The sequence below is a fragment of the Melozone crissalis genome, unplaced genomic scaffold (genome assembly GCF_028551555.1).
Source record: "Melozone crissalis strain CALT ecotype California unplaced genomic scaffold, PUWL_Pcris_2 ptg000005l_1, whole genome shotgun sequence".
Lineage (NCBI taxonomy): Eukaryota > Metazoa > Chordata > Aves > Passeriformes > Passerellidae > Melozone > Melozone crissalis.
Window position 1 is genome coordinate 30,770,073 of NW_026535783.1, and position 72,089 is coordinate 30,842,161.

Below are 72,089 nucleotides of genomic sequence, written 5' to 3' on the forward strand. Positions count from 1 at the left end.
CGGACCGGGACCGCGCCCGCAGCTCGCCGCCTCGGCCCGGGGCGAGGCTTCCTGCGCCGCCGCCTTCCCCAGGAGCCAGCCCCGGGCTGCGGCCGCCGGCGGGCGTGAGCGGGAGATCGCGCCTTATGCAACCGGCTCAGGGAGCGGCCGCCGCCGCCGCCACCTCGCCGGCAGCAGCGGCAGCAGCGGCGGCAGCAGCGGCAGCAGCGACAGCAGCGGCCCGGTGCTGTGCGTGAGTCCTGGGGCCGAGGGGGGAGAAGGTGTCCGACCTCAGCCGTGCGCGGGCAGCGCAGGCACTCCCGCCTCGCTCCCGCCGGGCCGTCCCGCAGGTGCGGCGAGGCTGAGGCGGGCGGGGGCTCCGGCCGTGCCGTGTCGTGCCGTGCCGTGCCGTGCCGTGCCGTGCCGTGCCGTCGGAGCTCCCTGTCTCCCTTGCTCCTGAGCGGTGTTGGCCCGGGCGTCCCGCTGTGGAGGAGGTGAGGGCGGGAAGAGTCTCAGCCCGTGCCGGCCTTCGCCTCCGCGCCCTGCCCGGCTGTGTGCCCGGCGGCCCGGCTGCGGAGAGATGCGTGGCTGGGACGAACTTTACCCGCTCCCAGTGCCGCCCTACTGGGTACCGGGGGCTGCTGTCGGGATTCTTTCCTTGCACTTCATCCAGAAACTCCTCTTCCCCTACTTCTGGGCCGACCTGAGATACCTGCTCAAAGTGGTGACCTATGGGGCGAGAATGGAGATGTACCGGTTGCAAGGGAGGGTTGTCACTGTCCTGGACAAGTTTGTGAAGCTGGCGGAGAAGCAGCCCCACAAACCGTTCCTCATCTACGAAGGGACCGTTCACACCTACAGAGATGTGGACCGGAGGAGTAACAGGATAGCCCAGGTCTTCCTGCAGCACGAGGCTCTGAAGGAGGGGGACACGGTGGCCTTGCTGATGGGGAACGAGCCAGACTTCATCCACGTGTGGTTTGGACTGGCCAAGCTGGGCTGCGTGGTGGCATTCCTCAACTTCAATGTCCGCTTCAGATCTCTCCTGCACTGTGTCAGTAGCTGTGAGCCCAAGCTACTGGTTGTGGGAGCAGGTAGGGTGTACTCCTCATTCCTGCATCCAAAGCTTTTAATGTCACGTCTCCCACATGCCTGGCCCTCCAGATTGTTTGTTGGAAACCTGATTTAGAAATGTTCACAGAATGAAAGAAACACGGAGCTGGAGGAGGCTTCAAGATGTTATAAAGCTTCAGCCTCTCTGGCAGAATCAATTATATCTCTGCTTTGTGAACATCCATTTAATTTTTTATTAAAGAATGTGTATTACAGGAGAGTTTTCCACATCTGAGTACAGCCTGTTCTGAGTGTTTAGTTCTGTCAGAAAAAGTGTCTCTGAAAGCATTAAAATTACCCATTAAGAATAATTTTCCGTTACTTCTCAAACAGTCAAATTTAATCTTACTTAAGTAATGTACTTTATTCTCTTGTACTACCTGCCCATCTTTCTACTGATCAAACACGCTGCAAAACTAGAAGGTCTAAACTTGGACTGTACAGCCTCTGCTGTTCAGGTGTTTGCAGAGGTACGACAGTTTTACAAGAATAAAATTTTGGAAATAGAGTACATAGGAGGTTGATTCAGAATAGCAAACTTACTATTGGTGTTGGATTGTAGAAGAAATTGTTGTGTTTGAATAGGTAGTGTGTGTGGTGCAACTTTCTGGAGTATTACATTTTTATTAAATACTTCAGAAGAATTTAAAATCTTGTTGTAGGCATCCTGCTCATTGTATGTTCAAATTGGTGTTAATTGTATAAACTGAAGACAGATCCAAAACATTAACTTGCCAAAACTCGGTTATGATGAAGTGAAAGTGAATCTGCAAGGCTCAAAGACCACACAGAAGCTTGACACTTGATTGGAAGGAAATATAACTAAATATTGCATATAATTTGTCTCATATTGTCCCTTCTCTTTAAAAGTGTTGTTTCAAGTCTCCTTTGCCTTTTTTCTGTTGCACACCTTCTTGCTTTAATACTGTTACACAAGTTGTGGGGTTTTACACCCATGACACCTAAATGATAGAATTTTCTTCCATCTGATATCTACTGCTATAAAGCTGTGTTTTCAAAAATTTTTCTCTTGCATATTCTTAAATTATAAATCTTCTCATTCCGATTCTATATGGTTTCCTAGTTTAACATGTTTGGTAATTAGAACAAGCCAATGAAAACAAAACCAATTTAAATATAATCCACATACATGATAACAAGGGTTCTGAACTGACAGCTTTTCATTTTGCTTTCTTAATAAAAAAAAAATCTTGTTTAGTTTCTTCTTATGAATATGTACTTTTGAGTGTATGGATTGAGGAGGGGAATTAATGTTCAGGAACTCTCTGCTCATTGACTGTGGAAAGGGAGAAACTTTGTATCAGAGCTTGCATCTGAGAGAGGTTCTTATTTAAGTTAGAGGTAACTAATGGATGAAAAACGCATTTGCAGAGCTGCGCTGGGAACTGTGTTTCTCGGCTCTTAATTTGCTACCAGCAGCTGATAGTGAGAGCAATTGTGTTGAACTATGTTCTTCTGGGATTCTGCCTCTGCTCACAAGGGAAGAGCTGTGTGCAGACAGCTGATACAGCACAAATACTGACAAGTTAGTCTCTCAGCTGGTATTTTACATTTTGGACTTCTTACTTTATTAATGGCTTTTAGTTTCTGCTGTAAGTCTGCTGGTCCCATGAGCCTTCAGGACTTAGAGGGTCTTTTTTGTTTTTATCTGTGAAAGAAGTTAAAGTTGCTATGTCCTCAGCTATTGACCATATAATACAGGAGCCTCTCCAAAGGAGTCCAGGTTTGGCAATTGAAAGTGTATACACAGACCAGTGGCTGTGAGGCCTAACTCATACCACTCTTGAAAGAAACATATTGAACCTAATTATTATAGATAATACTTTCCCCCTAATGTTCATAAAACTTTCAGAGTAATGTTTAACAGTGGGATTACACAGTCAGTTACATAATTCTTAGAGAATCTATTAAACACCTTTTTGTTCAGTGTTATTGTGGTATCAAGGGATTCTTCCTCATCAATAAACAAGAGTTGTTCCTTTTCCTCTTGTGGCACCATTTTCACAGAACTGTGGATAGTTTGAACGTGGTATATATTTTTTTTACGAAGCATTTACACTACAACCAATCCACTTGTGGTCTAATATTTGTCATTGCCATAGACAGGCATCATGTCTGGAAATTGAGATTGTTTTTTAAAAATCAGAGAATAGTATGTAATGGCAGTATTTCTGGATAGTGAAATTCTTTTAAAACTATGTAGGTTTTTCACCCTCCACAAAGAAATGCAGGTTAACTTAGCAATTCTATTTCTTGCAATGATTAGAAACTATATCTTCAGTGTTTTGGATGACCTTTGGTCTTATTCATGGACTGCAACATGGGAGAAATAATCCCCTTAACAATTTGACTCCCTGTGTTCAGCAAGATCAAATTTGCTCTTGAAATTCTTGTCTGTAATAGCACATTAAAACAGGAGCCTGTGTACAGGTTCTACTGTTATATCTTACTGTATATCTAGTTAATATTAAGGTTTCATTTATGCTGAAGGGAACCTTCAGCTGCTGCCTGAAACAATTCTCACTGATTATGGTTTATGGCAAAATCTTCCCTGCTCAGACTGTTGATGTAGCCTCCTTTTGTGTGAGATGATTGCGTCTTGAAGATTTTTTGTACCTCATTTTCAAAAATGCTTTTATTTCTTACAAATGTGATACCTCCATACAATTAGGTTTGATATTATTTATGGTTGCATTGTCTTCCATACCTTGTTCCATTTTTCATGGTGCCTCTTGTAAGAGCACTCTCATATGCCTTTTTTTACTCCTAACTTTTGTTGTGTGCCTGCATATTTCTCAGGCATTGTGGTTTGGTAAGCCCATCCAATTAGTATTGTCTTTGCTTCAGCACTTGGAATCAGACTTTCTTCTGATCTGACAATTCTCTTGTACTTGGATTGCTTTTTCTAACTTTAGTTCAGAGTGTTTCAGTAGTATTTAAGTTCTGTGGATTTGATTTTGTCTTAATGTATTCTATGAACTCAGCAACTGAATGTTTTATTCTGAAGCTCCAGATATGTTATAAAAACTTCAGGGTTTCTTTCTCTTGTTGGTTTCCTATATGAAATGGCTCTCTCTAAGGTGTGGGGTTTTTTCCTATGACACTGATGCTCTTTTAATTAATTTAGTGCAATCAAGTAAATTTTTTTGTCTTCTTGTCCAGGCTCTGGCTAAAAGGAAAATATGGATTCTATTATTTGCCAATATTTAGTCTTTCTATTCCTTCCATTTGCCTTTGTGTCAGAGAGACAGAGTTTTTTTACTTTAACTTCTCTCATTTGTCTTTATTCCCAGAATATTTAGCTCTTGCTTTAATTTGTTGCTTAACCTTTTCACACTTCCATTCCCAGAAACATTTTCTCCCACCACTCCCATTTCGGGGAATGTTTCTTGAAAGAGGTTCAAAAGCTAGAGTTTCAAACTGCATTTTTAATAAAACAGTAGTTAACTAACTTTTATGTCAATGAGGAACTTGTAAAAGAGAAAGAAAGAAACTGCGTTCTTCTCTCTCTAAAGCTGTTCATTCTTACTACAGGTTACCAGACTATGCCACCCTTAGTTGTTTAAATAAGCTTCTGGTTAAACAGAGGAGGCGCTGCTTAAAATGAAGACATCTTTTAAGGTGTTATGTCCTTTTTGGTGCATATTTCTATTGATCGAAGACTTGCTTGAAGAAGGGATTACATTGCATCTGTTCTATCATTGTATCTATAGCAGTATCTACATCAGCAATAGTACTAAACACCACATACGGTTTAGTGAACCACGAGAAATGCACAAATGGAATTTATTTGCCAGGGCATCTCTAGTCTGTTCCTACTGGGAAGAATTCAGCCCAGAGTAGGACATCCCAGATTGCCATCATGACTTCTGATGCAAGGATTCAGCTGTTAAAGGATTGCTTTCTAAACTCCATGAGATTGATTTACATCAGTCCTGATAACAGAGGCTATTAAAGGAGTGTACATGCTGCATGGACACGTGTGGGCAGTGTGCTCTACGTGGCTCTGCTTGAGCAGGGAGATCGGACCGAGGTGACCTGCAGAGGGCCCTTCTATTCACAGCCATCTTGTGATTTTGCAGTTCTGTACAGAGGTTTGTCTCTCAGCTGTATTGCATTTTTCTGTCCAGAAGTTTTTACTCTCGAGGCACTAGCAGTGCTTTCTGCAGCTGCTGCTGGGTGTATTCTGAGCCTGACAGAAGCATGTCTAAATCCTGGAGAAAGACAGTAAGCAAAGTATTTTTTGAATTTGTAAATTAAAGTCAGTTGATGTTACATACAAGTAGAAGTCTCATCTGTCATGTTAGTCACTGAATGAAAAAAAAGAATGGATTGTATGGAAACAGCCTTTTCTTTTCCATTTGGAATAAAAAGCTATTTAGACCTAAACATTTAGAAGAGGACTGTGGAAGACACCTGCTCTGTTAGACACCATATCTCTATGATGACTTGTTCTTACTCTAGTCTGTGTCTTGTCCCAGATGGTCTTTGGGGGTAAAAAAGAGTTGACTGTGATTTGCAAGGTGGTTTCTATTTTGTTATTCTTACTGCCTTCAGTGGCACTTCAAGACACCAGCACTGATCCTGAGCTACATCTGACTTTTCTGCTATTATTACTTTGTGAGAAGCCATGCTGAGTCATGTACTTGGGGGATCAAGTACAAGTAACAATTACTTTCTGAGGCCAGACAGTGTGGGGAAGAGTCTGGACTTGATATAACTTCCTGAACATATCAGCCAGGGTACACATCAAAGTTATGTAAGAACCATTTCTTGGAGTTTTCTTTCTGAGTAACTTTCTGTTCAGTACAAACTGATCTCATAATCTAATGTATTCCTTTCATCAGCGTGGGACTGTGTCCTTGCCAACAGCCTGCATGATCTCTCTGCTAGAAAATAACATAAAAAACCTTTGTGCAACGGGAAGCCTGGGACAGTAGTTCAAAACATATTTTCCTTTCTTTCTCAAAAGATGTAACTGAGTTATGTATTCATGTGAATATAAAGTAACAGTTTCACAAACTTTTACTGAATGATGCTTTAAAAGTAAGACGAGAAAAAAAGCAAACAAAAGCAGAAAAACATATCCATCCTGATAAATTCCAGATATTTTTTCCCAGTAGGAGCCAAATAACTAGCAAATGGCAAACATTTGTATACAAGCCATGTAAACAGCACAGATGGAACTTGCCAAATTTTGTATGAGGAGATATTTCTCCCAAAACAAGTAACTCAAAATCTGAATATACTTTTGTAATGTAAAGAGTAAATAAGTATTATTTGGGTAAAACTCCAAGTTTAAATAGCAGAATTGCTTTACTGTAATTGCTTTTCTGTATGAGGTGCACATTCAAGGTGCCTCTAGAAATATACAAATTATAGCTCTTCCAACAGGGCTGTGTCTTCCTGACAGGTGGAAAAGATGATATGTAAAGACTAGACAGCCCTACACAATGTCTGGCACAGAAGTTTTCTGTTTGGGGAACAAAATGTTAATTGACGATCATTAGAACTATTATTTGGAAATATGTTGTTCCAACTGATAGTCATCTCCAAACACCCCATCTCATGTGTGTTCCAGAAGTAATTTTCAGTTTCTGACACTTTAAATACAGCTGTTTTAACTTACCTTTTTTTATTCAAGAAATAATTTATCATTTATTCTGTTCTGTGCTATCTACTGAGAAGTTTGTTTCACGATAACTTTTAATTACAGGCTGTTCATGTATTGTTCCAAGTACTAGATTTCTGATCACAGAAGAAAAATTATGCTGTGTAATCATTTAATTGTTCAATAGCAGTAAAAAGCTCCAGAGCCACTGGTTTTAAGAGTGAGTGTTTGGAGAAAAAATTACAAGTGTGTATGTTTAATATGATGATTAATCTTAACTATTTTGGGTAGATATGTTTCAGTCTACCAAAAGGGAACTGTGTCCTCATGTCATTTTTGAATCTTAAATGAGTGTGTCTGCAAGGCTGAAATTAATAGTTCCTATCTTTCTTCCTTTGCTGCACAAAAAGGGGGAAAAAAGAAAAAGAAGAGGAAAATTCTTTTCTTTTTGACAGATTTGCATTGTAGATGAAGCTAATGCATTAATAAAGAATGGTGGAGAATCTATATTCTCTACTTTTGAAAACAGAAATAGAACTCCAGCTACTTCCAACACCTCTGTTTCTTTTGCTAGGTTCTACACCAGCTCTCCTTAGTATATTTGAGAGACATATATGCATAATAGGAAGACAAAGTCAATATGAGATGGTAATATGTACATAGTTATTCCATCACACTTCGTTAATTAATATGTGTTAGAAGTAGTACAGTTGTATTTTTCTATTTATTGCTCAAAAATATGCCATAATTCCATAATACCACAGCTAGACAGAATTAATATGCCAACGAACCTTGACATTCATGGCATCAGGTTTCCTGCAGTTAATACTACTGTTCTTGACGTTATTTTTTGTTCAAATTTTTTCACTCTGTTGCTGTCTATAGTGGGACTGTACTCCAGTGATTCAAACAGCATCTTTCCAATTTAAAATTATTTGGGTGATTTCTTCCTGAAATCATTCTGCAGTACTAGGAAGTTAGAAAACAAAATTTTTAATGTTACACTACGTCAGATCTATTTGTTAAATGTTCATAAAATATATAAAACTTGTACTCTGTAGGCTTTAGGTTTGTAAAAGATGTTTAGTTGATGATAGTAGGCAGTATATCTGTAATAGCAATTGTGTGTTATTAATTAAAATAACTACATCAGTCTATCATTATTAAAGCAGCTTTCTAAAAGATTAAAAATCTTCAGTTGTTTTGGCATAAAATTTATGCATATGGTATCCATATTTAATGTTTGTGAAGTGAGTTTGGAGTTGACATCAGGATTTCAAATGCTGGCTCTGGCAATGCCTCATTGTGAGGTTCTGGGTGAGTCATGTCAACTTTGTTTATTCAAAGTTTATTCAACTTTATTTATTATAAGAACTGAGATAATAAAATAAATTTATATCCATAGGTTTATTTGTAAGATTAATTAATTAGATGTATCAAAGCCCTAAGGTATAAATGAGTTCTACTGGAAATAGTATTGTTCCTGTTCTTGGTATGTTTCCTGGATTAGTACTTTAATGACTGTGCAGTTTTCTGAGAAAGTGACATTGTAAAAATGCTTCAAAATATAAATACCAAATAGGTTATTTAAGGATTATATCTTCTATATATTTTCTTTTTTATTTACTCTGGAAACTTCTCTCATTGTTTCTTTCCTGATAAGCCAACAGAATAGAACTTAGTTAAACTGCTGTTTCTTTTTAAATTAGTCACTTCTGTGCTTTTGAAAAAAAATTAGTTCTCAAAAGGAGATTGCTGTTGAGGGCATCCAAGGAAACCTGTACTGTAATTATCAGTTATGCATATATGTGCCTCAATGGATTTCTTCAAGATTTATTTGAAGTTGAAACTTAACCACATTTCATTCTAGTCTTAACAATGGCTAAGGGTTACCTAAAATCATGTGGACAATAGGAGCAAATAATCAAGGCTCACAAGTTTGCCTTGAGAGCTAGTTGACCATTCTACTATGGGATGGGATCAGCGGTATTTTTAGCATATTATATCTTGTTTTCAGTGGATTTTCATTCTAGTTCATTGTTATTTTATTGAATCTATATCCATGGAGGTGACTTGCATTTCTTTTTCTATTATAAAAAGTAAAACTTTAAGAGAAAAAATGCTTTATTATCTAGGCTTATGAAGGCATAATGGAATTAACATAATTTCATGTTAATTTTTAAGATTTGCTTGGGACGTTGGAAGAAATTCTTCCTAAACTTCAAAAAGATGTTAGTGTTTGGATAATGGCCAAGGACTCCACGTTTCCAAATGTGCATACCCTTTTGGACAAAATAGAAGCCGCATCTGAAGACCCTGTTCCAGTTAATCGATGCTCTGCCAACACTCTCAAGTCAGCTGTGTTATATATATTTACTTCGGGAACAACAGGTACAGATCTTCTAAAGAGTCCGTGTTTTCCTTCAGCTTGCATCTAGAAACTTGATTTTTTTGAAACTCTGGTATCTCAATAGCACAATGTCATGTTTCTCATCTAGAAGCATTACTATAGAAAACTGCTCATATTGGGGTTCTCTTCAGTGGTTTATGGGTTTCTCTTCTTTATTTTTTCCTGCCACATTGTACACATACAATGAAAGGCTTTACCTCTTATTACTTCACAGCTCAGGTGTTTATCAAACATTGCTTTTTTGGTCGGTTTACAATCATAATAGATAGTATTTTGTGACCACATAACACTCCCTAGCTAAAGTTATTAAGATTTTTACCTAGAACTTTAAAAAATAATCTTGAAACACACAAATAGACTTTTGTTTTTCTTACATTAAGTCTTGTTTTATGCAGGTCACTGTAGAGACAGAAAATAGGATTAAGTTACTAGCCTTTTAGTTTAGAAACAGATGTCTGAATTGTGCTCCAGCAGCTAAGAAGCTAATACTTAAAAAAACCTGATCACTGACATGAAAGGCAGCATTGTTTTTAAGCTGAGTGGATTGGCATTCTCATTCAATTGAATGCAACAGTTTTAGCCACATGAAGATTGAAAATACTTATGTGGTTTGAGGCTTTGTTCCTTCATACAAATAATAATTTATTTGCTTCAGGTTCTCAGGAAAAATTAGGAGATAAGAACATCAGTCTCCAATAAGTTAGGAAGTTATAAATATTGTCAAGAGATGAGGGTTTTTTTGAAATTCTACTAATAGAAATATTCTTAAGCTTGCTTGTTAAGAGCTGAGAGTTAAATTAGCTTAAAAAAATTACAGAATTATCCAGATAGGATGATTTTGTTCTTACAATTAGAATCAGAGTATCTGTGTGAAGTCTCAAGTTTCAGTTATGTAGAATTTGAAATATTTCTGAAACTTTGTATGAAATACAAGAATTTACATTGAATTTCTATTATGTACTATGTAACTAATATCATAAGGTTTGTGTAGTCTGAAGAGTATGGAATAACTAATTCTGAGTTACTGAACATTTTCACATGTTTTGACTGATAATCTTAGTTAAAAGAAAGGAGTGTCTTGCACAGTCTGTAGTAATCTGTCTGTAAAGGCAGAAGTAAAAAACTCAAGACTGTAGAAAACTTCTTACTATAAGCAATTTATTGGCAACCTAGGCATATTCCCTTTTCACTTAAGTGTAGAAAAGTGGAATAGCCTGGAGGGTAGCTCAGCTCTCCACAGATTATACTTCCAGCTCTAGCTAAGTCTTCAAAGGAACCATAGCTTTGCAAGAATAGGTGAAAAAATTTTGTGAATCATTATATTTTTTAAAGTATTGAACTGTTCTCACCATTCATCATCAGCCTGAATCAGCCTGAAATTTTTGTGTGTGTTTGAGAACACATACATTATGCAAGATCACATCCCCTACTCAGATTAATAGGTGAAGGGTAGTAGCACTAGAAGCCCTTGCCTGAGAGTCAGCATGTTGCTGAAGAGAAGTGCTGTGCTGAACTTGAACAAACTCTTTCAGAAGAACCTAACTGATGTGGTCTTCTCACAAATTTTTTTCTTTTTTATTAATTCGTCATAGACTTCGTAGAGTTCTAAAACAAACAGGAAGATGTATGATTCTTAGATAAGCACCCATTGTGTGACCTATTCCATGAAGATCCCATACCTTTCTTATTTGCCTTACTATCACTATGACTCTTGCCTGAACAAGATCTGGTGTGATGCCTCTTTATGTTAAAAGAGGTCCATATCTACAGTACATTTTTTGTCCCTTCTTGCTTTATATAATTTGCTAGCAGCAAACCAGTGAGTTTCTTCATGTTTCCACTTATTTGAATGACTGTGACATCAAACTAAATAGCAAAGAGATGAGGTTACAAACTGGCTAATCTTTATGTGTATATAAACATGCAATATTGTATTAAACAGACAGTTGTATATTTAGGTAGTCTAAAAAGATGGTTGACAATTTGATGACAGAAGTAAAAATTGACTCTCTTGTGATTTTAGAGACTTCATACAGATTCCCTTTAAGAAATGCTTTAGTGCATTATTTTGATTTTATTACAGGTCTTCCAAAGGCAGCAGTCATTAGTCATTTACAGGTTCTTAAAGGAGCTGCTGGACTGTGGGCTTTTGGTGCTACTTCAGAAGACATCATTTATATTACTCTGCCCCTTTATCACAGTGCAGCTTCTCTTCTTGGCATTGGTGGATGCATTCAGCTGGGTAAGGCTTGTTTGCTTTTGTTGTTAATAGAGAATGAATTATTATAAAAATGTCTAAAACATGCTTAGGTTCACTAGCCCTAGGGAAGCTAATGCTTTGCTCAAATTCAGTGAGTAGTCTTTTTAGGAATAACTGTGTATTTAGGGGAGAGGGGATGTTTTGTACTAACAAGTGATCTCTACAAGCTCTCTTTGTGGTGAAGAATTAGTTGTCATAATTTGCATCACAAATGTTTTGACTTCTTCATATTTAGGTCAAAAGGAGGCTAAGGACATATACAGTATTTTGGTAGTGTGTATGGTACATTAGTGTAAGTACGACTAAACATTGTACAGTAGAATAGAATTAAAATGTATTTGGTGAACTTAAAATGTTGACTAATACATTGACTACTACTGACTGTGCAAGCTTTTTCATGTATTTTTAAATCCCTTAACTTTTTATCCATTTGATTTGTGTACTTTTACTTTTGTGTTTTAACACTGGCAAAAAATCAGATGCATTACTGAGACAATGTAGGTGTCCTCAATGGCTCTTTTCTACAAGATTTATTTGGAACTCCATGGCAAATACTTTGTTTCCTTATGGGTCAAGTTCAAGTCAGAGCAAGGGAAAATCATTTTATTATGGGTTAATAATACAGTTATGAATCTGCATTAATGAATACTTTCTTGAGAAATAAGGCTTCAGTGATACTCACTTGATTTACTAATCAGCCTGAATCTTCTGGATTTTTCAGCTTGAAACGCTTGAGCACAAGAGTTCATGTTAAACTCTTAAAATATGTTACAACACCAACAGTGTTGTAAGAAGAGAAGCTGACTTGTTTTTAAGCTCTGATCTATTACATTGCTGTCTCAGCCAGGAGGCTGATTTCCTCTGCCTTCTTTGCCTACCAGGTTTGAACACATATCTTCAAATAAAACAGCTTAAATACTGCATAGTTCTCTGAGCAAGGCTGTTTTAGTTCCTCAGATGATCTGTCTTATAGCTAAGCTGCCACATGGAGCAATTGTCTAATTTCATTTTCCCTACTGTTTCCATAAAGGTGCAACCTGTGTGTTAAAAAAGAAGTTCTCAGCTAGTCAGTTTTGGAATGACTGCAGAAAGTACAACGTGACTGTCATCCAGTACATTGGAGAACTCTGCCGTTACCTTTGCAATCAGCCAGTGGTAAGTGGAATCAAAGTGATGCCTATTTGTCTGTCAGTACATTTATTTTTCTTCAAGTAGATATGGTAAAAGGGAAATTAAACTGTATTAGGCATGTACTTCTGCCCTTCCTTTTATGTGAGGTTCTGCAAATATGCAGTGATATGTAGATGCTTAATAAAAATAATGGCTTGAATCATGAAGATATACTAAAAGTATTTTAAGGAACAATTTTGACAATAAAAACTGATTCAGTATCATCTGTGATAAAGTACTGTTTCATGGAAGTTTGCAAGGTAAGTTCAAACAACCAGGAGTACTTTCCAATGCCTTTTCTAAATTTTCAGAACTCTTTTCTTGGCACCTGTGTGTGTCAGAGGTCTCACATTTTGTACACTATGTTTTAGCACTGTTTTTTTTTGCGAAATGTGCATATTCTGAGACCATCTAAATATTTTTAAACTTAGAAGGGCCTTGGTCTAGATTAGCAGCTTTTTGTTCAAAGTGAACAATTTGCGTTTTTTTTCCAATTATAGAACTATTCTAGACAACAAATATTTAGCAGAACAGAGAGAACTTTGTGAAAATATACAGAAGTTGGATGCAGTGCAACTGTTATCGCTGTGAAAAGCCTCCCTTTGCCGCTATCATAATTTCATTTTGTTATTTCACAAAAATAATCAGTGGTTTATTTCCTTTTCAGTGAATCTTATTAAAATGACTCATCTCTTAGGAAAAGGTACCAGAAACTCAAAGTATTTAATTTGAAAATTATTAACATCATCCTTAAGCAGTATTCTAAAATAAGGGAATGCAAATCAGACTTGTTTTCCAACAGAATAATAATTTGCGTTAATATTGGAGTTGCAGACCAAAGAATGGAAAAGGTCATTGGATTGCTTTTCCCTGAGGAAAATTTTCAAAAGTATATTTAAGCAATGTAGTTGTGGGTCATGGATCTAACTGCTCTGTCCATGTGTACCCAGTAAAGTAGAAGTTCTTGAATTAAAGGGAGCATGGATGATGGCCTGGTGAAGACCTCTGCTGATGAGAAACCAGAATAGTGATACCTTCTCTGATTGTTTTTTGTGTGTTTTTTTGTTGTTGTGGTTTTTTTTTTTTTTTTTTTTTTTTTTTGTGGGGGGTGTGTCTTGGGATTTTGTTTGTTTTTGATGTTTATTTGTTTGGGGGATTTTAACTTTCTAGTAAAATAAACAAAAACTTGGTTGATAACAAAAAATCAAGTTATAAATCATAAGAAAAAGTCAAGGCATTGTGGAAGCATAGTTTTTATAAATTGTGGGGTTTTTTCCTCCATTGTAGGCTAACTTGATTGCCATAACATCATTTCCCTTCTCACCAAAACTTCATAACTTCTACTGTGTTTGCAGTCTGAGATATTAATTATTCCCTTTTTCTATTCTCTTACTGTACAGGAAGAGCATGACTTCTTTTCACACTCCTTTTTTATTTTAAAGCACAAATTATAGATTAATATACTTAATTTGTGAAACAAACTCTTCTAATTTTCAATCTTTTCCAAGCTACTGTGAAGTAAAAGCAAATTTTAAATTGTGCAAATAAAGTCATTTTTACCATCCTTAACTATTTATATACTGCATACAGTGGTTATACAATCATTAACTATTCATTAACCATATAACTATTCTATTTGTTAATTTATGTGCATATTTTCTAGGAGCTGGCTTATCTAAACTCTTTCTTCTGTGAGGCTACAGGGTTTTGTTTTGTTTTTACTTGCTTGCTAAGCCTCCTCAAGAGAAATTCAAATTATAAAACAAATCAGTTTGACAGCTAGGTACTTGAAGAAAAATACTAAGTATCTGTCATGTTAAAACTGGCAGAGAAACATGTTCGCACAAATAAGTGGAAGGTTTCAAAATATCTTATGCAATTTACTCTTAGTTTTCAGGTAAGCAAAATAATTGCCTAAGTTGGATTCCCTATTTAAGTTTCTTTAATGTAGAATTACAATGTATGCTAGCAGCATGAGAAAGATATGGTGCATTTTAAAGTTCTGTCAGGATATTATATGGGCACTGTTCATGAGATTAGAGTGCTACAAAGCCCTTCTCATCAACCCAGATTAAATCCATGGCAATTACCTTATTTTCTGAATTTTAGTGTTTCTTTAACACTAAACTTGAGATAAATGGTATGTTGTTTACAGTTGGAGTCCATGCTGTGGCCTCAAAGTTCATAAATTCTGAATTGAACTTTGGGCAAGTCTTTGTGGTAGCATGTAGGCTCTTGGCTGAGCTTTCCCTATTGGCTTTGTCTTGTTTGATCATTCTGCCTCCCACTCACATTTGCAAAAGTTCTTGAAGACTCTTGCAGCAAATTTTTCTGAGGTTATTCTGTATCCAGTTTGGTTTAGTAATCTGTTGTCTGGAAAGAACATTTGTTAGAAAAGGAAGTTATCTTTTTTCCTTAGGTACAAGTACAAAAAGATCTGGCTTTATGTGACATTTATAGATTTTGCTGGGTTTCCAAGTGAGTAATCCTCAAGCCTGCCCTCTTCCAAACACTTCTTCTGCAGCATTTTGATTGTAGGAAAATACAGTGACCAGCATTGATGGCTAATAGCCATCAGTAGCTACAAAACGGATCCATCTGTAAGATACGAGCACGACTACTCCAGTGAAGAAGAATATTTAGAAAATTGATAAACTGGTCTTGCTGGCTGACATTGCCCAAAGTCTCTATTAACAGTGATCTGAAAAACTACAAGAGTATGGCATAGCAGAGCTCCCTGTATTGCCTCTTAGCAAAAGCCTTGGAATGCTTCTCTTCTAATCCGTGGATATATTTTCCTTAGACACTTGCAGCTAATTTAAATTTTAGCATCTGAACTGTAAATGAAACCTTCCAAAGGCAGTTGCAGATTTATTTAAAATTTGACGTAATGATCTATTTAATAATGCATTGTATCCTGAAGCTTTTGGAAAGAAGGGAGTGGTAATGCAGCATCTCTTTCCTGCTTTTCTGTAAAGAAGACTTGCATCCTGAAAAGTGTTACAAACAGAGGTTAGAAATCAGTGTCCTTAACCATTATGTCATGTTTTCTACTTTTGTAAGCTGTGATGCAGTGTGACAGTATTTGTATGATTTATGATACCTTGCATGAAATAGGTAAGCTCTCTATTAAAACCAGAGCTCACTTCTGCTTCTATTCAAAGTCTGTGTCACAAATAATTGTATCATTGCTTACAATTTCCCATGTAATATGTGTCCTGTTTTATGTCCACTTGGTGTTGAGACAGTGTTATCCTCCGGCACAGGTAATATTTCTTATTTCCTTGGGGTTACCTAAGTGTATAAGACCATGCTTATCAGCTTTCAGACTTTGTTTTGTTAAGCTGAGGCAAGACAGTCTCTCTAATAGATACAGTTTGGCCACGGGTTCTTTGGATAGGATTAAGCTCTCTGAAATTACTTCAGAGAAGATGCTTAGGATTTATTGTGTTAAAAGTCTTCTGTGTTAGAACAATAGTAGTGAAGAAGGTGAAAATAAGGAATTCAGTGCTACTGGGATAAGAAAACAGAATGAATATTTATTTCCCTGCAGTTGACTAAAGTGTTGTGAAAAGTGATGTAAGGATGGGGTTTATGTAGTTAGACAGCACTGTCTCTCACCAAGAAGCAGTTTTCCTTAAAGGAAGGGAATTTAATGGTCACATAAGCAAGGAGAAATTAGTCACTAGGCACTCTAAAATGCAGGTTTTACTTTTAATCACATTTTATTTCCCATTAAAGTTTAGTTCAATTTATGCTTGGTACTGGAAATTATTCTTTCTGATGTCCTTAAAATGTAGAGTGGAAATGTGTTAAGCCCCTTGCAGGTTTTTGACATAAATATTTTATTGAATACCCTAAACCAGTAATGTGACACAGTTGCAAACAGCCACATCTGTACCTTCCTTGGGAAAGCTTCTAAGAGTCTCTACATGTCATTAAAATTTAATTTCTAGGGGTGAATTTTGCAATTTTTTTATTCTTGTAGTGACCTAACCTTTAAAAAAAAAACCTGAAGCCATCTGCACATGTCATAAGATATCATTCTTAATCCAAGTATTTCTTACTGCAGTATCAGCAGTGCCTAAAATAAAATTGAACATTGTTTGTACATACTGTTAGAGAAAGTATAACTTTTAGACTAAGAACATACCCAGCACATCTTAAATTAAAACTTAGAAAAGGCCATGAAATTTGGAAGCTTGTATTTTTTTCTCTCTAGACTGTATCATTTGACCTTGTAAAGAACAGACTGTATGTCATGGCAAACATCTTGTTTTCAACTGCTATAACTACAACAACAGTATTATTTTTGAAAAATGGCTTTAAAACAGATTATAAAACCACCTATTTTTCTTACTGTCTTCTGATACTTACAGATACTGGCCTACCTCTCTTGGTACCCACAAATGATCCTGTGTCTGTTTTCTCATCCTCCTCAGTAATAATGGTAAAAGGTTTTGAGGTGTTCTTCATGGAAAATTGTTTCTGTGATATCTTAGGAAGCATTAGTTTTTTATATACAAACAGCACTGAAGGCTAGTTAGAACATCAGCTACTGATTCTAGCATGGTGGATCATGGCCTAAGAGGTCGTACAACTTGACCAATTTCTCTCCTTCCAGTTTTTCCTAGACTTGTCTTTTGGGTTAAACAAGTGGACTCATGCTTATATTAAAGCCTGGAAATCACAGCCATGTTTTCACAAAGGGAAGCTTCATATTGCTCAGAGAATAGTGTGTGTAACATGCACCACAAGAAATAATCTGTATGCGCTTTAATTCTCTGAACTGACCTTTGAAAAGTTTTGTGTGATTTGTTTTGACTGGTGTGCTCCTGGGACAATCACCAAAAATACAATTATCTGCTTCATATTACTGGGTGGAACACAGACAAAAGTGACTTTTTTTTTTTTGTTTCTGAGGAGATGGAAATACAATTAAACAAAATATTTCCTCTTTGAAGAGCTAATTGAAGAAATCTTCTTCTAGAATATAATTCTAATAGATTATCAGGAGATTGATTATTAAAAATGGGGTGAGAATGAGCTATATTAAATAGCAAGCTACCAGTTTCTGAACTAGAAAGATGTGTCCTTTTCCTAATTTTATTGTCCTTTCTTATAGTGCATCTCTTCACACACTTCCTGTTCTCTTTTATTTGTATTTTTAAATTTGGGCATGTGTTTTGCTCAAAAAATCTAGTTGCAGTTTTTAATTAGGCATTACTAAATAATTAGTAATGCATGGATGTGCATCTTGAAAAATATATCTGTAATAGTAGAGTATCTCCCATCTTACAGTCTGATTAACTACCTGATGCCCCTTTTTCAGGGCTAATGTATCAATAGAGGAATTGGTGAATGTGTTGTTACATACACACCATGTAAATACATGAATGCAAATCCTGTGTCATCTGTCTTATCAATATTTTATATTTAACAGATATTTGCATTCTCAGGCCCTGAGATTGCTTTCAGTTTCATCAAGGGCATGATACAGAGAACAATTCTTGCTTCCTTTCCTTGAATTATCTTTGCTTCTCCCCATTTGGATATACCTTATGCAGAAATAATAAAAGAAGGGCAATGAACTTGTTTTCTTGTGTTTGTTTTAAGCAGCTGCTTTAAATGCAGCACATTTTTATGTAGATGCAATCATGAATACTTCCTGCATCAGTTAGTGTACTGCTGATAACACTCTAAGAGGCATTTACCAACCGCTTAATCACGTAGATAGTCCAAGTCGTTTATTGAGAGCACTTAAGGGGAAAAGACTGCTGGATGAAAAATCCCAGGAATCTGGTGTTTAATGTAGTAAGGCAGATCTTGACTTGTCAGTTAGTTAATATATGTAACAAACAAGCACGAGAGACAGAGACATATTGTGTCAAACTGATTTATGATGTGTGCAGATGTTTGGTACACAGTTCAAAGATCCTGGCAGAATGAATGAAAAAAAATTGCAGGTGTATGGTGAGAACTATTCTTGCATATTAATGCATTGATGTCAATGAAAAAGATATTGAAAAAATGCTTCACCTTTATTGTTAGAAATAAGTGTATGTAAACTGAACACCCATTTTATTTAAGAATCACTCTAAATTAAGAAAATAAAATCAAAGTGCAGGAAAATAAATAGACATTTTTGGAAACATTGGGAAGATGTTACTACATTCTGTTCGTCTAAACTCTCTTGTCCTAACTATCTGTGGAGAGCTATTAGTAAATTCAGAAACACAAATCATAGTTGAATTGTCAGAGGACATGCATTTTGAACTTATTTGTGGTAGGTGACCAGGGTAAGGCACTGAGTCCTTTGTAAAGGAGATTTTGTGGAAACACAGCTTTTAGCATAGGAGGTGTTAATTTGGTACAGTGTTTTTGCAGTGGGCTAAGAATACGCATGCACACAATTACTGCATACCAACTGCTGCAGGGCAGCTGGCTGACATGCCACAGCTTGATCAGGTGTCACGAATGGCCCAGGCCTGACAGAGCTTTTCTGCTGGAGCAGAGAGAGATGTGTTAGGTGACTCCTTGGAATTCTTTCTACCCCTTTAACTTTATTTATTGTACCAAAGGTAAATTAAATGCCATCTGAAAATGGTAGAAGCTCAAAGCCTATTTGGTCTAGTCAGTTTAAAGCATGAATTTCTGCATATTTATTTTATTTCTTTTTTCATTAGGAGACTAAGTATTTGTCATTCAACCACATTTTTGTAATTTGGTTGAATTATCATCTCTTTTCCTTCCCTTCTCCTGCTTGCAGCATTTGCTTTACTCTGTAACTATTCAGCCACCATGCCCATGGATACCAACATGCCTGTCCTAAAAGCTGGACTTCGGCAGTGATCTGGACAACAATATATGTGACCATGTTTGATGTTAAAAACAGATGACAGATCTTAGAATGGCTAAGTCTGTTTTATTTACTGTGGGTCACTTTACACTGGAAGTTAGTTACACATAAAGCTAACATGAACTAATGTCATATATTAGTTATAAAAAAGATAAAAATAGATAAAATATTTCTATATTAATTTACTCACATGTAAAACTAATGTGAGTAAAACTCACTGCTTGAAGTTTCTCTAATTTTAATAATTTTCACCATAGTTATTAAACCTTCCAGGAGATGAAATGACATATAATTTTCATTCTTACAGTTGAAAGACTGCTAAATTCATGACAGTGTTCATGTCTTCACCAGAAAGCCCTGCTCTTCATGGAATCTTGCATTGACAGACAGGTACAGCTATGGTGGGGCTGACTAAATCACAAATACAGCAGTTGCAGCAAAGCAATCTGACAGTGGATCTACCTGAGTTGTGAAAAAGTGAATTACTCTTCTACCTTTTAAGAAATCTGCTTTCTGTGACCAGTTTTTGATAACATCATACACCTTCTTTGTATTTTTGCAAAAAGCCTGACTGCTATGGCAGCATCCCTTCCTGAAGTGAAGTTGTTTTACATTGCATTTTTGATGTTGATGATAGGTGTTAACATTGCAAGCAAAGTGGGATGATGTAGTCCTCTCAGGACTACTCTGCATCTTTTCAACTAGAGAAACAACTTTCTGCGGTATTAATATAAACCAGCCAAAGTTGTGTGAGAAACTGAAATTACTGCACTTTTAAATGATATGATATTTGTTCTTTTGGGAAAAAATCCCAAGCACTATAGTCCATGTAAGCCACTGTCTTCTGGTTCATCCTAGAAGATGAACTAGACTAGGAGAAAACCTATATTTTCAGCAAGCAGCTATCAGTGCTTTTATTTTTCTTAAAGAAAAATAGTAGAAGCAAAGTTTTTTTTTATTAACTTGGTCTCTAGAGGTTTTGAATGTTCTTAGCCTGATGAAAGACTCAATTACTGTGTGTATATATATGCATATGTTTGTCTTTTCTGTTCATTGTGGAACAAAGAATTTCCTTGAAAGTGTCTCTTGAGCTATTTTTTGTATCTTAGCAGAGGCAGTAGATTTGAATAATTCAGTGGCATCAGCAAGAGATAACTGCAGTTTGGCTATGGACACATTTAAATTTCACATTTCATTTCAGTTTAGCATTGAAATTTCAAGGAAAATAACCCACTTTGAATTTTATGTTGAGCTGACAGAAATATCCTAAAATTGGTGAACAATTTTGTGGAGGAAGAAAAAAACATTAAAAACTTTCCTGATTAAGTTCAAAGTAACACTGAAACATTTTAGCATAAAAAAATATTATTGTTGTTCATTGACAATATAATGAATTTTAATATATAATATAATAGATGTTATTATTTCAAGTATGTAAAAACCTACACTGTTACATTGTGATACTGTGTCTGAAGTTGAAAAAACAAACCACAGTAAAAATAACACCTATGGGCAATTTTTGGATGCTTTGTTCCAGGCTACATCCACGTCTGATTTTAGTGTTGTATAATGCAGCATGTTAATAATGATTTAGCATTAAGTCAGTGAAGTATGTCCTTATGTGTTTAGAAATTACTTTCACATCTAAAGATAGAAGGGAAAAAGCAGGAATTGAGTTCTTGTAGAAACAGAGTTGTTAGAGACCAGGGGAGGCTGGTGAGTGATGTAGTTTTGAGGTAAAATTGCAGGATTATGCCTCAGATTGTTATCTGCCAACATCTACCTGCTTCTAGTAAAATAGGTACTTTCCTTGCTGAATCATTTCAGCAAGAGAACCTACTTTGCAGAAGGAAGACTCTAAAGATGAATGAATACATTTTTATCTTTCTGTGAGCTGCTGGTTTTGAAAAAGGAAGAAAACATAGCGGTTTTTGTGATTTAGAGGAGCTTAAAATTCCATTGTGTTTGCAATTTTTTGTTACAGTAGGAAGAATTCACATCCTCATGAAAAATCTAATTTGTCCAAGACATAAGTCTTGGAGAAACACTGCTGTCTATGCACTCAGTTGATGTTTTACTGGTTTTGATATCCAAATTGTTTAAAAGATTCCTGTTTCACTCAGCTGACCAAATCTCTTCACAAAAATAATTGGCTATGATTTTATGTGAGACTAAAGGTGTTCAGATGGATTTTTACTGTAAAGCCATAACTAATTAATACTGGTTTGGTGGGGGGTGGAGAGGGGCATAATATAAAAGTAGAAAATAGAAACTCTCTGTTTTCTATAGTACATGTATGCAAGTGTATGCACATATGCGTGTTTGAAAAGAATGTGAACATGTGCAGACGTGTGCGTTTGTTTATGGAGAGGTGTTTGCATATGTATGTATATAGGAGTGTAGGTAGATAGAGGTGTATAGACACAGTTGCAGTGGCAGAGTGCCATGCATTTCTGAAAGTATGTGGTAACAAACTGTACCTATGTATATTTTGAGCTTTCTCACTTCTAGAGCATTCTGTATTGCAACTTGAAATGATTGAAAATGGAGTCGTAGTTTAAACTAGGTGAAATTAAAAGAAAATAAAACCAAACAAATCCAAACAGTGTAGATATTTTGCCTTCTGGTACTTCAGCTTAAATATGATTGTGTTCTAAAGGTGGTCCATGCAATCTCAATGTTTGGGAATGTATAAATAAAATTAGAACATCTTACTGAATTTGATACATACTATGGTGTTTGTTATGGTAAACATGGGACCTGACAACAGTAAAGACTCAAGATTACTAAGAAATAATGTATTCCAGTAACATTGAACAAAACCTTGAGAGTCTTAATGTTGAAAAAAGTACGGAACATGACTCATACGCAATATGTGGGAAGAAACATATTTTACAAGTGTGTGAAATCTGATTGTTTCCTCATAATCAGTCTGAAGACAGAAGAAAGTAACTATTCATCTCTTCTGACTTTAATCCCATGACAGAAATAATTCCCGTCTTTCTCTGTTCTTCCCAATTTTTTAATTCCTCTGGGGAGAAATAGAGTGAGACAATACAACTTTTAAAATATGGACGTGTTTATATAAATCATTGTAGTAATTTTTTCAGGAAATAATTTGTTTGTTCAACAAGCTAATAGGTTTTAGATTGCAGCTTACTGCTTTGCAGCTGTCCACCAGCTATGCCAGCTTTGTTTAACTTCTTGAGTGTTATGTTTTCTCCTCTTTTTTTTTACTGGATGTATTCTGGAGAAGGTACGTTTTTCCTGCCATGTATGCACCAATCAAATGCAGTTATCAGTATACTATATTTTAATTTTCTTCACTTTTTTTAACAGAAGGAAGGAGAAAAAAATCACAAAGTCCGACTAGCAGTTGGAAATGGAGTAAGAAATGATGTATGGAGGGAATTTTTGGACAGATTTGGTGCTATTAAGATCTGTGAGTTCTATGGTGCTACTGAAGGAAACATTTGTTTCATGAACCACACAGGAAAAATTGGATCTGTTGGGCGCACCAATTTCCTCTATAAGGTGACTATTTTTTTACATTCTATTTAGTAGGAGTGCTGAAAAATTGTGTTTCTTAGTTGTAGTGCAGTCCTAAGTCCAAGACAAATTTTCTAGCTTGGTTTTTGCAAGTTAGTTGATCCTCTGTAAAATCTTGGCACCCAACACAGCTGTACACTCAGCAGAAACACTGAGATTTTTTATGGAGTTCACAGGAGTAAAAAAGGCTTTGGGTCTCTTGTGAAAGTTTTGAGTAATCTGACAGTTGCCAAGTATAGTTTCAGGTCTCTACTACATTAGAGGACAAAAGAAAAAGTTGGATTTATTTTAATACCTAAGAACTCCTCACTGCTGAAATAAGACTACAAATTTCCTATTCTGATTTAATGTTCTACAAATTATAGTTAGAGATGTGTTTATATAGTATGTTTATATTGCATTCTGCTATGTAAATATTTGGCATAAATGGGAATTAATAATAATTAATATATTGTAATAATTACATACAGTAGCATATAGACAGATACAAATTTAAGAGATATTTTATACCTGGAGGCAAACTACATCTAGCCAGTATCAGTATTTAGAAATGTTAAAGATAACACAATACATATATAATCACTGTTGAGGTATTGTGACAGAGAATACTAGGCAAGATGATTAATTTTAAAATGCTATACCCACTTATCTACAGTCTACAGTAGGTGTTTGCTATGTTCTAGGCTACTGAAACTAGAAAAAAAACCCATTCTGTGTTTCATCAGCTTTGAAAATGGCAGTCATATATTTTGGTACATGTTATTTATATCACACATTATGACATTCCTCCATCCTTCTGAGCAAATTAAGAATTTATTTATGCTTGAAATTCACAAGGGGACTTTTTCTTTTTGATCCTGTAAGGACAGTCTTTTAAAAGCAATTTGAAAGTCCCAAACAAAGTAACATGTGTCCCAACCTTTAGCTAATATGAACGATGTCTAGTCTTTTTGAAAGGAGATTGCATACTTATCATTATGTTGCTATTTATGCCAGTTTTTACTCTTCTTGAAATAAATAGTACCTCATGCATTGCCTGGAATTTTAAATTGAGTGATACCTATCTATATACAAGTCTATATACAAGTCTTGTTGACTTAAATGACATTTGTGCTCCTTAGAACTGATAGCAAAATGTCCCGACAAAACTTTTTAAAGCAATAATGTAAAACCATTGTTTGGAAATACAGCAGGGGTATCTTCTGATGCCATGTAAATAGGTTTCTAGGTAGCATATGTTCCAGGGTCCTCAGCTTCAATACTCCATCACCACAGTACAGTCACTCCACAGACTGCTTTACACACTGGGGCCAGAGGAATTCTTCATTACTTGTACAGAAATTCAGACTACAGTGGGGGTTCTGGAACCACTCAGAAAACACCACAAGAGCTAGTGTGTTGCTCAGAAACCACAGAGACCTCAGGAATTTTAGCAGCTGATTCCACTGATTCTCTGTCCTACATGTCTGATGCTCCATTCAGTGGCCATTCAATGCTGTTGGCTATTTCCGGAAAGGTCCAGAACTGCTGCCTGCCAGATATCAGAGATCTGGACTTTAGAGAGTAGTAAGTGAACCAGGAGCCTTATAGCTGATGTTAATTTTTGCTTCGGACTTTTCTAAGCCTGATGCCTTATAATATTACAAGATTTTGCATGTGTTCCAAACTTGAATAAATTTGTTTTCAGTATTACAGAACTTTGGGCAGATTTTTGTCATAAGTCATTAACCTTTTGGAAATACTTTGTGAAGTCTACAGCAGATAAAGGTTAAAATTGAAACTACCTGCATATTTATTTAATCATCTGTATTTTTAATTAAATAGTATGGTGATTTTGCAAGTGACACTAAATGCGTATTTTAATGCCATACATAAGTTCATTTTTGCTTATTTCAGGCATTTGTTCTGGGAGGTTTTTTAATACATTTTGCAGCTTGCAGGTTACTAAACAATGCCTTCTGAAGTGTAGCTGTTGTTTGTTTTACTTCAGTCTAAGTGACATCCACTAGACAACTAGTAATATGTAAAGGAGAGCAGCATAATTTCTGATTTGTTGACTTGTGAAAAACCTTTGCTGAGGTTGGAAAGAAAATCTGTCTCCTGCTGTAAAGCAGACAATGGCACAGAGAAGGCCCAGCCACCCAATCACTAACATTCGTTGTTTCTTCAAATAAATGCTACAACATCTTTTGGAACATTCTCTTGACATGCAGGACAACATGAGATAATCTTCAACATGCTTTCTAGGGATTTCCTAAACACCTATTTCTAGAATAGAAAGAAACAGAACTGAGAAAGTGGGAAAAATAGGTTTGTGTGTTCATATATGTGATATACTGAAAGAGAAGGAAGAAACTTAATCTCTTCCTACAGCATAATTGCACAGCTTGCAACAACGTAAATGCAGTACAAAGCCCTATGGATACAGGTGTTGGGAGTATAGAGGGAATAATAGCAGAAAGTTTCAAAGTATAACAGTTTTAGGGGGCGAGGGTGGGGGAAACGAAAAAATATAGGAGTGCATTCTATTGTAGTGACAATGGCACAGTTTGTAAAGGTGCAATACAAAAATTACAGCTTTGAGTGGCAACCTGAGTTCTGAGTGAGCAAAGTAACTTTTCTACCAGTAACTGCTAAGGGCTGGGGATAGATGCTTGTGATAAATATTAAGGTTCTACAGAACACATTTATTTTTATAAAAATATTGGATGACATAAGGTAATAGAAAGAAACAGATGACTGTTACAGCAGTTGGCAGAAGTCACTGTATTTAAGATGTTAACTAAAAGCAGTGCTCTTGTTTGCACTTCTTTCTTTTCACACTGTGTTCTTTATATAAGAGGGATTGGTTCATGTGCTTGAAAGCCTCCCTGTAGAATATGAATAAATCTTTCAATAAAGATGTTTACATAGAGTCAATGAACAGAAAAGTAGAAGCCTCTGAATAGCTTTTCAGCTGGTGAAACTTAAAATGTTTTACAAAAAATACAATGTCTTTGTTAACACAGTAATATAATAAATTAGTGTTTAATCTTTACATCTGACATACATCTGTGTCTAGGTAATGTTAATAATAAATTATTTTATATATGAAATACATTATGTCTGTATGTATATAGATGTGATATGGGAAAAATCTTGAAGACCCTCTTGAAGACCCTCAATTGTGTCTATCAATATATAAATCTCTTTCTTATACTGAAATAAATTCTGAGTGATGACAGACAACAAGGGAGCTTGGGATTAATGAGATCCAAGGAAGCTTATAAGAAGGGCTAAAAATAACCCAGGCCACGCTCACCTGAAAAGCATTATGTAAACAAACAACAAAAACAAACAAACAAAACCTCAAACCAAAAAAAACCCACCCAAACTTTATTTGTAAATGTAATTTCTCATTATTTTAAGCAAAGATACTCAAAATATCACACGAATCCAAATCTCTTACACAAAATTGTATAGATAAAAATCAGCTTTGAGCTGAGGAACGTTTAGATCTTATAACAAATCTTAAATAATTTCAACATATAAAAAGGCTTTCACACAGCCGTTCAGAATTAGTATTATGCACTTCTTCATGCAGTCACAGAACTTGTGGCAGAAGACAAATTATTTTTTTTAAAAATAAACAAAGTTAGTTTTAAGCAAATTTTATAATCCTGGAAAACAGTTCAAAGGAAGAATACTGATGTGTAAATCCAAGAAATGGATGCTCCTAAGTTCATTGGCCAATGAAAATTAATGTTGTTTCTTCTTCTTTTACTAATTTTGAATAATCTAAAGTACTACAAGTGTTTTCTAAAGTAGTATATTCTTACATGTTATGATTCAGTTAATATCAAACATATTAAAATATTTGTTTCTTGGTTTTGTTTACTTTGGCTCACAAAGTTGTGTGGAGTACCTGTATGTCTGCTCTTTACCGCGTAAATAAGGCATTTCAAGTATACTTTCAAAACTGTCTCTAAGGTGTGATGGCACTATGTTCTAACTTTTTTTCCTTACATTTCAGTTTTTAAAGATGCTTGAAACTAAATCTAGTACATGTAATGCTTTGTTTTCGAAACTGATATTCTCCAAGAGAATTCAAAAATACTTCATCTTTAAAACCAGTAATAAAAAGCTTGTGATCTCTGTTTTCTGGTAAAGGTTCTCTGGGCATTCTCTGCAAATTGAAATGCTAGGAATGTCAAAATTACTTTCAAAACAATATTTAAATTCACATATTTCCAATCAATTCAAAAATAAAACAGGTGAGGGAATCTGGTATTAGGTAACATCTGGGCAGCATAGTAGTAGACAATGTTGCACATTAATGCACTTTCATTTTCAGCTTGCTAAATGATGCTTTTTGTTTGCTACATTATCTTGTGCTTCAGAGAGTAAGATGTAGATTAAAATGATGAATGTTGCATGCAGTACTCTGAGAAAATAATATGGTAATGCTTCAACAGCTCAGGTCCTTGTCCCATTAGAATTTAAATAATGAGGCGAACCAAATATTAGTCTGTGCTCAGACTAAATACTTTGCTGTGGGACTTTCATTTTCTAGTATTTAATATGAAAAGCAAGCTGCTTAGAGTCACAGAATGATTTAGCTTGGGAAAGACTTTTGTGGAGGCACAGCTGTTTGCACAGACTATGCGTAGTTTCATTATGCATATTTAATACAAGATGTGGTTCTTTCTTTTCATTATGTGTTTTCATGATGATTATTTCAGAAACCTAATTGGAATACACCTTGTTAATATTCTGAAATTGTAGGCAAAAGAAGTTGTATACAACATGGTATAATTATGTATAGTAAGTCTCTCAGAAACTGAATTACAGTTTCTGAGTGTTTTTAACAATTTGAAATACTTCTTCATTCTTTCAGAGCTCAAAAACTGTATCGTGTCAAAATACTACTCTGTATGATGCATTATTTTAAGCTATTCTAATCAGACACAAAACCAGTAACAATTGATTTTATACCATTTCATTCTTAGTATTTATATTACTCATTGCATTTGGTCATATTAAACCTATTGAAGTAATAAATATCAATGTAAAAAGAAAGAAAGTGAAAAAGAGTATCATTTAAGGCAGACAAAAAAAAAAAGGCTCTCTTCCGCTCTGTTCCTCAAGAATAATCAATTATTTTATAATTGAGGTAAACTTTCTGGCCCTCAGATTCTTGACTTTGTTAAATTATTTAATCTGAGGTTAATAAAAATAATTACCCTTCACTTAATTAAAATAGTGTTCCATTCTTGAATCATTATTTTATTTTGCAGGCTACGACCTTTTTCCTTTGATCAACTGTTAAAAATATCTTTTTGTTTCAGACTTAGGGTAGAAGAAAAACACAGTGCTGAACATTGAAAGGACTCAATGAACCTATTTGGTCCATATGAGGCTGAAATTGTGGGATTCATGTTGCTCTTTATTAAGATTTCTTTGATAAAAAATTATTTATTGACAATAACATTTCAAATTAGGATAAAGGTGCAACTCTTTGTCTGACTTAGTGGCAGAAAAGGAAAGAGGTTTATGTTTTAACATCCTACCCTTTACTTCAGTCACTTCCATATAACCCTCTTTAAGTTATATTGCATTTCTTTATTGTGAAGAGTGCAGGTTTATATTAACGTTTTATAAAATTGTTCCCTGATTGCCAAGAATTCTCAGGAGAATATAATTACCTTGGTTTCACCAGTTTTAAAGATTGCTGATACATTTCCTTTTGGGAAGGCAACATGGAATCCCAAGCAGGGCAAATTGTCTCTTTAGAATAATAAAGAGACAATTTGGATCACTGCAAACACAGTATCAGGGAATAGTATCAGGAAGTGTCTCTTAAAGGTCCAGTTTGTATTCATATCACAGCAGAAAAATAAAGCAAAATAATAGTCACATGCTGTATATTCAAGGAAAAAAAAAGAAAGAAGAAGAAGGGGGGAAAAGTGTTGCCGTTGCTAGTTTTGATAGGAGTATCTTGTCCTTCAGTTTGCTTGGAGCCATGGCAGGAGGTACCCTTCTGCTGGTGCTCAGTTCCCATCACCAGACAGCAGCCTGAGAAGGCAAGAGGGAAGAGCTGAGGTTAGTTAAGCAACAGTAAAGCCCAAGAGGAAGCAGATTTTCCTTTGTGAGGCCTTTCCCTCGCCAGCTGCTTTCAGTGCCAGAAGACCCCAAGAACACATCAAAGCAGCCACCACCATTAAATGTCCCTTAAATACTAGATATAATGTTTCTATTATGCTGACTCACATTGTTCTTTCACTGATGATGTAGATCTCATAACTTACTTGTAGGAAAATTTAACATATGGACAGTTCTGTGTCTTCATTTACAAAACTGTTTTGATGCTGCTTAGCTTCAGGAAGTGGCACAAATTTACATACAGAGTATTTTCAGTTTTAAATGAACGTGCATTCTCCTTTTTGATGAGCAAGACTGGAGTACAGGTTTCCTTATGTGTATTTGCTGCCACCAGATGTCACTGTGTAGATGAGTAACTGATGACTTCTTCCCTTTTTTTAGCTTTTTTTCCCTTTTGATTTAATCAAGTATGATTTCCAAAAAGATGAACCAATTAGAAATAAGCATGGTTGGTGTGAAAAAGTTAAGAAAGGTAAGTATATATTTTAATAGGATATTACAGCCTATTGATTTTAATACAAATACTTAAGAGAGTTGTTTTAAGAAGCCTTGCTATTGTGTTACTGCAGTTTACCAAATTAACTGTTACTCTTTGCTCTGAAAAAAAACAGTATGATTTTTGATCTCAAATAAAACAGCATTAAACATACCAGTACTGATATCAGAAGCACTCAGGAGATCCTTGGATGGATTCACAGAAGAGTAGTGGTCAAAAGTGATGCTATGGCATTATCTTTGAATTTATACATAGTGACATCTGTGTTTTTTAAAGGAGGTTAACATAAGGAAATGGTTGCCTAAGAGATCTACAGGAAGGACTGGTGGATTAGAGCAAATGCTTTTTGATGAGAGATTAAGTGTTTCTGACTAGGTGATGTGATTTAGCTTAATAATTAAAAAAAAACAACCCAAAAAAAGGAAATAAACCTCAAACCTGCTTGATTATAGCTGTCCTAAAACTATTTACAAAAAATCGTGATTACACAATTTTTCAAAGCATTCTGGACCATGCATTGAATTGTAGGAAAGTAACAGCTGAAACTGGAGGAAGAAAAACTCATATTAAAGGTCAGGCAGACAGCTTTAATGGGGAGCTGAAACAGATTTTTCAAAGGAGATATGAGATTCTCTAACAGTTGGTGATAAGACATGGGCACTTTGAGATGATATGTCACCAAAAGCTGAAATTTTATAGGAATTTATCTGTTTGGATGCCAGACTGACCTGTGAAGGGAACACATGCTTTAATTAGACATGTGGTCTAATTTTTTTCCAACTACACCACCCAGTCTAATGAAAAGTATTATCTCTGTCTATAATCTTTGTCTTACTCACATCTTATTTCTTCAGAGCATTATGGCTGCAATGATACTACCAGTGAACTAAATGCTTCTAGTTTAAACACTACCAGTTTCTGGGGAAAACAAGGCACAGCTTTTTTTAAGGAGGCAGTCTTAAATTAAAAATTTTGCCGACTTTTGGAAGCATTTTGATATATTTTTATATTTATAATTCTTGTCTCTGTTACAAAATAATGGAACTCTTAAGCTATATTTTTCAGAACCTGCTCCCAAAAAGGTTATTTTATACAATTATTCCATAGTCTGCAAACTAACACCCTGGTACTCTACAAGCATAAGAAGATATTCCTTTCCCCTACTCTTCCGACTTTTTGAGGAAAAAAATTGTGTTAAACTTTTGTATTTTACACCAAAAAGTAAACTGATGATGCTGTATCACTTTAATGAATATTCTTAAGAAGTCACAGAATCACAGAATATTCTGAGTTGGAAAGGACGCACAAGGATCGAATCAAACTCTTTAAGTGAATCGTCCCACATGGATTAAACTCACAAGCTCGGTGTTATTAACACCGGAACTCCAACCAAGTGAGGCAATTTCAGTGTTCTCAGAACTTCTGAAAAGAGATTAAATAGGAACACAGTGCCTGGGCTGAGCACCTACTTCTGATTAACACTAGTTTTTCATTAGGAAGCTGATAAAGCTGACACTCATCATGGCAATTCAGTAACATGTGGGGAGTCAATTCAAAACGAACTTGAATGGTGCACTTTCAGAGGATTATAAACTACTAGGGAGTTACAATAGATAGATGACCCTTCTGGGAGAAAACTGGTGAGCCACCAGGAAGAAATACAAGTGACTGTGATTTTGCATGGACAATACTGTAAGTAATATTAATGTCAGGTACAGAAATGTCCAATGATATTTTGGGTTTATATTCTTTCAACTTCTCTGTATAGGTGAGGCTGGTCTTCTGATCTCCAGAGTCAATGCGAAGAACCCCTTCTTTGGTTATGCTGGCAATAAAAGACACACAGAAAAGAAATTACTCTGTGAGGTATTTAAGAAGGGAGATCTTTATTTTAATACTGGAGATCTAATGGTTCAAGACCATGACAATTTTCTGTATTTTTGGGACAGGATTGGAGATACCTTCAGGTACAGTTATCTTTTCAAATTTCTTAATTAAAGATACATAGAATGGAATAATGGGGTTGGATTTGTTTTCAACTGGAACTGTTCAATTTATTGCTATTGTGATGTAGTTTATAATGACTCTGAAGTGGATGATAAAGGCTTAATTTTTTTCACAGGTGTTCTGTGAGTAATATTCCTGTGGAATTGAATGATTCATTTTCAGAACAGTTAGTAGGAATTCCAGCTCTTTGATCATGCTTTTCAAAAAGCATATAACTAGTGATGGATTTGCTATGGGCAAGGAAGTCGGATACTGATGTGGACAAAAATGTATCAAATAGCAGAGATTGGCCACTTCTGATACATTTATATACCTGTAAAAAATTTGGAAACAATTCTATTCAGTGGCCCTTACAGTGTTTTGATGCCCAGTAAGGGCAATGAGTTGCAACATTGTCTTCTGGTGATTAAATTCTAATGTCACAAGTGTGAAAAAATGTGAGGTAGTGTCAGTCTGAAATGAATGGAGCTTCTACTAAAGGTTTTTAAAAGGACAATTGTCATAGGATGAAATTATTTTTTCACACATTTTAGATGGAAAGGGGAAAACGTTGCCACTACAGAAGTTTCTGATGTCATTGCAATGTTGGACTTCATACAAGAAGCAAATGTGTATGGTGTGTCTGTGCCAGGTAAAAGTTTGCGTTATATATTGTGCTTCTCCCAGGTTCATTGTTAACCCTCATAACTCTTTCTATTTTGTGTTTTAAACTTATGAATCATATTTGATTGAGTCATCTGTAATATCCAGCTAAAATGCAGATGCAGGTAATGAAAATACCACCCGATTATGAATGAGCCAGTGAATTATGCATTATTTATCTATATGCAGTGAAGAGTTTTTTTGAAAATCGACCATGCATACATTTGTGATAGCTACATAACCTATATTAGAATATAAAGATTCAGTAAATTCACATCTGTGTAAAATCCAGACATATGTGCCAAAATAAAATGTAAACTAGGTAATTATAAAGTAAGTCTAAAGGAAAATATATGGAGACGTTTTGCTGTCTTATTTCACTTTGCCTCATAAAGTAACTGTAAACAGTTAAGTTATAAAACCAAGAAGAAAATGAAAAATAATATGAAGAGAAAAATAAATTTGTAAGGAAGAAAGTATTCTAATTTCTTTTAATAGAGTTTTTTGTTATTTTTCAGTAGATCAGATGGGCTTGATTGTCTTTCATGCTAAATCTTTTTTAAAATACATGTTTGTGCTTACTGGGATAAAAATAAGTTTCTATACAGGAGACTCTTTGGTGGTCTGCTTTGCACCAGACTAAAACAATGGCTAAAACAGTGTTGATAACTTAAAAGTGCTTGGCTACCACTGACCAGAGCTTGCACAGTACAATGCTTTCTCTGTGTATGAGAATGCTGGGGACAGCAAGAGCTTGGGAGCACATGGAGATGGTACAGTGGCCCAAAACTGCCAAAGCAATATTCTGCATCATGTGATACAGAATAACTTTGCCATGCTTAGTTATTAAAGCTGGAGGAAAAGAAGTGGACGAAGATGTTTGTGGGTGTGGTGCTTGTGTCCCTGAAAAAGCGCTGCATGTTCCAAGTGAGGCCCTGCTCTGCAGGAAGTAGCTGGACATCTCTGATGATGGGGAATATTGAATGATGTCCTGGCTGTGCTTTGCTTGTACATGTATCTTTTTGTTTCCCTATGAAACTGCAATTACCTTAACTATTGAGCCTTGCTTTCCTTCACTTCCCATCCCATGGCAGAAGGGATTGAGCACAAAGCTGGCTGGATGTTTGGCAGCTGGCAAGGATAAACCCACCACAAAATGATAAAGGAGTTTAAAATGAGAGAAAGAGTCACTTTCTCTCATGTGAATCATGAACACTCACTTGAACAGTATTTTAAAGCCATAGAACATGAAACATCATAGAAGACTGTCTAAAAATCAGATTCAAAAGTATGAGAGATGCTCATTTCCTGTACAATACTTACCTGTTTACCTACTCAGTTTATCTGACTGTCTTGATAATTGCACTTGAGGTTAAAAAAAATCAAATTCCTTACAGATTTTAAAGCATAGCAAAAAATTAAAACAAACCAAAACAACTATAAGGTTGGCAGAACATCTCTGCTATTACTACTAGCCTAAAGTGTTTAGTTACTTACTAGGTTGAAGTGTTTTGTTAATTTTGATAGCTGAAGTTCATTGCTTTTACCTTTTACCCATTTTGTTCTTTACCAAAGACTCACAGTGTTCTCATTTTCCAGACTAAAGAGTAAGAATTTTAAGTGCTCTCTCTGTTAATTACGATGCACAGTTTTGAGAAAACATACTGGCAAGAGAAAGAGACTAAAACAGAAATGAAGATATAATTGGCTACTCCAGGAAAGACACTCTTCACTCTTGTTTTCGAGAGAGGAATTTGTTGATGTTCATCCACATTTATCGATTATATCAAGCACAGGACTCCATTTAGTCTTACCCACCACACTAATTTACAGCATTATTGCTTAATTGAACACTTGAGTGATCTCCCTGTACATGTAATACCAGATAAAATATGAATGAGATCTTGCAGCTTTACTGAAACTCAGAATATGATATATGACTGTTGGATTGTTAATGCACTATGGGGTTTTTTGTGTGGTTTATCATTACAATGTCAACTTTATTCATGTTACAAAATTGTCATCTAACTTCCTTTTGTGCAGATCATGAAGGAAAAGCAGGAATGGCTTCTCTTATTTTAAAGCACAATGCATCATTAGACTTGGAGCAAATGTATAAGCAAGTAGTGACCTATCTACCAAGTTATGCTTGTCCCCTCTTCTTAAGAGTCCAGGTAAGGTACATTATTGCACTGTGTATACAGACATCTACATAATTTAAACACAGAGATGGCTAAGTGAATAACAAAAAGTGCTTGTTCATGTATCACTAGATTAGTTTTAGACTGGGTCCTATTTGCTGTCTTCATTAATGGGATCCTGGAAAGGGGTTACACAAAAAGTCAATGAATTTGCAGATTATGTTTAAATGAGAGAAACTGTACAAATGAGCAAGGACAGAGATCATACAAAAGGATTTGGGGAGATTAGAAGTATAATCATGGTAAAAGAAAAAGGTTCAGATTTAAAAACATGAACAATTGCATCTGGAGAAAAGAATCTAAAATCCATTTTGTTCAGTGAAAATGAGAGAGAAATAGAGCTCAAACAGAAGACAGTGGGCTGTACACAATAAAATGAATGTTATTTTCTGTGTAACAATGACAAATATTAAAGCATTTGGAAAGATACTAGGTAAATTGAAAAGGTGAATAAAAAAGTATGTTATTGTTGCCACCACAGTAATCATCAGAATCATCCTTATTTGTGCACTACTTTGTTCTAATAACTGTCCAGTTTGGGGTAAAAGAGTTCCTCCCACAGAGTGTAAAAATGTAAATATCATAGAGTGGGCTACATAGAGCTGGGAAAAAATATGAGAGTATCAAAAGCACACAATATTGATAATCATGATACATGAATTCTGATGAGCACTTTCATTTCTCTTAAGTGTTTTGCCAACTTCCTGATAAAGACAAACAGAAAAATGTTTCTGAAGGTGTTTATGGGGGAGTCCCCTACATTCGAGGAGCACATGAAAAAAATCATCATTGCTTAAAGAGAAAAGTTATGGAAGTTGGTTTCTTAGATTACCCAGAGATTGAATATTGGTTCAGAATAAAGAGAAGAAACAAAAAACCTGTGAAAGACCTTGGAAGTGAAATATGTGTGTATGTATGTATCTATCTATCTCATAAGTCCAGGAAGATATCTTGCAGCAGCTTTCTGATGTGAGAAAGCAAGATTAGACTTGAGAATGTTGCAGTAGTCAGTTTATGAATTATGAGAACCTAGTCTAGATTCACTCCTGTATAGTTGTACAGAAAAACCTTCACACTGGATGGAAGGAATCTGAATCTTGGGTATTGCACTGATATCAAGTATCTGGAATTTGAATTTAAATTAAGATTTAAATGCCTCCATTACAGATGCATTGCTGTTGGTACAGCTGTCATTAACCAAGAACGAAAGAAGGTAAAGGGAAAAAAAAATAAAAACATATTAAGCTATAGAATAGGTATGAGACCCTTCATCTAGAGAGCCAGCCAGATGATTTAGAAGAAAATTGTCTGCCCAGTGAGCCTGCCAATTATGACTCATCTGTAAGATGGATCACTACCTCTAACATCAAGAAGAAAAGGAGGGTAATCGTAGTAGGTGATTCCCTTCTGAAGGGAACTGAGGGCCCCATTTGTTGATGGGACCCTTCCCACAAGGAGGTCTGCTGCCTCCCTGGGGCCCGGGTACAAAATATCACTGAGATGATATTCCTGGGCTGATTGAGCCCCCTGATTATTACCCACTGCTGATACTCAGTCTGGCAGTGATGAGATTGAAAAGAGGAGTGTCAAGGTGATTAGAAGGGACTTTAGGGCACTGGGTCAAGTGGTCAATAGGACAGGGGCACAGGTAGTGTTCTGCTCAGTGTTCTGCTCTCCCTTTGGTGGGAGAGAAAAATAATGAAAGAAATAGGAGAACTCACATCATTAACAAGTGGATCAAGGGTTGGTGTCATTGGCAAAATATAGGATTCTTTGATCTTGGGGCAATTTTTATAGCACCTGCTTTACTGGAACCAGATGGGAATAATCTCTCTGTTAAGGGCAGAGGGTTTTTTGCTCGTGAACTGGCAGACCTTGGTGAGAGGGCTTTAAACTAGGTCTGAAGGGGGAAGGGGATGCATCTGGGCTGTCTGGAAGCAGGTCCTAGGGTGGTAAGACTGTGTTAGGAGAGAAATCAGCACCCCAGCTGAGGTGCGTGTATACCAATGCATGCAGCATGGGCAACAGACAGGAACAGCTGGAGGCCATGGTGCAACAGCAGAGCTATGATGTAGTTGCCATCACAGAAATGTGGTGGGATACTCACATAGCAGGAATACTGCACTGGATGGCTACAAGTTCTTCAAGAGGGGCAAGAAAGAGAGAAGAGGTGGAAGGGTGACCCTTTATATTAGGGAGGCTTTTGACACTATAGGTATTGAAACTTATGAAGATGGAGTTGAATGCCTATGGGTAAGAATTAAGGGGAAGGCCAACAAGGCTGATATCCTACTGGGAGTCTGTTATTGTCTACCCAACCAGGAAGAAGAGGTGGAGAACTTCTTCTATTAGCAGCTAGATATTGTTTCAGGATCACCAGCCCTTGTTCTTGTGGGTGACTTCAACCTACCAGACATCTGCTGGAAACTTCATACAGCAGAAAAGAGGCAGTCCAGGAAATTTTTGGAGTGTATGGAGGACAACTTTTTGTTGCAGCTGGTCGGTGGGCCCACCAGGGGAGGGACTATGTTAGACCTGCTGTTTGCAAACAGAGATGGGCTGGTGGGAGATGTAGTGGTTGGAAGTCGCTTGCGGCAGAGTGATCATGAAATTAGACAGTTCTCAATATTTGGTGAAGTCAGGAGGAGCACCAGTCAGACTCTTACATTGGACTTCCAGAAGGCAGACTTTGGCCTACTTAGGAGACTTATTCAGAGAATTCCTTGGGAAGCAGCTCTTAAAAACAAAGGAGTTCAGGAAAGGTGAGTGTGCTTCAGACATCCTGAGGGCACAGGAGAAGACTGTCCCTGTGTGCTGAAAGGTAAGCTGACAAGGTAAACGTCCAGCTTAGATGAGCAAGGAGATTTGGAAGGAACTTAGGAATAAAAGGAGGATGTATCGTCTTTGGAAGGAAGGTCAGGTGTCTCAGGAAGTATTTTAGGGGGTTGCTAGAGCATGTAGGGAAAAAATTAGGGAGGCCAAAGCTCAGTTTGAACTTAAAATGGCGACTTCTGTAATGGATAATAAAAAGTGTTTTTACAAACATATTAATGGTAAAAGGAAGGGTAAGAGCAACCTTTGTTCTTTACTGGATGAGGGAGGGAACTTAGTAACTGCAGATGAGGAGAAGGTGGAAGTCCTTAACACCCTCTTTGCCTCAATCTTTAGTGGGAAGATGGCTTGTCCTCAGGATAACTGTCCCCCTGGGTTGGCAGATGGTGCTAGGGAGCAGAATGGTCCCCCCATTATCCAAGAGGAGGCAGTCAGAGAACTTCTGAGATGCTTGGATGTTCATAAATCTATGGGCCCAAATGGGCCATCCCAGGGTGAGGAGGGAGCTGGCAGATGAGCTTTGGAGCCGCCCTCCATCATTTACCATCAGCCCTGGCTCACTGGGGAGGTTCCAGATGGCTGGAAGCTGGCCAGTGTGACACCCAATCACAAAAAAGGGTGGGAAGGAGGATCCTGGTAATTATAGTTAGCCAGTTAGCCTGACCTCAGTACCTGGCAAGGTAATGGAACAGTTTGTACTGAGTGTCATCACACAGCCCTTACAGGACGGCCAGGGTATCAGACCAGCCACATGGAGGGGTCACGTTTGACCAACCTGGTCTCCTTTTATGATCAGGTGACCCGCCTGGTGGATGCAGGAAAGGCTGTGGGTGTTGTCTGTTTGAACTTCAGCAAGGCCTTTGACACTGTCTCCCACAGCACACTCCTGGGAAAGCTGGCAGCCCAGGGCTTGGACAGGAGCACTCCTTGCTGGATTGGGAACTGGCTGCATGGCCGGGCCCAGAGAGTGCTGGTGAATGCTGCTGCATCCAGCTGGGGCCAGTCACCAGGGGTGTCCCTCAGGGGTCTGTGCTGGGGCCAGTTCTGTTCAATATTTTTACTGATGATATGGATGAGGGTATTGAGTCTTTCATTAGCAAATTTGCAGATGACACTAAGCTGGGAGCATGTGTTGATCTGTTAGAGGGATGGAGGGCTTTGCAGAGAGACCTGGAACAGTTGGATGGATGGGCAGAGTCCAATAAGATGTCCAAGTGCTGAGCCCTGCACTTTGGCCACAATAACCCCCTGCAGCCTTATAGGCTGGGGATGGTGTGGCCGGACAGGGCCCAGGCAGAAAGGGACCTGGGGGTGCTGGTCCACAGCCGGCTGGACATGAGCCAGCAGTGTGCCCTGGTGCCAAGAAGGGCAATGGCTCCTGGCCTGTGTCAGGAATGGTGTGGCCAGCAGGAGCAGGGAGGTCATTCTGCCCCTGTACTCAGCACTGGTGAGGCCACACCTCAAGTGCTGTGTCCAGGTCTGGGCCCTCAGTTTGGGAAGGACCTTGAGACACTTGAGCCTGTCCAGAGGAAGCAACAAGGCTGGTGTGGGGCTGGGAACACAAGGCCTGTGAGGAATGGCTGAGGGGGCTGGGGCTGTTTAGCCTGGAGAAAAGGAGACTCAGGGTGACCTTATCACTCTCTACAACTCCCTGAAAGGTGGCTGTGGTCAGGTGGGGGTTGGTCTCTTTCTCCAGACAGCAACTGACAGAACAAGAGAACAGTCTCAAGCTACACCAAGGGAAATATAGGTTGGCTATTAGGAAGAAGTTTTTCCTGGAAAGAGTGATAAATTACTGGAATGGTCTGCCCAGGGAGGTGGTGGAGTCATCATCCCTGGATGTGTTTAAAAAAAAGATTGGATATGGCACTCAGTGCCATGGTTTTGTTGAGGTGTCAGAGAACAGCTTGGACTCAACGATCTTGAAGGTCTCTTCCAACCTTCTGTGTTTCTGTGAAGCTTGATCTGACATATAATCATACTTTAGAAGATGTCAGAACATGTCCTAGACCAACCTAGAGCAGGTAGATAAAATCTGTAGGTATGCCTGGAGTAGATAAAAGGGCTCTTTGACTTTTTTTTTTTAATACTTAATTTTTTTTCTTCAGAGATTGTTTGTATACATTAAAAAAATATAAAGACAGAAGAGAAGATGATGGAGAGAGATCATAAAGTTGGGCTGAGTAGAGGTAGATAGAATAGACTTATTACAGATGCCTCACACCACTTTTCCAAGGGATACCATAGCACTGGAGCTGTCTGAAAACAAAATGCACGGTCAAGATCCATCTTCCTTTGGACCTGAATATGAATATGGCTGAATTAGTACATGATTCTTTCAAGCCCTTTTGTGAGGAGACAATAGTCATAGATACAGCAAATTTCCTGAGTTTTATCATAAAGGAGTTCTTGGTAATAACAAGTTTTACTCTCAGAAGTTTCATGGTGTGTAGTTTCCTTTTATGATGTGCCCAATAAAGAAGATTGATTGTCTTGGGCAGACACCACACGTGACACTAAAGAGACATGCACATGGAAGCACAAAGAAAAGGGCTCTAGCTTTTGTCAGCTGGGTGTCTGGTGTGGGTCTGCAGCAGCACACAAACTCCAGTTTTTCAGCACAATGAGAATAAATGGACTTACATCAAGTAAGACTTTGAAAAACAAATGTGAATGTGAGAAAAAGAAAAGTAGCTTGTTTTGAATAATGTATCTTTCTCTCTACTGCAGGAAAAAATGGAAATGACAGGAACATTCAAACAACAAAAATTTCAACTTGTGGATGAAGGTTTTAATCCATCTACAATTACTGATCCCCTTTATTTTTTAGACAATTCTAAGAAAGCATATGTCTTGTTAACCAAAGAATTACATGAGATGATCTTATCTGGGAAAATGAAGCTTTAATTAATTGACCATTTAATGGGCTATTAAGGGACAGTCTGTACAAGCTATTGTATAAGAAAACAATGTAATTAGTTACCAGTACTTTTACATAGTTATCCAGAATAATGTTTTTTATATTTGATATTTACATTCAGATATGTCTTTACTTACTTGATCATTATTTTTTACTAATCACTTTTTATCTCTTGAGACAAATTTCTAAGCAAATAACCTGTAAAACCTAATTGAAATCTATTTTATATTACTTTGGAATATAAATGCTGAATCTGATACTTTTTCTTAGTACTAAATGAACATAAACGATACATGGTATGAAACATGGTAGAAAAAGAATCAACATATATTGTGTCACATGTTGTGTCTAAAGGGAAAATATATGCCACTAACATTTTTTTTTCCTGTAGTTTACATACTTCTGAATATGTATTGTAAGAAGTAAAAGCTTGACACTGGTTGGAGGAAAAAATATTTTCTGCAGAGGACTTTTCTGATAAAGCTGAAGCAGAATAAAGTCCTCCAAACAAACCCAAATACTAACATCACTGTTGAATTTTTTTTTCTGTCATAGTCTGTGCTCTTTCATTTGTTAAACTGGCTGTTTGGAGATTCAAATTCTGAAGACAGAGCAAACTGTCATGAAATGTGTAGCAGCAGATCAACAATAGGCAGAGAAAATCTGCATGCTTAATGGGGAAAATCATTTATATAGCATACAAAGAATTATTGCAGCACTTTATGTCATTATATTGAGTACCTAATAGCTTCCATACTCTTAGTAATGACTGCTAGAGATCATTATTTTATGAATATAGAATATAGCTGAATTTTTAAAACACTAGATTTTATGTTCTAATAATTGGTTTTTAAAAGTTTTAAAATAAAGTATAAGATTATTTAAACCAAATACCATTCTGTCTCAGTTTGATTTAAGTCTGATTGCACAAAGTCTGTTTTCCAGCTTCTTTTGATACTTTGTTTGCACAATGCCTTCTTCTAACGCAGCGTGATGCCCACTTTGTTCAGCCAGAAGCAGTATCAGAGAATGCTGCAAGGGTGACTCTCTCCAACACTGGCCATCATAAGTCTCTCTTCCATCATAACAGTGGTGTGAAACTAGGTTCTCATGAAAGAGTAGGATGTAATACACTTTAAAAATAATCTTCTTGTGTCTTTCTACCTTTTCCATCTAACAAGGCATTAGAACTGGTGTCAATTTTTGAACTTTGATTATTACTTTAATTGATTTTCTTTAAAACCCAAACCAAGGATGCAGTGAAAAATATATAAGGATCATAACTTACTTATTTTTTGAACACAATATTCCTTATGGGACTGCCAGTATAAATAAGGAAGTTTACAATTTTGGAATTTACAAACCAGTGAGAGCTAACAAATACATACACCAACATCATGCCTGATGGTAGAAGTTAATGTAAAGTACACACTGGGGAATGAAGAGCACTTCCCTAAAGATGGAAGGGGGTCACTGTGATCTAGCATTTCCTGAGCACTCCCATTTTTTCTGTTTCTTTAAGCAGTGCCCAAATTGCTGTCTGTAGCTGAAAGCTGGGGCAGGGGATGTTTGACACTTACTGACACAGATGGAAGTGCCTTTACCTAGTCAAGAACTGGAAATTTAAGAATGAGGTATTTTATTATAAAGTTAAACTCAACTTTGCATGTTAGGCTGAAATTTTGAGCAAAGGAGTGATTGCTGAAATCAAAACTACTTTAACTCTTACACTGAATTACTCCTGAATATACTTCAGGACCTCTTTTCACAACAATTTCTCCTTTCTATGGAAAATAATTATTTTCTGGTTTTTTTTTAATATGGCACCCTGACATCCAAGTATCATGTTTAATCTTGTAGAATACTAAAGAATTTAGTGAGATCAATTGCTTAGCTTTGGTAACATATTTAGCATTTCTAAAATTTATTAGCGTTATAATATATGATCCTATATATGACTAATGAAAAGGTTCAACCACTTAAATGCAACAAATGCAAGAAATGAGAGGGGAAAAAAGAAATTAAAAAAGAAGAAAACAATTTTCCATTAAAAATATAAAAGGAGAAACAAAACCCAAAGGTTTGTTCATGAGAGTCAGCACTTGGTCTGTAGTGTATCTAAGATGAAGCACATTGTTTCTGTGAACAGCAGTTGGGTCAGAGAAAACATCAGAGGAAGAACAGTGTCTGTGTGCCAGCTTTCATGCTCCATCCACTACAGGATCAGCCAACTGGTGTTTCCAAACTCTTGGGTACATTTTCAGCAGCAGTGGGACTCTTCTAAGACAGCTGCCTTGGGAGCCTAAAGTGTTTGTTTCCCAACTGTGAGCACTAGTGAAATACAGATTTCTGTATTTTCCATAGTGTAACTAAGATAGCCTGGGCAATCTGCCTGTTTTCAAAGGTGAGTAAAATAGTACTGTCCCATGCACTACCCCAAGAAATAGGATGTCCATGACGTCAAGAAAATAATACATAGGCCCTGTATTTCCTAAGGGGAAAGCAGTCTATTACTCTCAGTCCAGTAGTTTTCCTTCTTTTAGCCAGTAAGTTGGGTGCCAGGAGATGCACTGAAGCATGTTCCAGCAAAATGTCACATTCCTCATGAATACCTAAGTTCTTGAACCAGCATGCAGTTAGGCTGAATAATGATGATGCTCATGTCAGACACCACAAAGGGTCTTCCTTTCAGAATGAGAAAATATAGTGACTAACCTGTTAATTTCTTACCTTTACACAAATCAACATTTGGACTGGCTGAGGTATGAGTGTTGCTGCAAAATCATGTCTCAGTATTTGTCTGGGAAAATTAATTTAATGTATTAGGTGTTAAAGGAGCAGATGAGGGTGGCTGGGGTATAGATGGGGAGTTGCACTACTAACCTCATATATTAAAAATAGATTAGGGAATTTCCAAGCGGGTGTTTCAATCAAGGACTGGCCCAGGTGTTGAGTGGCAGGGAACATCCAAGAAAAAGGGGAAGGGCTGCCTTGATAGAGAGGGAAGGAGAGGCAGAGTTGCCTTGATAGGCAAGGAAAGGACTAGAACAAAGGGAGGGGAACAGCCTGAGGGACAGCTTTGAGGGAGTTGTCAGCTTTTCCCTGACAACTTGGGGGGAAATGTGGGGGGGATAACAGAATGAACCATTTAACAATAAGTTAATGAAATAAACACAAACTGCCACACATAATTTGGCAATTAATTGCAAATAATTGCAAATAAACACGAACTGCCACACATAATGTGGCCATAAAGGTTACATTAGAAGATTATCTGATTGTGTCCTGATACTCAGGAATTAATACCTTACACATTATACCCTCTGACAAAGATAATATATGATTGCTGCTGTGCTAATTTTAAATAAACTGGATCATTAGCAGAGTGAAAAAGTCCAGAAGTCTGAGAATCTTTTACGAAAGTAGACTTCAATGAGTTTCTCCAAAGAGTGCAATAAGCTCAGACCAAATCAAATGGTGAGGAAATCATTTTGCAATACAACAAAACAGTCCTTGTTGCTGCCTTGCATAGGTCAGGAGGTACACTGACCTATTCCCATTTGGAGCCATTCGGGCACCATGAGGTTTCCATACTTCCTGCTATTCCATAGTCTTGCATGACAAGTGGGAGGTTTTTGTTATGTCACCTGGACCACACACACATATTTTTAAATAAAAAGGGGACTTAGACTGGCAGAAACCCACTTGCTATTGTGTCTCCTTTTATTCATGTAACTGATACTGCTATGCTGACAAAAATAATGTTTCTTACAAGTATAGGACAGTCCAAGTCTGGTAAGATGCTTTTTGTGGTAGTTCTGCGCTGAGAACTCAGCTAAGTATCTCCATTCATTTAAAAACCAACAAATCAACCAACCAACCAACCAAATAAAACCTCAAGCCCCCAAATCCACATTATAGCAAACAGAGTAAAGAGTATTTAATTATTTGAAATATATATTGGGAGTGAACGCCTTGATGGGAATTCTAATATGAAAAGAGTCCTGCTTATTCAGTGCAAACTGCTAAGTGCAGATAAACAGCAATGTCAGTCTCTTATGGTGATTATGCTATGGAAGGGCATATATTTGGTTTTAAAATGCTTTGTAAACTTGTGGATTTGATCCAAACCCACGCAGCTTATTTCAGTATATAGTTATTTGCCTGACAGAATTCATTATTAATCTCTTTTTGCCAGGCTTTCATGCATCATTGTTAACTATATGTGGTCAAAATATGTAGTAACAGGTGTCCCTATGGGATGGTAGATGACAGAAAAACTAACTGATGATTTTGAGAGTATTGACAACAAAAGTGTTATCTGTGATTCAAGAAAAAATTTATTATAGTGATTACCACAATTTCCATTCATTTTTCTATTTATTCTGCCTTCCTTGATTATTCTTTTCTCTTTGCTAATAACAAAATACACTTGCATTCCTAATTTTTTTAAATTGGTAATAGTAAGTGAGGAAGTCGCTGATGCTGAAACTAGTCATGTCACATCAGAATTCTGCTGAATCAACAACACATACTTACTTTAGTAATCTCAGCACAGTTTTATACTGTGTATGTGAAATGTTACTCAGGGGGATTTAAAACAACATTTGACTTATTATGTTCTTGGTGTCTTTGAAAGTGTAGAAATTAAATGTGCAGGGTTTACTAGGCAGCAACCTTTGAAAATCTGGGAAATGACTTGATTTTTTCTCCAAACCAGGATATAATCACAGTAATTTTAAAATCTAGCTAACTATGAGATACTAAAACACTTGCCTAGCTATCCAATAATTTCCAAACTTTTTTTTTCCAAAGTAATTTCTACTAGGCAGCTTACAGTACTTTTCCAAATACATGTGTCTTCTGCTAAATGCTATTAATTTTCTCTTCTGGGTGGGCTGCACTTTAATAGTAATACACTTGATCAATAATACTCCTTTTATTTACCTTTTTTTTTTTTTTTTTTTTTTGGCCAAGCATGTTTTTTTCATCACTTTTGCAGTTCAGGCAGAAATACCTGTGCTATAGTAGTCTTAGGTCATAAGAAACTGTGAAGACAGATTAATTTGTGCCAGATTGTACTCCTCATGTATAAGGATTCAATTTTTTGGTATGGAGAAGCACGAAGATGGATCTCTGGGGAGGCATGCCTGAGCATTAGCTCACTCTGACAGCTTCTTGTCCTAAAGGTATGTGGGACTAGAATGCTACCTCAGATCTTGCTCTAGGTACAATTCAATGATAAGAATTCTCAATAACTTAAGAAAATTCACAGACAGAAAAATGGACATGAACATCAAAATTGTCATCCGATATTTAACTTTTGTTATCCAGGAAAACTATCAGCTATCAGCCTTAATAGGTGGATAAGGAGCTAATGATGTCATTCATTCAAATGTCAAAATTAAAAAGCATTTATTTATTTGTCAGCTTCTAAAGCCAGCATGTGTTTGGCCTTTCACTTCACTAACATTACAATGAAATTCAATACTTCTAGAGTACAATTCTGTTGTGGAATTAAATTAATACCATGTGTGTGGCTAAAAAAGACATCTCTTCAATATCTCGATCAGCTGCATTTCATGGTGCAAACTTTGGAAAATTTTTCCTGAGTTTTTAAAAATAAAGGTTTTTAAGAAATCCCAAATTGGCAGTAAACACTGTATATCCCAAATGAGACACTGCAATTTAGGGATTTGGACTGGATTAAACCAATCAGTTGAGTGAGATACTGGAGAAAAAATTAGGTTTCAAATGCCTTACAGTCTTTTGGCAGAGACATGTAATTTTCTCTGGCTATGTAAATTTTCATAAGAAAGTGGGATTAGGGCCTGATAATTTTTTTTTTTAAAGGCAAGAAACAAAACCCTAGCTATGAAAATGTGGGCTGTACTCCAGATTTGTGAGTAGATCTTTATTTCTGTAATAATCGAAATGAAAATATTGCATACAAAGACACTAAGAGAGTATCACTGGAAAAGTCTGGATTAAAATTCCAAAGGTATGGTACATTTTGAAGTCCTAATACTCAGAGCTCTTCCACTATAGTTAGTTAGTTAGTTATATTTCAGTCAGGAGAACAGCCCCTGGGAAGATGTTACAGAAGCCTTCCAGCCTAGCTGAACGAGGCTACAAGAAAGTGTGGAGAGGGACTTTTTACAAGGGCAGGGAGCGGTAGGACAGGGGAGAATGGCTTTAAACTGGAGGAGCATAGATTTAAATTGGATATTAGGAAGAAATTTTTACTGTGAGGGTGATGAGACACTGGAGCAGATTGCCCAGAGAAACTTTTGGTGCCCCATGCCTGGAAGTGTTTACGGCCAGGTTGGAAGAAGCTCTGAGCAGCCTGGTCTAGGGAAAGATGCTCCTGTCCATGGCAGGGGCTTGAACAAGATGGTGTTTAAGGTTCCTCCCAATGGAAACCATTCAGTGATTCTGTGATACTAAACAAGAGAATCTAAGTTCCTGCTTTATTGGCAGCTACCATGCTTCAGGAGCAGAGTTGCTCATTTCACAGCTGAGTAGCTGAAGGAAATGGAGTTGCTGCAGGCATTGTTTCAGTGCTTAGCTTAAGAGCTCAAATGCTGAGTGAAATTCACAGGACACCATAACAGAGCCTTAAAAAAGTTATATGCCTGCAAATAAGATCCACAGAAGTCAGTTCAAAAAAATGCCTAAATTGACTAGTAGAGAACAGTGAGAAGATTATATCTTAAATCCATCTCCTGTCAGCATGTAGGTGTCTAATTCTCATCTGCTACGAGCACAGAGATAATTGAGCTCTCACCTAGAATTACACAAAACCAATTTTTTTTGCAAATGCAAAAAAATTCTAGTTTGCCATGAAAAATGCAGCCATATACATTCTGCTCAACTTCTATCCAAGCATTTAATTAGAATCATACATTAAAGAGAGAAAATTATTTATTGATAACAGGGAAAACCCTGCAATCAGTTATATATCTCTGCAGTAACAAAGCTGTATTCTGTCACAGGATTAGGAGAAACTCTTTTGGAGCATTAAAAAATGTAACTCCATTTCCATTTTGCTAGTCACAAAAATCCAATTTTCGTGAAGAGAAGCTTACATCTACCCAAATGCCTCTAATCTGCCATTAACAAAGAGGTTTTGTTGGGAAATTCGCAGATCAAAACAGTAAGAAGCATGATTCACCATTGTCTCAGTCCGGTTTTGGCAGATCTCTGCTACAACGAGTAGTTCCTGTGCCATTTTTCAGGTATATTCAGAACTACTTTGAGGTAGTATGTTTTTTCTAGAGGTACAGACTATTTTTAAAGACCCTCCTCTTTTGCTAAATTAAAAACTACATTTCTTTAGAGAAATGATGTATACAGAAACCATATTTTTGTGAAATATTTTTGAGATAATTCACTTTGTTCATATAGTTCATAATATTAAACACAACCTAACTAAAATGTTGATCCTATAGTCTGTATTTTTCTTGAACCTCTCTATGTGATGCTCAGCAAAAGCTCCTCCCAGACAACTTTTGACCTAGTTAAGATAATCTCTGCCTTGCTTTTGTACATAAAAAACAGTGTCAGAAAAATACATTCTAAAAAACAGTTTCCAGGACTGATTGAGGACAGTCAGAGAATTACTAATAGCTTTTTATTTACACAGCCAGTGGATAACAATTACCCTCATGGTAGCTGCACTGTACATGTTTTGCTGGCAATTTCCACAGTCACGTTCAGAACCTGTATATTCAGGCATATTCAGAATTTAAGTGGAAATCATCTTTTTCTGCAACCCATAAATCACAGTAGCTTGCTTTCTGTCACCACCATCCAGTCTCTGTTTAAAAAAATAAATTTTTGAAGTATAGGAGCAGTAGTACATTAAAACTGCACAGTGAAATCAACTGAAGCAATACACTAGATAGCATTGTTGCATTTAGTAAAAGATCTGTTGCATTCAATAATACATTAAAACAAAAATGTATGACTTATTTTGCTGAGTAAAAACAGTTTTTCACATATGTTTCTCAATCTGCAAGAGAATAGGTATTTGCTGTGATATTAAGATTAGAGTCACTAAGAAGCAGTTACTTGAAAACACAGTCGTTTCCAAAACTGCAGGTTTTAGAAACCTTACTACAAGTTTTTCAAACAAATAGGATTTGGGTTATAACTGCTGATTCACATATCTGGTGGTCATTGTAGAGGTTGTTACTGCAAATTCTCACATTACACCAAGCAACACAGACAGCTCAAAGCAACAGCATATAACAGTAGAGTTCTGCTTTCTTTTTATTTTCTGAACCCGAAACCATCCACATAGTCATTCCATTTTGACACAGACCCCCAAACAAGACCAAAGATTATTAAGAAAAAATGGAAAGGATTTCAGCTATTGAAACTCTAAGTAACAGTGAGGATGCCATTCAGTGGAACCCACTGAAACACACAGAGGAAATAGTATTACCCCTGCATATTCCATTGCATCATTCTTTGTTAATAAGGCCCTGTCCAAATTAATGAGCTTTTTAGTCTTAACTTTCAACAAATACTCATTTTAGAGCCCGTCATTGAATAAAGAGTCACAGAAACCCTGTTCCCAGTGCTAGAAATTTCTGCAAAGACTAAGAGCTTTAAGAAGGACAAAAAGCACTTTTTAAAGAAAAATTCTTGCTTCAGCTTTTATTTGGGTGCTACACCAATATAGCCTGACTCCAAAAACAGTGTTGCAACAAATAAAGGTCTCATGCACATTTATGTATGTGTTTGCAAAATGGGTCATCTGTCAGGCAGCTTTGCTCATATGAATATGATCTATTAATTGTGCAGGTGGCAGCAGACCTGGAGTGATGATGAGGCTATTCATCCTGATCTCTCAGAGATACTTACAATAGATGCTAGCTAAAAATATCTGTGCTCTGGACCTCTTCTTTCTCCTATGTTCTGTTATTCCATTTTTTAAAAAAAGTAACTTTTAATGAAACAGGAGGCAAAGAATAATTTTTTGTTAATGCAAAATCACTCACGGATTAAGGAGTCCTGGAATTAAACCTATGAATCTCCTGAGAAATGAAAACCACATTCTGCTAATGCAGAAGTTTGTTAGGCAGATGTTCCCAATGACAGTAATCAAGTTAGAAAGCTTTTCAAAGAGCTCTTGAGTTAGTAAATTACATCCTCCTCAAGATAAAATATTTAGAACTGGGAAACGGAGGACTGGAGTGACAGATTTAAAAATAGATAAAATGGAGATAAATGCCGACACTAAAAGAACAGACAGAAAATATTTCTTTTTTCCGTAAAAATCTCTGACAGTTTCCTCTGTCTTACAATTGGCTGATATACCTCATATGAGTGGAACTACACTTTCCAATGTAGGTCAAAGCCTGCCAAAGAGACAAGCATGCCAAATGAAAATGCAAAGGCACAATGTGATAGAAGCACCTTGTTGATTTGGGTAGCTATTCACTCCAAGAAAGGAGCAGAGGTCAAGAATTCTGTTAGATAAAAATTCACATTACAGAGTTTAGCTGTAAGTAATTGTGCTGATTTTGGCTGGGATATAATTTATTGTCCTCACAGTGTAAGTATGGGGCTGTGTTTTTGATTTGTGCTGAGCACAGGGTAGACAATGTAGAGATGTTTTGGTTATTGTTGGGCAGGGCTTAAACAGAGCCAAGGCTTCTTTTCGCTTTCCATACTGCCACAATGGCAAGGAATTTGGGGGTGCATGGGAGGCTATGAGGAGACATAGCCAGGACAGGTGACCCCAACTGACCCAAAGGGGTATTTCATATCATATTCCACGTATACACATCACACAACATCATGCTCAGTAAGTAAAGTGGGGGGTGGAAGGAGGATGTGAAGGTTTGGGGTGATGCATTTGCCTTCCCAAGTAACTGTCACATATAATGGGGCTATGCTCTCTTGGAAACAGCTGAACACCTGCCTGAACATGGGAAGCTGGTCAAAATAAAGGGAAAGAAGCAAATGCATAGGCTGTAGAAACAAGGACAGGTAACCTGGGAAAAGTATAGGCATGAAGTTTGGTTGTGTAGGATTGGGTAAGGAAGGTGAGGAAGACCAAGGCAAAACTGGAACTGAACCTAGCAAGGAATACAAAAAATAATAGGAGGGGCTTCAACAGGTATATTAATCAGAAAGTCAAGGAACCTTCACATCCCCTGATAAACAAACTGATAACAATGGATGAGGGGAAGGATGAGGTACTCAACAATTTTTTGCCTCCATTTTCAATGGCAACCTCTATTTTCACATCTCTTGAGTGGATGGACAGCAGGATGGGGACTGGGTGAGCAAAGTTCCTCCCACAGTAAGTAAAGCTCTGGTTCATGACCCCCTGAGGAATCTGAAAGTATGTCCCACGTATGTCTGTGGGACCCAATGAAGTGCATCGCAGAGTCCTGTGCTGTCAAGCCACTCTCCATGGCTTTTTCAAGTTCCTGGCACTCAGGGGAAGTCCCCAGGGACTGGAGAAGGGACAACATTGTACTCATGTTTTAAAAGGGTAGAAAGGAAAACCCTGGCAAACAGGGACGTCTCAGCCTCACCTCCATGCCTGGGAAAATCATGGAGCAGATCCTCCTAGAAGCTGTGTTCTGGCACATGGAGAACAGAGAGATGATTCAAGACAGCCTGTGCAGCTTCACCAAGGACAAGTCCTTCCTGACCAACCCAGTGGCCTTGAATGATGGAGTGACCATGTTAGTGAACAAGGGAAGAGTTGAGATGTCATTTATCTGAACTTCTGTAAAGACTTAGACATGGTCTCCCACCACTTCCCTATCTCTAAATTGCAGAGAGACAGATTTGACTGGTGGACTGTTCAATGGATAAGTAATTAGTTGGACAATCACATCCAGAGAGTGGTGGTCAACAGCAAAGAGTCCTGACAGACACTGGTGACAAGTCCCTCAGGGGTCTGTACAGGGATAAGTGTTTATGTATCATTAATGACACAGACAAAAGGATCTGGTGCACCCTAAACAAATTGGCAGATGACACCAAGCTGAGTGTCACCAAGCAGCTAAGACACCGGAAGGACGGAACGTCATCCAGAGGGAGCTGGGCAAGACAGAATTCCCATTGCCCATGGGAATCTCATGATTTTTAACAAGACCAAGTGCAAAGTGTTGCACCTGGTGTACAGTAAACCCTGGTATCAGCACAGGCTGGGGGATAAGCAGATCAAAAGCAGCCCTGGGGAGAAGGACATGGGGGAGTTGTGAATGAGAGGCTGGACATGACCCAGCCATGGGCACTCCCAGCCCAGAGAGCCAAACGTGTCCTGGGCTGCATCCAGAGCAGCGTGGGCAGCAGGGCAGGGAGGGGATTCTGCCCCTCTGCTCTGCTCTGCTCTGGGGAGAGCCCACCTGGAACCTGCATCCAGCTCTGGGGTCTCAGCGCAGGGAGGACAAAGAACTGCTGGAGTGGGTCCAGAGGAAGGACATCAAAGTGACTGGAGGAATGATTTCCTCTTATGAGGAAAGGATGAGAGAATGGTGATTGTTCATCCTGGAAAAGAGAAGGCTTCAGAGTGACCTGACTGTAACCTTCCAGAACATAAAGGAGGCCTACAAGAAGTCTGGAGAGGAAATTTTTACAAGGACATGTAGTGACAGAACAAGGGAGAATAGCTTTATACTGAGAGTATGTTTATATTACCTCATTACCCTCGATTAGTCCATGTACCCCTGCAATGATTTTCAGATCCTTTCCTAGTGGATCTCACCCTCAGATCCAACCTTGACTCCGCCCTAAATCCTAATCTATATGTACTCCTGCTTTACTCTGGACCCCAAGCTTCAGTTAGTCTCTTCTAGTGTGCTGCCGTGTAGCTTGTTCACCTTCCAGTTTGTCATTTACCAGTTATCGAGGCGTTTAGTTCCAGAGCCATTAGTCTGGAAATGTGTCTCTCTCCCCAAAGCCACCTAATTGGATTTCCGACATAGTTGCCACCGGTCTAAAGCCATCTGGGCCCACACCAGACTGCAACAATACTAGGAAGAAATTCTTTGCTGTGAGGGTCGTGAGGCAGTGGAACAGGTTGCCCAGGAAGTTGTGGGTGTCCCACAAGGCCAAGTTGGATGGGGCAACATGGTCTGGTGAAAGGTGTCCCTGTCCAAAGCAGAGGGTGTGGGGCTAGATGGCCTTTAAGGTCCATTCCAATGCAAACCATTCTATGATTCTGTGATTCTAACCCTGACCTGCTTTGCTTCAGCTGGGATCTGCCTCATTGCTAGAGACTGGGCTGTTCTTAAAATCTTCTGCTTTTCCATTCTGACTCCTGCCAGATTGTGTCCTTGATGGTCAAAGCATTGCCTCAAACTGGCTTGCTCCCATATCCAGTGCCTGAGCAATATTTTCCTGGTGGAACAGCCTATGTGTACAGAGTAAACCCTTACCATAGAGTCAGCTATTTCTAGGATCCCAAAACAGATAATTCAGAAGGTTTTGCAGCCCATAAAAATAGCTATATTGTGAAAAATGCCATTAGCAACTATTCCTAGTGGCTTCTTTTAATTTAAATACTGCCATTGGCTGAATTTAATGTCTTCAAGGAGCTGAAGAACTAAATAAAACCAGAAAGGAAAAGGCCAGTTATTTCAAACTTGGTTCTGTCCTCAGAGTGTGGCAACAGGGATGATTTCAACTCATCTCTGATAGCTGAAGAAGAGCTCAAATGTTCTGATTATTAAAATGTATCAAATTACTTCCTTTCTCTAATCAGTAAGCTACTGCTTGAATTATTACAAAAAGGTCATGCAATTTACAATTAGAATCAAAGTAGGTGTTAAATTAATAAAACAGTGATAGTTTGAGAACATTAATGGCACTTCTGATTCCATGTACAACACTTACGAGACAGTACAATTCAATAAATTTAACTACTCCCATTTGTGGAAGAAGTGTCCCATTATACAAATGTCCTTGAGCACAGTGTATACCTTCCAGTGTGGGAAAGGCTACGCGTATATAAAACTACATCAGGTTTGTACTATTAGATATTTGTATACACATGTATACATATGTATACACTTATTACAGCTATTGTTCAAAAAAGCAAGGGCCATGACAGCTGGCTGCAGAAACCAGATGCCAAAGCATGAAGACAACAGCAGAGGTGGCAACAAAACTGGAAAGGAAGGTGACCTGGCAGCCACTCATTCATGAAGAAACACCTAATTTGCAGGAGAAAATCTTCAAAGTTTGACAAACTGTTGACATGTTCCTTGGGGAACTTGTCTCATAGCTTCCTAGATCTTTGTCTAATCAACTAAAAAAGCTGGAAGGGTCCATAACTCCTAATATGTGACTAGATGAAAAGATATTGCCCCACAGATAGTTCACAAATTCTCCCAAGTAGCAATGCAAAAGATTTGTTGAGATTGTGGAAACTCTACAAATGCCCCAAACGGAACATTTCCAGGTTATAAACAAAATAATAATAAAAAGAAATCACAAAACAACAACAACAATAAAACAAAGTGATATCTGAGTATTTAACAGGATTACAGGTCTAGAAGAGTTATGTTGAACTAGAGACAAACACAGGACCCAAAGAAGGACTTGCATAGAAAATTCTTTCAAGAGTGGCTTGTGACTAAAGCTTATTTGATCTAAACATGTGCAAGTCACTAAAGACACAAAAATAAACTATGGATCAAGCAACAGGCACAGTGCAGACAACACTCAAAACGCTCTTCACTATGGAAACTGGTATCCCATGTGACCAAACATTATTGATTCAGAGGAAAAATTAAAGAGAAACTAAATAACCCCCAAAAGCTAATGTATATTAAGAGTGGAAGAGTGACTGCAAGAGATGAAGATCAATTATATCATAAAAGAAATGCTTTAAGTTTGCAGACTTACCAACCTTCAGACAACAAAATGGATTTTAAGATGTCTGTCACCGTCATTAGCCACCTTGGCAGAAGGAGATGAAAAAAGTCCTCATCTATCTGGTCTCTGTCTGCATGTTTTTACATTTTCATCAACAATACTGAAAATCTTTTGGTAATAAATCTCAAAAGTAAACTTAACTGTATTTTTTGACCAACATCTGGTGTAATTCCAGTAATTCCAATACTCTGTGCCCTGAAAATATATAGTTGCAATACTCAATCTTGCAGAAATAATTGAGAAATTTTGACAATTTTGTCTGCCATGCTTTGTGATTTAAAGGCAAAACATACTCATTAAGACTGTGCTTTAATTACCATGCCATATTTAATGCTTGTAATGAAGACATGTAATTATTTATATTCATAGAAATGTGGGGCTACCATATCTGAAAATAGGTCTAAGAAATTTTATTGTAACATATCACTCTGAAAACAGTCATATAACTATCTAGAGAGTAAGCTCTTTATATAAGGCTGCCTTATAATAGCATAATTGCTCCCAACTTCAATTCTTTACATTCTTGCAGAAAAAAACAGCTGAGTTTCATAATTAGGCTTCTATTGTGGCACCATCATTTTAATAAAATTTTTTAGCAAAAGAAAGAAAAAACAGTTAAAACTCAGCAGAGTGCTTTGACAGCACTATATTTTTTCCATGAGAACTTGAATTTTCACATATTTAGTACAAGTAACATAGAAGTAGGGTCTTGTCTATGTTTTGGCTCTGCCTTATGGCACTATATTACAGTTGGACTTGATGATCATACAGGTCTATTCAGACATGAACAATTTTATGACTCTGATTCCGTGGTTACCATTTGTGTCACATTCTCCTATCCTGTTCCAAGTGCTGTTACATAGGAAAGGATATCAAAAGATATCAAAATACAGTCTATATGACATGATGTAGGCTACCTCTGAAGTTACAGCAAAAGCAATATTTTTCCTAATAGTGTACCAGAACTGATGACACATTACTTGCAATGTGAAATGCCAGAGAGATGCATTACAAATACTGTTACACACTTGTGTTATTCAAACTGAGTTAAAAGTACCACGTTTGTTGTAAGCCAATGTAATGGAGATCATTGGGCACTTTTCCTGTGCAGTGCATCATACTCTTCTCTTACTATGAAGCAAAAAATGATATGCTGGATTATAGGTGTGCTAAGCCTCATATTTGTGATGGTGTGATACCTCTGCAAGTGCCACATGAGCTGTATGATTAAGAGACACACAAAAGGTTACTGAATCCAACTTACATTCAGTTGGTGATGCTTGGAAAGTTCAGTTGGTGATGCTTCTTAAGTTCTGATCTCAGGGTGATCCCTTGACAACTGAAGATAACCAAAGCTGGCATGGAAAAATAGCATAGTCTGACCTGTGCTTGCACCAGATGTGATTTCCTCTACGGGACAATACTCTCCAAGCACAGGCAGCTACAAAAAAGATGAAGAAGAAAAGATAAAAAGAGGAGAGGAGAGGAGAGGAGAGGAGAGATTAAACTACCTGTGAAAAGACTGACTGTGAAATTGCAATTGTTTTTATTCAAACATATTCATTATAGACAGCAGTTTAGAAAGGTAAGAACCTGCTATGGCGTATTTTTTTAATGCAGATGTATCTATCTTGCTATAATGGAAAAAGGAAATCCATTTAAAAGGCCTCATTAATCCACAAAACCACTACCCATGCTATGTTTTAGAAGTATATTTAATTTTAGAACTGCACTCAATGAAAATAAAGTACAAATTAAGAAATGGGAACCAGTTTAAGTCACAGAAAATAAATGGAATTCACTGGGTGTTCAATTTGTCACCTTTTCTTTTGGAAAACTGGAAATGATTCAAGTCAGCTAATGAGTAGGCCATAAAATTGTTCACCCTGTATTCCTCTACTGTAACAGCATTAATGACTGTCTGTATCAATAAATTAAACCAGCAGGACAGTAAGCATGGACAAATAATTAAAATAAGCCCTGAACCCAAGCTACTGGACATTTTTTATAGCTGGCAGGTGGAACAGAGTTGTACATAGTTCACCCAACATTCCCAAGTATTCACCTCATTTTTGGAGGTGAAAATATATTTTTCTCCCCAGCTACATATTGTCCTATGCAGGATACAATCAAGTGCTTAAACCAAACCCAGATGGACAGGCTCTCCACTCTTTTCAAAGCATATCTTAATCACAGAGATGTGTTCAGTTAGACTGAATACATAAGTTTGACACTATCTACTGTGGAAAGGAGGTGGAAATTCTGTATGAAACCACTGAATTCACTGGCAGTTAGAGACAGCAAAAAGACAGTATTTTAGACTTAATACACCTCAATATGTGTAATTTCTGCCTAAACACAGTATCACTTCAATGTTTTTCCTATGATGTGCAGGTGCCATTGCACATTTGTTTCTTGGGTAATGTATAAAATAATCACTTCATGCTGCTTCGGTGCCCAGTGAGTAAACAAGTGAATACGTAAATAACTGCAAAAGACTATTTATCCTTGCAATTTTTAAATCAAATCATATCAACATATGTATTTTCCAGTGAAATACCCCAACAAACCAACAAACTACTGAAAACATAATATTGTCATGTAACACGACAGCTCCAAATTTTTGATACCAATAAAGCCTGAGAACAATTTGCATAGAATCAGAGAATGTCCTGTGCTGGAAGAGACCTCAAAGATCACCTAGCTCCAATGCCTTTCACTAGATGCCTTTCACTAGACCAGGTTGCCCAGAGCTCCATCCAGCCTGGCCTGAACACTTCCAGGGATTGGGCATCCCCCATTTTCTCTGGGCATCCTGCTCCAGCGCCTCACCTCCCTCACAGTAAAGAATTGCTGCCTCAAACCTAATCTAAACCTACTCACTCTCTTTCAGTTTGAAGTCACTCCCTTCGCCCTGTTTACAACATGCCCTTGTAAAAAAGTCCCTCTCCATCTTTCTTGAAGGCTCCCTTCAGGCTGCAAGCAGGTCACCCTGAAGTCTTCTGTTTTCCGGGCTCAACAATCCCAGATGTCTTTGCCTTTCGACATAGGAGAAGTGCTCCATCCTCCTAATCAACTCTGTGCCACGCAAACATGCATTAACCTTAATGGTGCATTGGCACAGTGGATGCAAACATCCACTTGTTTTTAACACAGTATTTTCTCTCTATGCGAGTATCACGCTACTCAGATTTTTCCCCCAAGCACACTTTAATATAACAGAAACTCTGGTAATTATGGCAAAAATAGGGGCAACAATTTCAGCTGTCAGTCATCCCTGGAGAAAAAGTAAATATAGTAGAGAGCATGAAGCTACTAAGGAAAAAATATGCGTTCTATCCTGCTCACTTCCCCTCATCCGTGGATGGAACTGGAAGCTCGGAGCCGCGGCTCGGGCACCGCCCGCTGCTCAGAAAAGGGCAATTCCGAAGGAAGCCTCGTAGAGAACTCAACTACCAGTCCCTCTACAACCGGGCACGTTTCAGGCTCTACCAACAGGTTTCCTTCCCAGCTTGGCTGGGCCCGGTGCCCGCCCGCGCTCCGAGCCCGCCCTGACCAGGGCACCCCGCAGCGCGCTCTGCCCCCGGACCCTGCGAGGGCCCCGCCGGGGCCGCCGCACCCGCGGTGTCCCCTTGCACCTCTCCGGGAGACACGGCCTCTCTCCGCACGGACGAGGGCAAGTGCGCCCGTGTGGGGCAGCTCTTCTCACTGTCCGCCTAAGCAGGGAAAGCACCATGCCCCCGCCCAAAACACCCCCCTAAGAAGGCACCCCGGCAGCGCTCCGACCCCCGTGGGGGTGCGGGGCAGGGCCGAACCCCATGGCGGGGAGGAGGAGCAGGAGCAGCCGCAGCCGGGATTGGGGCCCGCCGGCACCGCCCGGCCGGTCGAGGGGGAGGAGGCGGCTGGAGGAGGAGCGGTGGCGCGGACCGCAGCGAGCTGGCGGGGCTCGGCGCGGCGGTCCCTGAAGATGGCGGCGGCGGAGCCGGGCGCCGCTCCGGGCAGCGGGAGCTGCGCTCCAGCGGGCGGCGGCTCCGTGCCCGTCCTTTTCTGCTTCTCGGTTTTCGCGCGGCCCTCCAGTGTGCCCCACGGCGCCGGCTACGAGCTGCTGATCCAGAAGTTCCTCAGCCTCTACGGGGACCAGATAGACATGCACCGTAAGTTCGTGGTGCAGCTCTTCGCCGAGGAGTGGAGCCAGTACATCGACCTGCCGAAGGGCTTCCTGGTCAACGAGCGCTGCAAGGTGCGCCTGGTCCCGCTGCAGATCCAGGTGAGAGCCGGCCGCCACAGGTGCGTGTGAGGGCGGGCAGCCCGTCCCGTCCTGCCGCGGCGAGCCCCGGCCCCTTCCGGGAGAAGTGAGGGATCCTGGAGCCGGCTGGGACCGTGGGCGCAGTCCCCGCCCGCCCGCGCTCAGTTGTCTCTCTGTGGAAACTTTTGGTTTCCCGAGCCGGGGAGGCAGGTGCGCTTTGTGCCTCACGCGTGTGGTAACCGGACTTTGCCTTCGACTGGCCAGAACTTACTTGGCGTCATGAACGGGAAGACAAGTCAGGTCGCTGAAGTAATCAATGCTCTCCGCTAAATCATGCGGCTGGTCATACCCGGCCTTAGCCGGGGGTAATGCTGCGAGGTGGAAACTGCAAGAGTGCCAGTAAAGTGGGCTCTGCCAGAGCTCGGTATCTTGGCTTGTAGTTCATCAGGACCTCTGTATCCCTCTTTGCCTCAAAAAGCTCTTTCTGATGTGCAGGTCTATAGCTTGGTAGTTCTGTAGCCACAAACCAGGAAGCCAGACTGCCAGATAGATGCAGTTATGTGTGCTTTCCTATGAAGATACTTTTATGCCCAAGTTGTGCTCTAATACTTTCACTCAAAACACATTGCTTCTTCCTTTTTCCAGTATCGAAGAATTCAACTTAAAAAACCTCACAAACCAAAACAGACCCCAGGATTAAACCCCACATAATTGCTGTTTTCATTCTGAACATTTAAAAAAAATATTATTAGGAAATTTTAGTTTGCCTAGCTGACAACTTCTCAGATGTTAGAGAAGTGTTATCATGATATCTGAAACATTGCTTGTCTTTTCTTAATGTTTTCAGAAATGTGTAATTAATCCTGTTTGTAAACTCTGCTTAATCATAGTGTCTTGTATGCATAAACTCTCTAGGTGGTCTGTTTGCTTTCATATTAAGGATGCCTTTGGCATCTTTTATTCTTAACTTAATGTATGGAAAGAATGGTTAAGAAGAGTTAACTAGTTTAATAAATGATTAGCGCATCATATACACTCATTATATTCAGTTTAAAAACTTTTCTGTTTCTGTGTTGTAATTTATGGGAGCCCAATCAGAAAAACTGGAAAGGAACAATCTTTCAGCTTGCAAATAGAGTTGGTATAGATGTTAATGGAAGCAAGGATTTTAAAAACAGAGTTTGGGTATTCTGGGCATATAACGTTGTTTCAGGTCAAAATTTGGTTCTCATTTGTGCATGCAGATCACTACTCTGCAAAGACTCCCTTGCAGATGCCTTCTGCACTGAAACTGTAAATGCAGCTCAAGCATTTGTAGCAGGACATACGTCTTGGAATAAAGGTCAGTACTGAGACAAGGATACATCACTCCCAGGGTGCAAATGCGCTCTACAGCTTTGACTGCAGGGATTCAGGATGAACCAATATTTTATGCATTATTGCCTATTTGATTGCCTACTTACACCAATACTGTTGCAGTTCTGTTGCAGCTGTTGATATGAAAAGGATGGTATTTGTGGGTTATTCCTTGATATGTTTCAGCAGCTGTGAATGAGCTGAAGATGTCTCAAATGAGACATCACAATGATGTCAGTCAGCTTGCCTTAAGCCAGAGACAGGTGCTCAGAGATCACTTGTTTGAGAAACATTTGGTATGATACAGACACAGCTGAGCTTTTTAAGACCTTTAGGACTTAGTGATGGGAATATTATACTTTCTGTGTATTCATTCAGGCATTGCCACTATTATATGCACTTTTTTCCTTCCCTCCCGCTTTTCCTCCCTCCCTTCCTCCATGATTTATCTGCAGTTAGACACAACATTGATTTGTCAACTCTGTGTGTGGCATAGTCAGTGGAATCCCTGTTTTGGATGTATGTTTCAAGAGGGACAACTTTTGCTTGCCGATGTGATTAGACTTTCATATTTCGAAATATCTTTCTAAATTTAAAATTAGATTTAAAATTAAAATTCAGAGGTGCTAGCAGCTGTATCACTAGACAATAATTTCAGTGTTTTTATATGCATGTTTTATGAGGTATATGTATGCATTTAGTTGGAGGTAGGATTTTAACCTTTAAGGCAGCTAATCTGTGGTATGTTGTCCTTCCATTTTGATTCCTGTGCAGGCCTGTTATAGAAGGATGACTTTTGGTATAATAGCTCACAGAATGTCAGCATCAAATGATTTCAACTGGGCTGTTTCAATTTCTTGTCCCTGCAGCTCAGGGGGGCAGTAATCTCATGGAGGAATTACCATATGCTGCCCTTGGAAAGCCACTCCATGAACTCAGTTCAAAGCTTGATCCGTACAGGGATGTTTGCTCTTTCGTTGTTTTATGCCTTTGTGCCATCCTCATATATGTACATTTGTGTGGTCCAGGTGTCCTGACACGAAACAGTCACTTAAGCTTTTGATGGCCGTGCAGCGTTAGGCAGGCTGGTGGGGAGCACTGCTCTGTGATGTTCTGCCTGGCTGCCCCTCCTCAGCTCGGATCTCCTCCACCCCAGACATGCAGAGGAGAGGGACATTTCCTCAGGCCTCTCTCAAATGGAGGGACTGCATCTGCTTTTCATAAATTTTAAGTCTTATAGAAGTCTTTTAATGGGAGACTATAACATTTGTAGTTTGGATGAGGCAATGCAGGACCACTTTAATCACCTCTACATACAGTTGAATAGTGCTGCAAAAGTTACTGTATTTTCCTGTAGTGTTGTTGTACCTGCTTTTGGAGGAGAGAAGTAAGGAAAAAAACTTTGGTGATATCCAAAGAAAAGACAGCTATATGCACATTACAGCTGTGTAAAAGAGCATTTTAGGCAGCTAGAGAGACTATTTCACAGTTACTGTCATAACTTCAAGATGGCTTCTCCTCAGGAGGACTTGTACTCTGTATTTACAAACTGGTAAACCTTAAGACCCTGAAGCTAAAAGGGTAAAATTATTGCTGAAACCATTGCATAAAAGTACGTCTATTTCAGGATAGTTTTTTGAGAGAGGTTGGTGTCTCAGGCATATCTGTCTTGAAAAAACTTCTGCTGATAAGCTAAATGAAATATAGCAATTAATACACAGATTTTCACTGTTATTGCATATACCTGATATTGCTCAGATAGTCTGGAGCTAGAACTAACTAACTCAGGAACCCAAGTCCATTTTCTGAAGACCAGGAAAAGCCAAAGCATAAATTGCAGGGATTCTATTTGGGGGTTTTATGGTGAAATTAAAATTTTTGATAAATTGTTACATTCCTAAATAAATAAGTATTTTGAAAAGCAGCATGTGGGACCTTAAAGAAGGGGGAGGGAAGGGGCTGAAAATACTGAAAGAGGATTTTTTTTCTCAAATCCAGACTCCTTGTTTGTATATCTTTACTCTGTAACAAGCATTTCAGTAATTTTAAATTTTGCTGAAGACTTTGGTACTACATTACTTATATGTACGTCATGAGTTATTTTAACTAAATCTGTCCTTTTTAAATGCTGAAATACATGTAAAAGGCTGCACATTAGCTTAGCATAAGATAAATATTTATGTTTCTAAATTGAAATACTTGTAACCTGTTTTTCTCTTGAAATACATCAAACTGAATTTATTCATTTTTTTTACATTTGAAATATAGGCAGCAAAGTACAACTGAATCTTACCAATTTTCTTTAAGAAATACAGAAGAAAAGGTGGTAGCTTCTTTTTGTTGTTGTCTCTTTTGTGCCATTCTTGAAATACCGAGGTTGCAACGTCCCCCAGTCTGCCCTTTTAGTATGTAACATTTAGTAGGTGACATGAGACTTATGATGTCACTAGTGATGTCAGATGGGGTTCTTTCTTTGCTTCCAGTTTCTTGTTCATTACAAATAGTGTGAGGAAATTCATTTTGTAAGTCTCATGATTTCCCGAACTTTGAACAGGTAAAGGACAGGTAAAAAGCCAGTCAGTATATGTGAATATTTTTGTAAAGCTGAACGTATAATTATAGTACTTCATCTCAATCACATTTTTGTCTGATTGATAATAATAATAATCAGCAGAGATGATAAATAGATGTGAAAAAGCACCTCTCCTTTCCCACCTAGGTCTTTTCTAGAGTAGGATTTAAAGCTGTATGTGACTTGTGACAGCATACCTTTAAATCCTGGTCTGGACAAGGTCCTAGAGATGACTTCTTTAGCTGGTAAAAGAGCTGCATCAGGTTACTTGACCATTTGATGTACCTATTCTCGTTGTGCTGTGGGTAACCTTCAGCTGGAGGACATAAAATCCTAACTAAGAGAAATGAAGTGCAACAAGTGGAAATGCTTATGTACTTCAGGGGAACTTCAGGTCATTTGGGTTTTGGTGTTTTTTTTTTTTACTTTTATTTTGAGTTCAAGTTGTTTAATGGTATTGTGGCTGAGTAGATGTAATATGCAGGGTGGATTCAGGCAGATACTGTGTGGCTGCTGTGGCTCACAGTCCTTGCCCAGCTTGCCACTTTCTGCAGTGAAGTCAAACAGGTGTTGATGTGCCAGCCCAGGTTTGATGTTTAGGTGTAGTTTTGCCCTCACCCCAGCTCTTTGGGATGTTGCACTGGGGAGATCTGGGTGATTTTCACTGCCAGATGTGAAGTGGAAGTGTCACCGCATTCTTGTAGATGGGGAGGATGGCATTGAAAGCGAGTTGTAGGATTTATGTGGCACACTAAAGAACTAGTAAACTAAACCTTTCCTTTATACATAGCAAATGCTTACATGAATGTATTTATGGACTCTGTTAGCTACTATTTATGAAACTGAGTTTCAAACTGCTTTCTGCTGCACTCTGCACTGCCCACATCTGGTCTTCCATGTAACACCAGCAAGTGTTGACTCTTTGATGTTAGCCTCTCTTCCAGTTTCCTCTTGTTCTGCCACAATTCAGATTGCAAGCTAATCAGAAATAAATAGAAAAATCAATATACGAATTATTTGTGTTAGACTTTGTAAAAGCTTTTATTTAGCAAATATACGGTTGACACAACTTTATTTTAGAGAGGTGCTGGCATGAATCTGAAGGCATAAATTAAATCGTATGAAACCAATTTGACAGTAAAGAAAAGCAGATATAGTGCTTTTGCTCCAGCTCCCTGTGCTTCTTGACATAAACATATGAGATTCTGTGGAAGTCTGTAGTAAGAATACTCTGTGGTTTGAAACACAGTCAGTTTTCTTCTGCACTTCACTGTCAAATCAGAATAAAATTTAATTGTGCTCTATAAAATGGCTTTCAAATCCACTGTTTTTAATTATTCCATTGTTCTTCTCCTTGACAAAACTTAGGGCAAATACTGTTTTTGCAGAAGATCCCATGCTGGAAGGAGCTGCAAGGATCTGAAAAAGCAGACTTCAGGTATTTCAGGACAAGCTGGAAAAACAGGGTGCAATAAGATGCACTTCGAAATGGAAGTAGCAATGTAGAAATAATCAGCTATACAAACAGAAGATGAGAGAGAGTTCAGGGGATGATTTATAAGTCTAAAATGTACTCAGGAGTCCAAGTATCGTCCATTATGAAAAGAGCAAATACTGTACTGGGAAGTACAGAATAAACAGGGCCTGGAAGGGCTGTGAATTGGCTGATATTTGAAGCCCTGCTAGAGCAGTGAAGTAGTATGGGCAGAGAAACACTGTTGTGATAGTAGTATTGAGTGCCTCGTTCCAGACTGCAGTTTGAAAACTACCCCAGGGAGGACATGAAAACAATTTGTAGGAAGAAATACTAAAAGCATTCGATACATTTTAGAATAAGGAGTGGGAAAGGAAGGCCTAAAGGGAGACCTAAAGGTCTGATTCTTAAGGTCTGGTAATAAGTTTTGCACATGGTTATCCATGTGAAGGAGGGTTGTAATGCGCTTGTGTTTCAAATTCGCTGTGGACCTAACTGGAAGTAGTACTCATAAATGTGTGCAAAGGAGCTATGGATGAGAAAACACTGAAAGGCAAAGGTAACAGAGCTGTGGGATGGGTTTTACAAGAGTTCCGTCTCTGATGGGTCAGACCATGTGGTCATCTGTGAAGAATATTATTTATGTTTGTTTGATCCTTCTGTAGGGCAAGACTATGCTGCTTCTTGAAGACTTTCCAACTCTATTCGCATTTGTTCCTCTGCTAGGGGTGGTGGTGCCATCTGCTGCACTGGCAGAGGAAGGTGCATATCAAGGCAGTAGATTAACTTCACATTGGTCATTCTGTAGTCGATGATGGTTTGTGGTTCAGACAGATGTTAAAAAATTACAGAATTGCAGAATCAGTTAGACTATAAAAGACCTCTGAGACTGAGTCAAGCCTATGACTGAACCCTGCCATATCAATTAGAGCATGGCATCAAATGGTACCTCCAGTCTTTCCTTCAATGCCTTCAGCGACAGCACCTCCACCACCTCCCTGGGCAGCCCATTCTAATATCTAATCTCCCTTTCTGTGAAGAAATTCTTCCTAATGTCCAACCTAAACCTCCTCTGGTGTAGTTATTAAAGTGATGGAAAGATTTAAAGGAGAAAGTTATAGTCTTTGCTTGTCATATAAATGCTAAGACAAAATGGCACATTTTATGAGTAGGAACCACACTTATAAGTATTGTTTATTCCAATTTTTCTGTTTTTATTGCTGAGCAGTAGGAAAGTTAAATGTCATGATTGACTTCTGTGATGGTAGTAAGTGCCAGAGCTGGAATGGGTCACAGTATGTGTTTCCTGTGGTGTTGAATTGTACATTAATACTGCCTGCCAACTGCCTTTTTCATTGTTCAGGCAAATGGTGGGGTATGATGGATGGTATTCAAGAACAAGGTTATTTAATTTTATGTCCAATCTTTCTTGGTCCCAGACCTCATTTATTACCTGCTGTAGAGTTGCAGAAGTGTTACTTGGGAAAAGTATCTAGAGGCTGCCTTCCCTTGATCAAATCAGCTGCTGCATTGCTGAATGCTGAAAATCTCATAGGATTGAAAATCTCACATCTGTGGTAAATTTTTTCAGTGCAGCTGTATCTTCCTGGTGAAAAAGATTTCCCTAATGCCTGTTGTGATGCTTTTCTGTCTTCCTGTGGTATCAGTGAGCCCAGTGTTACATCATCTGCACTATGGTGGTTCCTGCATTTGCCTCTGTAACTGCTAGTATTAGGAATGTTGCTGTTTGGCTCACAAGGACTGGAGGAACCATGTTTATGAATGCTTGCTGCTTTGGCAGTAGTGGTGTAATGAATCTGAGAATTGAGGAAATTTAGTATTTGCAATTGTTAACATACAAGTAATTTTCCCAACAGTTTGAACAGGCCATTGCATATGTTTAAGCATTGCTATTATTAAGCATGGCCTTGGGAATTGAGATCAGCATCATTTTACTCTGGAGACGTGTTGAATCAGTGAAAGTTTTGTAATGAATATTTATCAATTCCCAATTCCTTTGCGGTGAGTTGACCTTGGCTGGCCACCACGTGCCCACCAAACCGCTCCATCAGTTGTCCTCAGTGGGACAGAGGGGAGAAAATGTGACAAAGCTTGTGCATCAAGATAGGGACAGAGAGGAATCTTGCCAATTACCATCACAGAAAAAATAGACTTGGGGAAATCAGTTTGATGTAGTGTTAATCAATAACCAAGTAAAATAATCAGAAATAAGAACAAATGCAAAAACACCTCTTCTCTATGCCTCCCTTCTTCACTGGTTTAGCTCTAGATCCAACTTCTCTGCCTCTTCCCTTCAAGCAGCACAGAGGGGTGGGGAATGGGGTTTGTGGTCAGTTCATAAAACTTCACCTCTCCCACTCATTCTTTTCACACTCTTCCCCTGCTCCAGAGAGGGGTTCCTCCTGTGTGAGATAGTATGTAATGAACTTCCCAAATATGCATCCTTCCCACAGGCTCCATTCCTTCCCAAACATTCTGCGCTTGGGCTCCTCTCTAGAGAGTCACAGGTCACTTCAGAGAGTCACTTCAGCGGGGCTCTTCAGAGTCTCAGCCTTCTTTAAGGCATATTGCAGGCTTTCTTCAAGGCTCTGCTGTGGGGTCCTCCATGGACTGCGGGTGGATTTCTGTTCACTGTGGAATCCCATGGGCTCCAGGGGCACAGTTGCCTCATCTTAGTCTGCACCAGGAGCTGCAGGGGAATCTCTGCTCCAGCACTTGGGGCACCTCCTGCCCCTCCTTCTGCAGTGACCTTGGTGTCTGCAGTGCTCTTTCTCCCACATATTCTCACCCTCTTCTCACAGCTGCTGTTGGACAGTGGGTTTTTTTACCCTTTCTTAAATATGTTAGCATAGAGTTGTCACCAGCATCACTGATGTAGCAGATCTGTCTTGGATTCAGCTGGCATTTGTGCTCTCTTGACATGAGGCTGTTTCTGGCATCTCACAAAAGCCACCCTTACAGCCTCCCCCCACAACCAAAACCTTGTCACGTTAACCCAATACACCTGCACTCTTCCAAAATACATTCTTTTACAGATTTTGTAATTTTCTTTCAGTTTAAAACATTACAACCTCAGATTGCAGGAAATGAAGTGTATATAATTAATGGATACTTCCCAGAAGCTCTGTATTCAATTCGATTTATCTGTCTGCTGAAAAGCTCCTGAATAGATGTAATTTCTCTTGAGTTGCCTTACAACTAAATGATAGTATGTAGCTCTTTTCTTTCCCTGTAGCTTCCATCTGAAGCCCTATACTTTGGTTCAACAGGTTATGAAAGTAATTTATCTATAAAAATACAAAGCCCTCTTTCTAAGTGTAAGAAAGTTAAGTATTTGGTTTATTTTTCTTATCCCCTCCCTTCCACCCTACTTGGTACCTTGTATGAGGGAAACTCTAGGAGATTACTTTTGTCATTAAAATGCATTCAGTTTGGTTTCTAATATTTACAGTCTCCTCTACTTTCTTTCTAGCCTTGGGCTTTCATCAGACTTGTGCTAAAAGATGTCATAGACGAATCAAATTGACTACACAATGGAAGTATTGAAAATTTATATACATACAATATTTGAAAGCAAGTGGAAGTATGAAGTTTTTAAACTTTAATTTATCCTGGCTCTATTTCAGTTCCAAGAATTGTGGATTTAAAAATGAATTTGAAGAGTGCTTTTGGTACTTTTTTTTTTTTTGCTGTGATTTACGTGGTGTGTGCCTCTGCCCCCCTTCAGAGTTCAGAAATATCCATGTACATTTATGTGGAATTATGCTTCCCACCTAATAAAATTGTGATTATATATTGATGACTATACCGTTCTGTTCAGTATCAGCTATTCATTTTACTTCAGAAACATACCAAAATCAAGCTTGAAAAACTTGTCTCCTATTTTGACTCAAAGTAACATAAATCCATTATCTAGCAGATGTATTGCAAACTCTTCCTCGTTCTGCTACATTTCTGAAGGGATATCCACTGCCATGTAGAACATTACCTTTTTTTCTTTTTTTCAGATTACTACTTTAGGCAACCTGACACCCTCAAGCACTGTTTTTTTCTGCTGTGACATGCAAGAGCGATTCCGGCCTGCTATCAAATACTTCGGTGATATCATCAGCGTGGGCCAACGATTGGTATGTTGTAGTGAGTTCTGATCACTCGTTGCAAACTTTTTTTATTATTTTACATACAGTCTAACTATTACTTACTATTAGGTAACAACAATGTCTTTGTTATTGTTTTTCTACTTTTTCTGTTTTTTCTTTTTTTTTTTTAAATGTTTTCCTCTTTGTCCTCTTACAGCTCCAAGGTGCACGGCTCTTGGGAATTCCAGTTATTGTCACTGAACAGTATCCTAAAGGTCTTGGCAGCACTGTGCAAGAAATTGATTTAACAGGAGCTAAACTTGTGCTTCCCAAGACAAAATTTTCAATGGTGTTGCCAGAAGTTGAAGCAGCATTAGCAGAGATCCCTGGCGTCCGGAGTATTGTCCTCTTTGGAGTAGAGGTAGGTGTATTGCCATTCTGATACTGGTTTATGGTAATGTTTATTGGCCCTCAAAGGGGCCTCACTTTGTGTAATTAAAACAAACCAACTCAGTTTATATAATTTATAGAACTTAGAGCTTAGATATCCTCTACAGAATAAATTATTTTTGTGTTGTCATTAATATTATCTCATTAAAGAATTTGAGATGAGATACTTGTAAACTACAGGCACTTGTCACAATCTTAACTGGCATTTAAAATGCATATTGGATTCCCTCATACTGCCAGGGGTAGAAAAACATGTATTTGAACTCTAGTTAATTATGTACTCTACTTTGTGATTGTGTGACTTTCATTTCATAATAATGGTTTGTTGGTGGCTTTTCTGCCTTTGATTTCTCCCCTGTAGACTCATGTCTGTATCCAGCAAACAGCATTGGAATTAATTGGCAGAGGTCTGGAAGTTCATATTGTAGCTGACGCCACCTCATCAAGAAGTATGATGGACAGAATGTTTGCTCTTGAAGTAAGTTTCTTAGGCAGGGCTTTCTTCACCTTGGGTTGGTATATTAAGTTCTCTGCTTATTGTAGGCTAACAAGGAATTTCTATGGACAAAGCAGTGGATAAAATTAGATTTGAGAAGAGATGAGTACTCTGATTCTTAAAATAGCATTGAAAATGGAGAAGAAGTACTGGCTTTTTTTAATCTCCTTGAATTATAATTTAATATGCATAACCCAGTTTGGAATGTTTGGAATTTAGCAGTGATTTTTTCATACAATATAGATTGCTCTGTATAGACATTAGTATTTTAGCATATCCCTTTATGCAGTGTTACAGCAGAGTAAAAGTGCTATAAAGCTTTTGGCTTCGTTGTTCCAAAGAGTATTTATTCAGGTGTGGAAATTCTTGAAGTGCAACAAAATACAGTATGTGATCCTGTTCAAATCTCCTTGTACCTCTGTCCCTCCTCCTGCTTTTCCTCATCAGTGCAAATTAAAGCTTAATCGCAAGACCCTGATTATAGTAAAGATTCCCCTCCCCCCTGCTTTTAGGAGCTTAGGCAAACTAAATGTTGAGAAAGTGGAGATAAATGTAGCAAGAAGATTTAAAAGCACATACAACTATGTTGTAGCAAATTCATTCAAATGATTTTTTGATGGTGTACTCCTAATTTGCCTACAGGCATCACTGTTGAAAGTCAAAACCCGATACATACATTAAGTATTGCAATTTTTTGCCTCAGGCCCTAATAATTATTTGAAGTAGAAACTAATGATAACCACAGCATGTTATGCTTTTTCATAGATTTTGAGAAGACTTAATTTCTTAAAGACTAAAGAGAAATCCCCAGCACACAGTGATTGATGAAACCCGTGACTTTGATTAAGTGGAAACCTAATGTCAGCTGTCACATAGAGCATAGGGACACACACAGAGTACAGGAGTGACTGAAGTCATGGACTTCCCAAATCAATGTGGTGCAGCAGCAGTAGGAGACAAAACAAATACAGAAAACCTGAAATCTGTTGGCCTTATTGTGACCTTTTTATGGCCTTATTGTGTATGTTTTTGTACATTTATTACTTACAATGTGTCTGTAAGCATAGAAGTTGGGCCAATGTAATAAAGGTTAAAACAGTGACTAGCTAGCTTTGCTTTACTGTCTAGGCTAAAAGGTATTGATCTTAGAAGTGTGATTGCTTGCAAAAGCTGTAAATTTTTCCATTTTTGGTAACTTTTTGGTACACCTTTGCAATGTGTTCTCAGTAAGCAAAAGAAAGCGTTTTTCTGTAGTCTCTTGTGTTGTCAGTCATTACAATATGAGTGAGCCAACGCTTGCCATGTGGAGTTGAGCCAGCAGTAACACCTTCTCTGGTGCACATGGCAGCAGCACATACCAGCATTGTCTGCTTCTTGTGTTACAGAGCCTCACTTAAAAGTGCTACCGAGGGATGTGGGCTAGAGCAAGCAAGACATGGGCATGCTTGGGAGGAGGAGACCAGGAGAAACGGACATGTATTGGACATGTCCTTAATGCCGATTGACTGTGGCATTATGGGGGAAGTGGGCAACGTACCAAAGTCTTGCATAATCCTGCTTTAGTTTCACCATACAGCTCGCAGTTCCTAGTCACATTCGTTTAATAAATGAGTCTAACGTTGTCTCTTGTGCAAACTTATGCAAGCTGGTGAGCTGAGGTGAGTTTTATTGACCAGGGTTCCTGGACCCTTTTCCATTGCTTTCTGGGAAGATGGATGTAACATTTGCCTTTTCGCAATAACACAGCCCTTCTCTATTCACAGTGACCTTTCAGGAATAATAAAGAGAGACTTTGCAGTGATAACCTCAGCAGCCCCAAATAACTCCCATCTGGTCCCACCTGCCCCTTCAGTTCTCCACATTTCCCATTGCATAGCATGTGTTTTGATTGTACTGGTGATGAATATACAAATATTTGAGTGGTGTACTAGGAGGTGCAATTTGACTTAATTGGTAATGAAAGCGTTCATGTCTGCTTGGATAACAGGTTGTTTCCACTTCTGTTGTGTGCTTAAAAATGACAGCAGGCAACAACTTCTAGTTAAAAAACCCCTCAGAAACAAAAAAAATCTTGAAATTTTCATTGATGAAATAACTCAGCCCAAAAGTTCAAGGATGTGACTATTCTGAATCTGCCCTGTCTGATTAAGATATCTTATGCCAGTGCTTGGTCTCAGATTGAGACAGCTTTGTCTGCTCCTGCTGAATTTCTTTTCTGTTCTTTGTCTTTTCTAGTTTTTTCTGCAGTGTGGATGCAACATACTATCAATACTCTCCCTCTCAAAGACTCTCTTCTAAGAAAACTTGTGATTTCCTTGGAAATCATCTAATATACTTAGCAAACGCATCTCTTATTTTTTGCTAATCTAAAATTTATAAAAATAATGTCTAGTCCTAGAGAAGATATAAGTCAATGTCAGCCTCTTTTGACATGTTACGGTGTGTTTTGCTTTTAAAGAGAAGGTGTTCTCTCTTTTCAACCAACGTTTCACAGACAGAAATAATTTTTAAGGGTCTAGATTTTTTTTCTCATCCATGCTAGTTAAAACCAAAACCTTTGTATTCTTGAAGAGGCTCATGTTCAAAACATTGCTATAATATTTCATATTAATTTTTCTATTTTTCTTCATTTTTGTATGCATGTGAAGTTTAACAAATATGGTTATACTGAGTAGGAGAGCTGAGGAAAGAATGGCAAGTAGGAAGTATTGAATTCAGTAAATCCAATGTTGTTAGTTTGCTGTTATGTAGGCTGTAGGTACAAATACTTTACTTGTTGGTCCCTTAAAGTTAGTAACTTTCACCTATCAGTTGGTTTGTAATTGAAGAGCTAGATAGTTTGGAGCTTCTCTTTGCTTTAATGATTACAGTTGAAACTTGTATGTACATATGTCTATTCTCTGCCACTAGCCCTCCCTTAGCCCGTTCAGGATCCCATTAGACCCTGCTCCCATTTGGTGGAGCATGCAGCTGAGTAGAGGATGAGGGTGGGAAAGCTGACTCTATGAAGAGGTTTACTGCCAAAGCATCTGTATGATGGCTGGGAAGATGATGGGGGACAGCAGCTTTTGGTGAGGGTAACTTTGTTATGTAAGCAACAACCACATTTTTAAAAGTCCAATAACTTTACAGTAAGTCCTGTGCCTTGGGCTACGTGAAGCCCAAGCCCTATTGAGTTGCACACTTACAAGATCTAGCAGACTTCTTTTGGTTTTGCATTCTCTGCAGCTATATATTTTATCCTATAGCCTGTGAGAACTGACTGGGGTTACT

The 72,089-nt window shown here is 38.1% G+C and overlaps 2 protein-coding genes across 2 annotated transcripts in view; both read left to right on the plus strand.

Moving 5' to 3' along the window:
• The first annotated feature begins 432 nt into the window (after positions 1–432).
• On the plus strand, positions 433–41,014 carry SLC27A6 (solute carrier family 27 member 6). The gene is made up of 10 exons (XM_054287948.1): positions 433–1,073; positions 8,909–9,115; positions 11,218–11,376; positions 12,425–12,549; positions 22,763–22,957; positions 29,495–29,585; positions 31,378–31,576; positions 32,150–32,247; positions 34,302–34,432; positions 40,022–41,014. The coding sequence occupies exons 1-10, from the start codon at positions 560–562 to the stop codon at positions 40,196–40,198; spliced, it is 1,896 nt and encodes a 631-aa protein (XP_054143923.1). The 5' UTR covers positions 433–559; the 3' UTR covers positions 40,199–41,014.
• Positions 41,015–58,048: 17,034 nt separating this feature from the next.
• Positions 58,049–72,089, plus strand: part of ISOC1 (isochorismatase domain containing 1) — a 15,251-nt gene continuing 1,210 nt past the window's right edge. The window contains exons 1-4 of the mRNA XM_054284297.1: positions 58,049–58,389; positions 67,799–67,918; positions 68,088–68,291; positions 68,682–68,798. Coding sequence (XP_054140272.1) covers positions 58,090–58,389; positions 67,799–67,918; positions 68,088–68,291; positions 68,682–68,798 — 741 coding nt within the window. The 5' untranslated portion in view covers positions 58,049–58,089. The remainder of the gene's footprint in view (positions 58,390–67,798; positions 67,919–68,087; positions 68,292–68,681; positions 68,799–72,089) is intronic.

Excerpts from the sequence above, each read along its gene's own strand:
- SLC27A6 (XM_054287948.1), top strand. The coding sequence starts at position 560 with ATGCGTGGCTGGGACGAACTTTACCCGCTCCCAGTGCCGCCCTACTGG. Across the intron at positions 9,116-11,217 it reads ATTTACTTCGGGAACAACAG|GTCTTCCAAAGGCAGCAGTC; the intron begins GTACAGATCTTC and ends ATTTTATTACAG. Across the intron at positions 34,433-40,021 it reads CCCTCTTCTTAAGAGTCCAG|GAAAAAATGGAAATGACAGG; the intron begins GTAAGGTACATT and ends TCTCTACTGCAG.